The sequence below is a fragment of the Thamnophis elegans genome, chromosome 12 (genome assembly GCF_009769535.1).
Source record: "Thamnophis elegans isolate rThaEle1 chromosome 12, rThaEle1.pri, whole genome shotgun sequence".
Classification (NCBI taxonomy): Eukaryota; Metazoa; Chordata; class Lepidosauria; order Squamata; family Colubridae; genus Thamnophis; species Thamnophis elegans.
The window spans coordinates 7,015,263-7,087,351 of NC_045552.1; the positions used below are offsets into that span (position 1 = coordinate 7,015,263).

At 43.9% G+C, this 72,089-nt stretch overlaps 1 protein-coding gene across 1 annotated transcript; it reads left to right on the forward strand.

Annotated features, from left to right (window-relative positions):
* The first annotated feature begins 12,022 nt into the window (after positions 1 to 12,022).
* Positions 12,023 to 21,407, forward strand: LOC116515253 (phospholipase A2 inhibitor and Ly6/PLAUR domain-containing protein-like). The gene is made up of 6 exons (XM_032227176.1): positions 12,023 to 12,052; positions 13,744 to 13,845; positions 14,734 to 14,850; positions 16,650 to 16,799; positions 18,578 to 18,718; positions 21,067 to 21,407. The coding sequence occupies exons 2-6, from the start codon at positions 13,794 to 13,796 to the stop codon at positions 21,216 to 21,218; spliced, it is 612 nt and encodes a 203-aa protein (XP_032083067.1). The 5' UTR covers positions 12,023 to 12,052; positions 13,744 to 13,793; the 3' UTR covers positions 21,219 to 21,407.
* The last annotated feature ends 50,682 nt before the right edge of the window (positions 21,408 to 72,089 follow it).

Consider the following 72,089-nt stretch of genomic DNA (forward strand, 5'->3'; position numbering starts at 1 on the left):
TAATTCCCACAACACTGTCAAATAATTAACTAAGACTGCATTACTATTATTCTTCTCATCCTCCCTAGTACCTATCTCTTCCCACTTATGACTATAACCATGTTGCTTGTACCTTTAAAATTTATATTGTTTCATTTGTTTCCTAGTATGATTTGATTGCTTATTAGTAACCCATGGCTATCACCAAGTGTTGTATCTTATGATTCTTGATGAATGTATTCTATTTTATTCTCCTTATGTACACTGAGAACATCTGCACCAATGACAAATTCCTTGTGTGTCCAATCACACTTGGCCAATGAAGAATTCTATTCTGTACTATTCTAAGTAACGGTCAACAAAGACTGGACACAGAACTCTGATCTTCCCTGTGGTTGGTGGAAGAAGCCACTGCTGTCATAATTGTGTTAGCCAATAGTATTTCCCCCCACTTTGAATAGAGTGTGTTATTTACCTTAACCTAAGAAAGACAGTGATAAGAAGAATTAAGAGACATATCCTTCGACACCGAAATGTAAACTAGCTCCCGGAGAACATGTAACTGGTGGCATGCAATGGGTATATAACTTTGGATCAGTAATGGCTTGCATGATTCCATACCTGATGCCCAAATTATGGAAAGAATTCCATGTAACTGACATCCTTGATCAGTGTGTGTTGGCTTAGGAGAATTCAATTGGTCTGATTTTCAGGTAAGCAGGGTTAATCCTAAACATTGTGAGTGGTGTCTGGGTCACCCACCTCTTAATAATAGGGGACATATCTGATTGCTAAGACTTTCTCTATGGGAAAGATGTATCTTAAATCTGTAGGCCAGGGGTATCAAACTCAAGGCCCATGGGCTGGATCTGGCCCATGGGGTGCTTAGATCCAGCTGGCGGGGCCACCCTGGAAACAGCGAAGGACCGGCTCGCGGTGCCTTCTGCCAATGGAAACGGAGTTTGGGAGGGCCTTGCTCTGGGCTCCGTTTTCGCTGGCAGAGAGCTAGCAAAACAAAACTAAAAGCAAAAGAAAAGAAAAGGAGAATTGTTTCCCCTTTTACATTTGAGCATCCAAGAAGGGCCAGGAAAGGAGAAGGGGAAAGAGGAAAGACAAAGAAGGAAAGATGGGAAGAGGCGAAGGAAGGAAAAAGAAAGAAAAAGGGGAAGGAAGAAGAAAGGAGAAGGAAGAGGGAAGGAAAAAGAAGAAAAGGAAAGGAGGGAGGGAGGGAGGGAGGGAGGGAGGGAAGGAAGGAAGGAAGGAAGGAAGGAAAGTCCTGTGGTAAAACACTTGGCCACCAGCAGATAGCAAGAGTCCTCTAGAGCAGTGGTCTCCAACCTTGGCAACTTTGTGGACTTCAACTCCCAGAGTTCCTCAGCCACTGCTCTAAAGGACAAGGGTTTTCTGCTCTCCCTGGTCTTGCCTTCCTCCTCTGGAGACAATGGAGACCCACCCAAGCCACCACAGGGGCTCCCAACATGAGTGATGTTGAGCTGGCCACACACCAACCCAGACCCCCCACCCCCCCGAGGTCAAACATAACCCTGATGTGGCTCTCAATGAAACTGAGTTTGACACCCCTGCTGTAGGCCGTGTAGGGCTTTATGATGGCAACCAGAACCTTAAGTTTCACTGGAAACAAGCTTGCAATCTGCACAGCTTCCCCTGCACAGCAGTGCGACATGGCAACATCACAACTGCCCATGAGATATGGGCAACCACATTTTTAATTACCCCCTTTAATACCCCCTGAAGAAATGATCTTAGCGCCCTCCTACGCAAAGCAAATTTTAGTGGTCGACGGAAGAGATGACAAGGGACCTTCTTTAGAATATCCTTCAGTATAATAATGAGCCGAGGTGGCGCAGTGGTTAGGGTGCAGTACTGAAGGCCATACAGCTGACTGTTATCTGCAGTTCAGCAGTTCTAATCTCACCGGCTCAAGGTTGACTCAGCCTTCCATCCTTCCGAGGTGGGTGAAATGAAGACCCAGACTGTGAGGGCGATATGCTGACTCTGTAAACTGCTTAGAGAGGGCTGAAAGCCCTATGAAGCGGTATATAAGTCTAATTGCTATTGCTATTGGTCAGCAAGTTCAGGTTGCGTTTTAGCAAGCAATGGGTTTAACAAGTGGGGATTTGAATCTATCTTTTCCCTGGCCTGTTCTTGATCTCCTTTCCCACCCAGGAAGTTTCCTCTGCTAGAAGATTCCAGATGTTGATGCAGTTGCCACCTCAACTCCAGCCTTCCATTCTCTCTGGTTTTGAAGAGAATGGATATATTGCTGATTTACTACCTCTTTGACTTTCTGCTGGCAATTGGTAAGTTACCAGAGATTAATTCATAGTATAGGCCACTGGAGCAGGTCTTAAGCAGTATCTCATTCTCTTAAGTTATATGTTATGAAGACATACCTCCGGTTCTATGAGAGAGTGCTTTCCATGCAAGCTTGCACAGCACTCATAGACTGTCCTCGGTTTCACCGCTGGTGAGCTGAGCTCAGCTGAGGTGTGGCAACCCACTCTGCCGTGTGAATCAGCTGAGCTAAAAAACAAGGGAATATAGCAGAGGTGGGTTCCTACCAGTTCACACCTATTCGGTAGAACCGGTTCGTCAAATCTACCGAGCCGGTTAGAAGAGGTTCCACCAGTGGACCCGGAAAGCAGGCCACACCTACAGAAGAGGTTCCAGAATTCTTTGAAACCCACCACTTGGCCTTGGATATGATTATTCTACACTATCATGCTCATATTTATAAAACTCAGTGCTTCTGTGAAAGGTAAGGATGACTAATGCGTTTGTGGTGCAATCAGAACATTCCGTGTGTTGAAGTTGTTTTAAAGCAAACCAAAGACACCTTTTAAAAAACAAGTTTACATCATATCCTTATGCATGCCAGTGCTGTGTGTGAGCTAATTTAAGGTGGTTCTGACAAGTGTCGTCGGCATCTTCATATCCGGTCACATGGGCGGCAAGCCACTCCCATCCGGTCACATGGGCGGCAAGCCACTCCCACAAAGGAGGCCACACCCACAGAGTAGGTTCGAACAATTTTTGAAACCCACCACTGGAATATAGGACAGGGAACGATGGGGAAAGTATACAAACACAACCAGAGGTGGCATTTGCCGGTTCTCCGAACTACTCAAAATTTCCACTACCGGTTGGCCTGAACCGGCTAAATACCAACTCTTCTCTAGGTACCACAAGATGGAAAGAGTGCATAATACAAAAGATGGAGGGCATTTTTAAACACTGTTTAGAGGGTTTCATGTGCTCATTTTATATCACAATACACTATTTTGTCATTTAGTTCATTGGTGTCTAGTTTGATGAGTTGTGATTCTCCAATATCTTCAGCATTTTCCTTCACTCGCCACCTTACAATTCTTACAATTGGAAGCACTAAGGACTGCGTACATATTAGAACAGTGTTTCTCAACCTTGGCAACTTGAAGATGTCCGGACTTCAACTCCCAGAATTCCCCAGCCAGCATTCGCTGGCTGGGGAATTCTGGGAGTTGACGTCCAGACATCTTCAAGTTGCCAAGGTTGAGAAACACTATATTAGAATCTTTATCATTAACCTTACAGACTCTGTCCTATAAAAACCTAACACCAGAAGGCCCCCAAAGTTACAAAACAGGGTATCTCTTCTCCAACAAATTTCTGGATTGTTTTTACAGCAAAGTAGAATGTTCACTTACAAGAATATTTTTTCCCCAGTTCTATAGCATGCAAAGAGCAAAGGGAGGAAGCTTTTGATGCTGATAAACACGCATGTTTTACGGCCATTTTATGTTAAGCGTGATTGATGATAAAGAAGCTGTTAGGTGACATTTCTGCTATCAAGTCAAAACAAGGACGTTGTATAGTTGCATGTTGCTTTGCTAATCTTCTCTTCCAGGGCTTGGCTTACAGTGTGAACGATGCAGCAGCAAAACCAGTTCCTGCACTGGAGCCCCATATAATTGTCCAAAATCTGAAAAGGCCTGTCTGATCCTTACCGTAGAGAACATTATCGGTGGGTGTCTTTGCCTTTTGGGGGGTGGAGAGGATTGGAATTCTTCCAGACTAGCACCAGGGTTGCCTGGTTATTAAAAAGGTTATGTTGGAGAAGAGGGAACTATTTGCCTGCCTGCCTGCCCGCCCGCCCGCCCGCCCATCCATCCATCCATCCATCCATCCATCCATCCATCCATCCCTATATATTTCTATCTCTATCTCTATTTCGAGTCCTAGCACTGCTCCTGTCAGTCACCTGAGCTCCTGTCCACCTAACAGCTCGAAAGCATGCTCTGTGCAAGTAGATAGATAGGTACCACTTCAGTGGAGAGACAAGCTGGTGCTCTGTGCAGTCAGTCAGATTCCTGATGGCTCTGAACCTTCCCGCTTGCGGTAACTGTTTGTGAGGCAGCTCTGGGAAGCCTTGGATGACACTGCAGGAAGAGACACTCACCTTTGCCTCTTGTACAAAGCCAGTTCACCTTCCCACGGCACACCATAGGAAGTTGTTGTGGCCCAGCAGGAGCCGTTGGAGCTGCCACCAGACTCCGACAGTGAGGGGCCCTATGAGTTGGCTCTGGGGGGATATGGAGGACCCTGGACAGGGTTCTGACTCTTAGCAGGGCTCAGAGAGGCTGGTTGGCCACCAGGAGGCACCTGAGCCTTGGACCAGTGGGGAGGAGACAAGGGAGAGTGAGCCAGATGCCAGTAGTGAGTTGTTCCTGGATGCATGGCATCAAAGAGCTACTAGGCGTCAGGAACAATTACACAATTACAGGAGGTGATTGTACTCAGCTGGCGGTCATTAAGCTCCTCTCCAGACTATAAAAAGACTCCTTGTGCACACGCCCCTCTTTGCAGAAGTCAACGCAGGATTGAATGTCGGAGGACATTACTGTGAGCTTGGCAGGCTGGATTGCTGCCAAGCCTTTATCTGTGTTTATTGCTGCCCAAGCTGGTTTGCTGCCAACGACCTGTCTGTCTGTTAATTAAATGCCGTAACTTCTCTTTGGCTCGGAGTGTGCTTGGGTGTGGAACAAGGGGGGGTCAGAACAAGAAGCGTACAGACATGTACCTAAGGAAGCTAGAAAATCGGCAGCCAAACTGCCATGCAATAGCATTGTAGTCTTCTGGCTAATGTAACAACCTCATACGCTAATGATAATTATAACCATGGAATGTTCAGAGGGAAGAGGTCTCATTTCCTTTTTTACTTGGGTTACAGTCTTTGATTTTTTTTGGCCCCTCCCCTCCCCTATGGCTCCTACTCTCCAAACAACGTTCCTTCGGACCTTATCTTATTTAGCTGTGACGCTTGTCTCGTTGTCTTCCTCTTGCAATCCCAGAGAACAATCAATGGTTCTCCACCTTCAAAGGCTGCGCGGCGAGCAAGAACTGTCTCTCTCTTTCCACGAGTTTCACGTTTCCTTCGAAGCATGAGAGAAGGGCGGCCAAGTGCTGCTACCGTGATTTCTGCAACAAAGGAGTTGTGAAATGTAAGCAAGCAACTCTCTGCCCCTTCCCCTATAACGTCTGAATTCTTATTGATGGGTGTTGCTCCTTTTTTTCCCCCCAAACACATTTTTATTTATTGAAAATTTTAAAAAACAAACTTTTACAAATATTTACTTGGGAGACCGCCTACTGCCGATCACCTCCACACGACCCATTAGATCTCACCGTTTAGGCCTCCTCCGAGTTCCATCCGCTGGCCAATGCCGACTGGCCACCACGCGAAGGAGAGCCTTCTCGGTGGTAGCCCCGACCCAATGGAACGATCTCCCCGTGGAGCTTCGTACCCTCACCACCCTCCAGACCTTCCGCACAGCCCTTAGAATCTGGCTATCCCGTCAGGCCTGGGGCTAAAGATTGTGACCCGCCAGAATGGTATGAATGTTGCGTTTTAATTATGTACTGTCTATATGTAAAAGTCTGTTTCCCCCCTTCCTTTTGATTGTGAGCCACCCTGAGTCCCCCCAGGGAAAAGGGCGGCATACAAATAAACACAAATTCAAATTCAAATTCCCTCTCTCCACCCTCTCCCTAACCCCCCCCAACCTTCCCCCCCAACTTCCCAGAACCAATACAAGATATAAATCTTTAACAAAAACATGCCTAAATAAGCTTAAAAAGAAAAAAAGTTGATACCATCTTTCACTTGAGCTTTAACTCCTCCTTGCTAGGCTAACTCTAAACAATTTATATCCTTCCTAAATTCTTTAATCATAAGCTATCTGAAATTTCTTAGTCCCGTATTTATTTTGAATAATCAATCCATCTTTTCCAGTCCAATTTATATCTCTCGTTTGAGTGGTCCTTAAGATATGCAGATATTAAGTTCAATGTAAAGCTGTTATCAATTTTTTATTCTTTTTTTCAATATATTTTAGATGGTTTTTGTTAAAGATTTATACTGTGTATGGGTTCTGGGAAGTCGGGGGAGGGAAGGCTGGGGTGGGGGGTGGGGGGGAGGGTGGGAGGGAGGGATATATATTAGGCTTGACAAGGGGTGTTAGATTTTAATGTAATATGATTGCACATGTATACTGTTTTCTCTTATTTTTTCTTTAAAACTAAGATATGTTAAGTATATTGATATGGAAGCATAAATACCATCAACATAGAATGGAGTTTGCTCAGAAGCTGAAATACACCAAGTGAATGAGAGGAAGAGTGGGAAAGGAGAGAAAAAGATAGGAAGAGAGGGATAGGAGAGAGAGTAAGGGGGGAAGATGAAGAGGATAAGGAGGAGTGGAATGAAGAGAAAGGAGAAGGAGAAAGGAAGGGGAAGTAGAGTAGAAAAGGATGATGGAGGGAAGAAAGGAGGTAGGAGAGAGGTAGAAGAAAGAGGTGTATGGAGAGCAGAAGAGCTAATAATGGGTTTTTATCTTTCTGGGCGTTGATGGCAAGAGGAACTGATGTAATTACTACTTAATACAATAGGATATTGGCTATGTAATAGTATACATGTGATTATATGTTATGAAAATGGAAAATAAAAAAGTATATTTTTAAAAAATAAGATATGCAGATATTTTAGCCATCTCAGCTAGGTTTGTTACTTCCAATGTCCATTCTTGAATCGTAGGCAAATCTTCCGTCTTCCAGTATTGTGCCACCAAGAGTCTAGCTGCGGTTATTAAATGCAAAATCAAGTTAATCTCTACAACTGTACAATCAAGATCTCTTGATGACATGAAATGTCAGATTATTCAGCATTTATTTATCTTTTTTTTACAAAAAGGGAAACCTGGGATGTGTAGGATTGGGCAATGGTAGCTGAAAACATTTTTGACTCCTGATATTGAGTTGATTCGTGCATTGCTTAGAACAGTGTTTTTTTTCCCACCTGTAAGATGTGTGGACTTCACCAGATGTGCTAGCTGAGGAGTTCTGGGAGTTGAAGTCCACATTTCCTTAAAGAAATAAGGCTGAGAAACATTGGCCTAGAGCAGGGAGGGCTAACTTTTTTGTCCTCGTCCACACCCATAATGTAATGGGTACAGCCCCCTGCGCATGAGCCCGCTCCATCCTGCATCCCCTGCGCAAAAATTTTAGCAACCGGTTCTCTGCGCGGTTGGTGGGTGGGCATGCCCATGGTGGGTGTGGCCTAATTGGCCTCCTGCACCATGGCAGGGGGAGCATTTTCACCCTCCCTGGGCTCTGGAGGCTTCCCTCATGCCTCCGGAGGGCAAAAATGGCCTCTCCTTGGCTCTGGAGGCCCTCCGGAGGCTGGAAACAGGCCCAATTCCGGAACGTCTGGGAGGCCTGTTTTTTGCCCTCCCAGAGCCTCCATGTGGACCCTGCACTTACCTGGCATCAAAAATGGGCTGTGTGAAGACTCCTGGGACCAAAAACGGAGCACAGGGGGGTCACGTTGCATGTGCACGCCTCTCCCGCATATAGGGCAGGGACTGGCTGTTGGAACTGAGCTAGGTCCTGTGCCCACAGAGTGTGACCCGCCAAATGCGCGGTAGACAAATGAGCGCCAACAAAACTGCGGTGACAAAACCGTGACGTCAAAAGCGTGGCCACAAAAGCGCGCCGACAAAACCGTGCCAACAAAACTGTGCCAACAAAACCACGATTAGGGTTAGGGTTAGGGTTATAACGTTGTTTTCGCGCCCCAATATGTTGTTTGATGATGGCGCGCTTTTGTCGGCGCGCATTTGTCGGCGCGCTTTTGATGTCGCGGTTTTGTCGGAGCGCATTTGTCAGCGTGGTTTTGTGGGCGCGCTTTTGACATCACGGTATTGTCGGTGCGGTTTTGTCGGCATGCATTTGTCTAGCGCGCATTTGCCGGTGAACCCCCACAGAGAGGGCTCCACTTGCCACCTGTGGCACATGTGCCATAAATTTGCCATCACGAGCTTAGAGCGATGAGCAAGAATGAAGAGGAAATTGGGTTTTTGGTTTCCCATAGATATTATGCAGTTGCCACTTATCTGATTATGGGTCTGAAGATGGCGAGATCTGGGAAGTGCGGATTAGTGGAAGCCTGATTTAGTTCAGGGCTGCGTGGTACAGTCCACTTGGATCCCATAATAAGCCTCCTGAAAGTTCTTGATATAACCATCTGAGAGTTACAGTGGCACTTACCAACCTATCTGATGGCTTCTCCCAGTGGAAGACACAAAGAAAACCCAAAATGGACTGAAATGCCCAGGATGCTTTTCAATGAATCTGGAATGCCAAGCCACGGAGATGTTAAACTGCCATGGCCAGGAGCACATGTGTGTTTACATGGATGTGACACTGCAACATGGTAAGTCCTTCAAGATGCAAAGAAGGAGCCGAGGTGGCGCAGTGGTTAGGGTGCAGTACTGCAGGCCACTTCAACTGACTGTTATCTGCAGTTCAGCGGTTCTAATCTCACCGGCTCAAGGTCAACTCAGCCTTCCATCCTTCTGAGGTGGGTGAAATGAGGACCCAGATTGTTGGGGGCGATATGCTGACTCTTTAAACCGCTTAGAGAGGGCTGAAAGCCCTATGAAGCGGTATATAAGTCTAACTGCTATTGCTATTGCTAACTAGAAAAAGGAGGCCATTTGGTTCATATCTTCCGAGAGGCCAAATATCTCGGGAACAGGTTAATAGAACTTTACGATATTTTTATACCTTGAAAGGGAAGATATCCGTACATTTATATTACAGGTAATCCTTGATTCACAACATTTCATTGAGTGACCATTTGAAATTATAATGTTATAATGGTTATAATGACACTGGAAGTTACAATGGCACTGAAAACAGCTATTTACGACCGTTTCCACACTTACAACCACTGCAGCATCCCCATGGTTATGTGATCAAAATTCAGACACTTAAGCAACTGACTCATATTTATGACGGTTGCAGTGTCCTGAAGTCATGTGACGACCTTTTGCAACCTGGGGAAGCCAGATTCACTTAAACAATGGTGTTACTAAATACTTAACAACTGCAGAGATTCACTTAACAACTGTGGCAAGAGGGGTCGTAAAATGGGGCGGAACTCACTTAACAAATGTCTCACTTAGCAGCATAAATTTTGGGCTCCGTTGTGGTCGTAAGTCAAGGACTACCTGTACTGGGTTGAGAAATTTGATTTGGAAGCCTGTTCAAGAGACTTTGTTGTGCTCTGATTCTTAAGTTAAGAAGACAGTTTGGCTGCCGTCTTCTACTGCAGGGGTGTCAAACTCGATTTCATTCAAAGCCGCATCAGGTTATGCTTGATCTCAGGGTGGGGGTGGGATGGGCGTGGCCAGGGTGGGTATGGCCAGCTCGACATCACTCGTGTCGGGGGTACTTGTGATGGCCCAAGCACTCTGCCAGCAAAAATGGCTCCTGAACTCCGTTTCAGCTGCGATGGCCTCCTGCAACCCCCTGCCAGCAAAAGCGGAGCTCGGGGTGGACAGGTGGAGCCTTCCCAAGCCCCATTTTCACTGGCAGAGGCACTGTGGTCCCAGTCCTTTGCTGTTTCCAGGTGGCTCCGTGGGCCAGATCTAAACACCCCACGGGTTGGATCTGTCTCCCCGGCCTCAAGTTTGACACCCCTGTTTTACTGGCTGTCCTAGCTAGAATGATAGATCCCTGGCTGACAAGGTGCAAGCTTCTTATTTCACAAATCAAGAGAGCCGAGGTGGCGCAGTGGTTAGAGTGCAGCACTGCAGGCTACTTCAGCTGACTGCAGTTCTGCAGTTCGGCTGTTCAAATCTCACCGGCTCAAGGTTGACCCAGCCTTCCCTCCTTCCGAGGTGGGTAAAATGAGGACCTGGATTGTTGTTGGGGGCAATATGCTGACTCTGTAAACTGCTTAGAGAGAGCTAAAAGCCCTATGAAGCGGTATATAAGTCTAACTGCTATTGCTATTGCTAAACTTGATGTTTTGAACTGTGGGAAAAGCAACGCCCCCATACGATGGGGACAAATCACCAAGGCAGGCTGCTAGGAAACTTTTTCAAACACTTGGAAGCGGGGTACAATAACTAGAAGGTGTAGAAAGGAATCCCACGGGGGGGAAAAGAACACAGAGATTTTTACCAGGAATTACTGGAGATATTCAAGGCCCAGGTCGCTCTCCTTGACCTTAGAGGGTTCATATTCTTCAGAGGTGATATATTCCCCCTTAATTCCCGCAGATAATCAGATCTACGTCTTTGCTAAACGCGGCTGTGGAACCCAGCAAGCCTGCAGGAATAAAGAGCGCACATTCGGCATCCCTGGGCTGTATGCTGAAATTTGGAAGAACGTTACATGTTCTCGTGCTGCCAAGTGATTGATTTAATGAGAGAAGGGGCCAGTCCCTGACATCTTCAGAAGCCGGGCAAGTAGAGCGAAATTGCATAAGAGTTCTTAATTACATTTGAACAATGAGCTCATTTCTTTTTATGGCGGAATAAAATCTTGTTGTGCTTCTTTTACGAGTTTATGAGTTATTCGAGTGCTTTCTCCAGAGGGTTCAAAGGCTGCCCTTTGGAACTCATCTATAGTTCCTTTTTGCAAACCGGAACACACCTTTAGGGCGAAACATTTTGTACATTTGGCAAGGTTTCAGGACATTCTTTCCTGTTCTCCAAAGTTCAGACTTGCTCATGTAAGAATGAAGTCCCTGCCTTTCAAATGATAATCTAACACTGGTGTCCCCAACCCCTGGTCTCTGAACCGACACCGGACTGCAGCATGCCAACAACCAGGCCATGCAAACAAGTGAAACCCCATCCATGGGATGCAGGCAGCATGCAAAACCACGCTGCCTCCAGGCTGATGAAAACCTCTTTCCACGGAACCGGTCCCTGGCCCCAAAAAGGTTGGGGGCCACTGATTTAACAGTTGAGCCGAGGTGGCGCAGTGGTTAAATGCAGCACTGCAGGCTACTTCAGCTGACTGCAGTTCTGCAGTTTCGCTGTTCAAATCTCACCGGCTCAAGGTTGACTCAGCCTTCCATCCTTCCGAGGTGGGTAAAATGAGGACCCGGATTGTTGTTGGGGGCAATATGATGACTCTGTAAACCGCTTAGAGAGGGCTGAAAGCCCTATGAAGCGGTATATAAGTCTAACTGCTATTGCTAACACACACAATGCAGAAGGAAAAAATAAGATGGAGAAAATAATCACACTGAGATGAGTCATTTAAATACACTTAGAAGCAGTACTTAGAGTAGAGCAGGGATGTGCAGTCACTAGAGGCAAGGGAGGCGGGGCCTCACCAGTCTCCTCAGGGAAAGGAAAGGATTTTAAATAATTTTCTTAAAATAATTAAAGCCAGGGTAGTTGCTACCAGATTTCAAGTCACAGTGGCTTGGTGTCTGCTCCCAGTATTAACTAGGAGGAGGCCAGAGAACTAGGGGCCTCTTTTGCATAAGGATTCTTTCGCCTTTTAAGAGTTAAGCAAGGGTTAACAAGGGAAGAATTTCTTATTCAAATGAGGCACGTATTCTCTCGCCTCCTGTAGAGGGCATTTTTAGAGGCTTTTTAGAGTTTTCTGGGAGCAACTATCTCAGTCTGACTTCAGAGCTCTGGCTTTTCAAGAGGGGAGGGGAGGGCAGGGTGAAGCAGAGTTGAAATCGTCTCTGAAACAGCTGGGAAAGGTCCGTGTGTGGGGAGGGGGGAGGAATTCAAAAAGTTTGATCGGAAGGCAGCAGGGGAAGGGGGGGTATGGCAGAGGAGCTGCTTTCAAGTCTTTGGAAAATATATCCAATCCAACTTCTGTGTTTGTGTTTGAGAGTGAGTGAATGAGAGAAGGATCGAAGTTCTCTCTCTGTGTGTGTCTGTTTGAGAGAGGGGGAGGGAAGGAGAGAGGGAGGAAGGAGGGGGAGGGAGAAGAAAAAGAATGGGAAAACTTATTTTGCAAGGGGGAAAAATGCTTCGCTTTAAATCGGAACTGAGCATGCCTGGCTATGGAATTCTGGGAGTTGAAGTCCACAAGTCTAAAAACAGCCTCACCGGGGCTAAAGCTGACCGCACGTCACTGGAGTAGAGTAGAGTGGAATAGGATAGAATAACAGAGTTGAAAGAGACCTTGGAGGTCTTCTAGTCTACCCCCCTAGGCAGGAAACCCTATATCACTTCAGACAGATGGTTATCCAATATCTTCTTAAAAACTTCCAGCGTTGGAGCATTCACAACTACAGGAGGCAAATTGTTCCACTAGTTAATTGTTCTCACTGTCGGGAAATTTCTCCTTAGTTCTAGGTTGCTTCTCCCCTTGATTAGTTTCCATCCATTGCCTTTTGTCCTACCCTCAGGTGCTTTGGAGAATAGCTTGACTCCCTCTTCTTTCTGGCAGTCCCTGAGATATCGGAACACTGCTAACACTGTCTCCCCTAGTCCTTCTTTTCATTAAACTAGACATACCCAGTTCCTGCAACCGTTTTTCATATGCTTTAGCCTCCAGTCCCCTAATCATCTTTGTTGCTCTTCTCTGTACTCTTTCTAGAGTCTCCACATCTTTTCTACATCGCGGCAACTAAAACTGAATGCAGCATTCCAAGTGTGGCCTTACTAAGGCTTTATAAAGTGGTATTAACACTCCACGTGATCTTGATTATATGTACTCTTAATATTTGGGGATGTAATGATAGCTTACATCACTCAATTTCATTGAGGACCGCATCAGGCTTGTGTTTGACCTCGGGGGTGGGGAGTGGCCTGGGTGGGCATGGCCAGCTTAACAGCACTCATGTTGGAGGTGCTCTGCCAGTGAAAATGGTATCTAGAGCTCAGTTTTCGGCTGCAACAGCCTCCTGCAACCTTCTGCCAGCAAAAATGGAGCTCGGAAAGGCCGCCTACAGCTCACCCAAGCTTAATTTTTGCAGGCAGAGGCACCGAGGGCAGCACCCTCGCTGTTTCTAGGGTGGCCCCATGGGCCAGATTTAAGCGCTCTGAGGGCCAGATCCGGCCTGCGGTCCTTGAGTTTGACACCCCTGGCTTAGATGATATCCCCCAAAGCGATGGTCCCCATGTTTCTCCTCCCAGGGCAGTGAGTCCTATCAGGTTCTGAAAGAAGGGAGAAGACCTCTGCCCTGACCACGAGTGGGGAAAGCCTTGTTGGTATTTTTCCTCTTCCCATTGATCCGAGAAGTAACTTTCTCCATGTCGTTCTGGTCACTAAGCTCAGAACAAGAGTTCCACTCAGTGATTGATCCTTTCTGCAACTTGGGAGGCCAGGAACTGTGCTGGTTTCCCAACCTCATTGTCTTCTTGTCCCTCCTACTCTCTCCTGCCAAGAGGCTATAAGCCCCCATCGGCTATCAAAGCCTAAATCTCACCTCTCGCCCAGGAGCCAGCTCAGTTCCGGCTTTTTCTCATGATCTTCTGTGTTCAAAGACCATGCAGGGTTGCACAGTTATCTACTTCGTCTTCTCCATCCTGATCTCTGCAGGTAAGTCCTTTAGATTTTGATTAAGAATGCCGGCAGGTGAGAAGCCAACTTCTCAAGCTTTCCTTCTTGGCATCCTTCAGCCTCGAAAGACTATGGTATCGTGCTCTGGAAAGAGGTCCTAACGAGGCATCTTGTGTTGGCTAAAGAGGCCAATTTGGGAGTGGGAGTCCCTTCCACACTGAGGGCAGATACATTCCGTCCCCTGCCCAGCCCCCAGATTTTGCTGGTTCTGGGACTGCCTCTTTGCCTCAGCCTGTCGAACGAGGGTCTCTTCGGATTGGAGAGGGCCATGCTGCGTCTTTAATCTCCAAACTGAATGATCAGAGGTCAAGGTTTCCCAGCTGTTAATGTCCATTCCCAAGGCCTTTAGATCCCTCTTGCAGATATCCTAATATCGCAGCTGTGGTCTCACTCTGGGGCGCTTTCCCTGCACTAATTCTCCATACAGGAGATCTCTCAGAATCTCAGCCATTCTCACAACATCCCCAAGCCAGTGTAGATGTCGCTGTTTCATTAGTGTATACATGATAGATATTCCAGCACGTTCCAAGACTGTGCTATTTGGAACTTTTGTCATGCCAGGTGATGCCAAGAAAACGTCGCAGTGATATCTGGTTTTACATATACTAACTGCAGCCAGAATTGTGTTTGCACAACAATGGGAAAACGATGAGATTCCGTCAGGTGGGAAAGTAATTCAGAAAACATTAGAATGCGCAGTATAATTGTTTTCTTACTGCTGTGTCTTGTCCCTAGGAAAGCCACTGCCCAGGTCACCGTTCTTGACTTTTTGGGACCATACCCTGGGATTGTTCCTGACTCCAATGGCGAGTAAACTCCAAATTGGTTGCAACTCCTAATATTTATCCACAGTCTTTTCCCTTTCAGGGTTTTGTTTGAAGTGTGAGCACTGCAGCAGCAACAGTGGTTCCTGTACTGGTGCACCACACATCTGCCGACCATTTGAAAACACCTGCCTGATTCTCACCACCGAGACAACCATTGGTGAATGACCCTTCTGGCTTGCCCCTGGGGGGACCAGTTATTCACCGAGGACTGGAAACTTGGAGGGAGGGTTCTGTTCGTTCCATGAGCAGGGCTGAGAGTTGAACAGGGCTTGTTTTATTTGTCCCCTGAAATGATAGACATGCCAAAATTAGCGTGGTGTAAGTTGAAAAAAGGGGCAGAAATTGAATTTAAATATACGTTTTCTGGCACAATTCGGCTATTAGTACATCTCTGCTGACAGATGCTCCTGGCTTAGGAACAATTAACTCATTAATTCTGGGATGAAGCATCTATAGAGATTCTCTGTCATCCAGGTCCTGGTTGTCGGAAAAGTGCTTTTTTCAGGAGGCTATTTCTATTCTATTCTATTCTATTCTATTCTATTCTATTCTATTCTGTTCTGTTCTGTTCTGTTCTGTTATACTCTACTCTACTCTACTCTACATCTATTTCTATTTCTATTTTTCTATTTCTATTTCTATTTTTCTGTTTCTATTCTATTCTATTCTATTCTATTCTATTCTATTCTATTCTATTCTACTACTCTGTTCTATTTCTATTTATTTCTATTTCTGTTTTGTTCTATTCTGTTCTGTTCTGTTCTATTCTATTCTATTCTACTATTCTATTCTATTCTATTCTATTCTACTCTATTCTACTCTATTCTACTCTATTCTACTACTTCTACTTCTCTTTCTATTATTTCTATTTCTATTCTGTTCTGTTCTACTCTACTTCTATTTCTATTTCTATTTCTATTTCTATTTTTCTATTTCTATTCTATTCTACTATGTTCTATTTCTATTTCTATTTCTGTTCTGTTCTATTCTGTTCTGTTCTACTCTATTCTATTCTACTCTATTCTATTCTATTCTATTCTACTACTCTATTTCTATTTCTATTCTATTCTATTATGTTCTATTTCTATTTATTTCTATTTCTGTTCTGTTCTGTTCTGTTCTATTCTATTCTATTCTATTCTATTCTATTCTATTCTACTCTACTCTACTCTACTCTACTCTACTCTACTCTACTTCTATTTCCACTATTTCCACTATTTCCACTATTTCCACTATTTCCACTATTTCCATTCCATTCCATTCCATTCCATTCCATTCCATTCCATTCCATTCCATTCCATTCCATTCCATTCCATTCTATTCTATTCTATTCTATTCTATTCTATTCTATTCTATTCTACTACTCTGTTCTATTTCTATTTATTTCTATTTCTGTTCTATTCTTGCCCACTTTCTAGCCCACTACACCCAAACTGACTCTGTATTATGGGCACATGTATCACTAATAGCCGCCTTTATGTGCATGGTCTATTACAGGGGTGTCAAACTCAAGGCCCGTGGGCCGCATCTGGCCCACAGGGTGCTTAAATCTGGCCCACAGGGCTGGCCTGGAAATATAAAAGGACTAGCCCATTTTTTTTTTTGCCTCTATGGCCTCCAGCAGCACTCTGCCGGCCAAAAATGGGCTTTGTGGAGGCACCAGGAGGCCCCCCTGCACAGCCTGTTTTCGGCCTCCAGAAGCATTCTGCTAGCCAAAAAACATCCCCCTCCCATCCCCGGCCCTGAAATCGAGCTTGATACTCTTGGTATATTATGAAACACTGATTTAACAGTGGCAAAACGAGCGAGGTTGTTCCTTGCCATCCCACTTAATGTTGGAGTTAACTGAAGGTCACTCTGGTATTTCTTTTCTCCTTTCAATCCCTGAATGCGTTTTCCTTTTCCTTTTGACTTTGCTAATCCCTGTCTTGACTGTTCACTCTTTCCCCTGCACAGGAAAGGATGTGTGGCTTGCCACTTACAAAGGCTGCAGCAAAACCAAGTATTGTGTTCCATCACCCATGAGCTTCACCCTCCCTTCGAGACGCAAGCGGAGTGCCGCAAAGTGTTGTCGCAAGGACCTTTGCAACAGTGGGACTGTGACATGTAAGCGCTAGCCTCCTAGTGGTCTATGAGCCGCGGTGGTGCAGTGGTTAGTACTGCAGGCTACTTCCGCTGACTGCCGGCTGCCTGCGCTTTGGCAAATCGAATCTCACCGGACCCAAGGTTGACTCAGCCTTCCGTCTTTCCAAGGGGGGTAAAATGAAGACCCAGATGTTTGGGGGCGAGAGGCTGACTCTGTAAACTGCTTAGAGAGGGCTGTAAAGCATTATAAAGCAGTATATAAGTCTAGGACTGAAAATATTTCCCTGTTTCCCTGCTCTTCCTCCAGAGAACTAGGAAGAGTCAATTCTGAGACAGTTTCTCTACTCCCGTTCATGCTTTAGATTCAGGTGTCTCTAGTCAGACTGTTGTTTCTGCTGTGGTCTTCTGTCTTTCAAAGTTATTCTCACAGCCCATACAGGGTAGTTCTTGCTTAATGACTGCCCGGTTTTAGCGACGGCTTCAAATTATGTCAGCACTGAAAAAGTAACTTTATGGCTTATGCCAGAGGTGGGTTCCTACCAGTTCGCACCTATTCGATAGAACCGGTTCATCAAATCTACCGAACCGGTTAGAAGTGATTCCACCAGTGGACCCGGAAAGCAGGCCACACCTACAGAAGAGGTTCCAAATTTTTTTTGAAACCCACCACTGGTCCTTGGATATGATTATTCTACACTATCATGCTCATATTTATAAAACTCAGTGCCTCTGTGAAAGGTAAGGATGACTATTGCGTTTGTGGTGCAATCAGAACATTGCGTGTGTTGAAGTTGTTTTAACGCAAACCAAAGATGCCTTTTAAAAAGCAAGTTTACATCATATTCTTATGCATGCCAGTGCTGTGTGTGAGGTAATTTAAGATGGTTCTGACAAGTGTCGTCGGCATCTTCATATCCGGTCACATGGGCAGCAAGCCACTCCCATCCGGTCACATGGGCGGCAAGCCACTCCCACAAAGGAGGCCACACCCACAGAGTAGGTTTGAATAATTTTTGAAACCCACCACTGGCTTATGCCCATCACAGAATTTCCCCCCTCCCAGGCGTGTGATCAAAATGATTCACTTAAGAACTGTGGAGGAAGTGAGGTCGTATGTCTGTTGTGGCCATGTGTTGTCTTGCTTAACAACCATGTTCCAAGTAATAATCCTATAGCCAACAAAACTCCGAGGCCAGTAAATTCCTCAAAGAATAGTTTTATTGGATATATCATATTGGCACGGTTCTGGTGAAAACCGACTCTGAAGTTTCCCACGGTTTTCACCTAATTAAAAGTAAAAGTTTCTTCCCTTCCCCCAAAAATCAGTCACATGGTCCAATCAGGTTGCCGTCTGGTTGCCTGGTAACATCACTCCTCCTCTCTCCAATCAGATGTGAGAATGTCCTTCGTTCCCAGGAGAAAGTATTTTGTTTTGGCTACAAAACACCAGCAATCTATTCCCCTCTCCCTATCCCTCAGCTCCAGTGTGGCAACCCTGAAGCTTCAAAATGGCTTTGGCCAGGTCAGCTTCAGGGTTGACACCATGTTTACCTAATGACAAAGTTTCCAATCCCAATGGTGGTCATTAAGGGGGGACTACCTGTATAAAATGTGACTTCTGAAAACTATGAGACAAACTCTATCAAACCTTCGGGAGGTAGAATTGGAGCATTAACACTTGGCTTTCATCTAGAATTCCAAGAAGTCAGAGCAAAGATCTAAGATGGGGAAATTCCTGGGGACTGAGAAGGTAGGATGGTGATATGATCATTTCTGCTTCTTTCTGCCCATTTCCCAAGTGCCCAAACTCGGGATCCGCCCAAATGGAATGAAATGTCCTGGATGCATCTCACAGGATCCTACTTGCAAACCCACTGAGCTGATCCATTGCAACGGCTGGGAAGAGTATTGTGTCTATTACGATGTGACGGTGGAACAAGGTAAGATCTGAGGAATAGTATTCTCACCTGCGGTGGGGATGAGAAAAAAAGAAAGTGTGTTGACTGGGATGAGCCCGATGATGTCAGGTATTTCCACCCGTGATAGCTGGTTCTATCCGGTTCGGACGAACCGGTAGCAGTGGCAGCCAGAGGCTCCACCCACTCACCTGGACGACATCACGTCCTGTTTTTGATGCTCTGTCCATGCTCACATTTGCGAACCGGTAGTGAAGGTAAGTTCACCCCTGATTTCCACTATTTAATGACAAAAACTGGGTGAGACGTTTGATGTACGAGGCTTCCTTTGTTACCTCTGAGCTGCATCTGATCACAATGGCAATGGCAAGGTTGTAGACCCAGGGTGCACAGCACAGAAATAACACAGGTAGCTGGCAGTTCAACCACCCCTTTATTGCTCCAATTTTCCCCAAACGCTGCCACGTTTCTGGCAAGTCTCAGAGCAAAATGATGACACACCCACACAAACGCACACAAACACACCCACACCCCAAGCAGCCTCTGGCTGCAAATAATCCAGCCCAACACTGTGAGAACCACAATTGCAAAGAAAAAAATCTAGCGGGACAAGTTGAGGAGTCCCGTAATCAATGGAGCAAGGCAAGTATCCAGAAATCCAGAAAGAATGCAGCCGACAAATGCCCCTCCCCGCAATGTCTCCTTAAGACTCAGTCCCCAGGTGTGCCTTGTGAAGAGGGGCAGGGCACTCTCCTCCCAAGTAGCTGGGTCAGTCTGTGCTGTTCTCGCCTTCTCTCCACTCTCTGTGCTCGAGGATCAGGAGGGGGTGGTCCTTGCTCATCGCCTGAACTCTTCATAGTCTCTGCTTAGCCTCTCTTGATCATCCTGCCCTTGTTCCTCTCTGCCTAAAAGTTGTCTCAATCCTGGCCTGACTGGCCCTGCTCCTCCCCATTCTCCTCCGAAGCCAACGAAGCCGCCCCCTCGATCTCCCTCGGCTCCAGTTCCCCTCTTGTCTTCCCCCACAGATTCAGGCTCTGATGGGGGCATGACACAGAGTTTCTAGACATGCGAAATGCACAGAGACTGTAGCCTACTGCAAAAAAAAAATATCTAACAAAAAACAACAACAACACCCAACCGCACCGTTATTTATTTATTTGCATCCCGTCTTTATTCTTTTCACAAATAATGCAAGACAGCAAACATATCCAAACACACCCCTTCTTCCACCTACTTAACCACCACCACAACAACAACCCGTTGAGACAAGTTGGGCCAAGACTGTGACTGGCCCAAGGTCACCCAGTAAATTTTTATGGCTAAGGTGGGGCTGTTGCTTTAATCCCTACATGAGACTGGCTCTCTGGCCATTTTGCCCTACGAAATGCACAAGCGCTAGAAGCAAGCCTAAAAACTGGCTGAAAACAGTATGAATCCATTTTTATTGTCGCCTTTTGGCCATTCAATAAACACAATCAATCTGATAACTTGAAGATTGTTTTCAAAATAAAATTAGCTTGGCCAGTGCAGTCATGCTGGAATGGCTGGGCTCTGCCTTTGCTAGCAATAGTTTAATGAGATTGCAGTCATTTTAATTAAATCCAGGCTCATCTCTGCAGAACAGTAGATTACAATTACATCAATTTTACTTCCTTCTTTCCTCCCTCCCTTCTTTGACCCTTCCTCCCTCCCTTTCTTTCTTTTCTTTTCTTTTCCTTTCCTTCCTTCCTGCCTATCCTCTCTGACGCTCCCTCCTTCCTTCCTATACTCTTCCTTCCTTCCCTTCCTTCCTGCCTACCTTCTCTGACCCTCCCTCACTCTTTCCTATATTCTTCCTCCTTCCCTCCCTCCCATCCTCCCTCCCAGTCCCTCCCTCTCTCCCTCCCTCCTTCCTTCCTTTTTTCCTCTCTGCCTGCCTGCTTTCTCTGACCCTCCCTCCTTCCCTTCTCTGATCCTTCCTCCCTTCCTCCTTCCCTTCATTCCCTGACCCACTCTCCTTTCTTTCTTTCCTTCTTCCTTCCTTCCTTCCTTCCTTCCTTCCTTCCGTCTTACCCACCCACCGACTCACGCAATGTATGGGACTACTCATCTCACAGCAATAAATGTAAAAGTTCTTCCCGCAAATGTCACACGTAGTAAATATGTACGTAAATGTCTTTCTCACATCCCGATAAGAAGGTAAGGTGCAGAGGAAGGAACATGTTCCAGTTTCAATAGGCCATTTGTTTTAAGAGTTCAAAGGTACCCTCTCCAAATCCTCTTGAATGCTAGCAAATGGCAATAAACTGCTTGAAAACCTGACTCTGATCCCACACTATATCTCTTGCTTGATACACAATGGACTTTGTTATTATCTTTCTCAATTCCTGCAGGAGGAAAATTCTACAGTCATGCGGAACGCGGCTGTGGAACTAAGAATGCTTGTCTGAATGAGCCACGCATTTTTGGGGTGCCCGGAAAGTACAAGGCGATTATAAAGAAATCCGAGTGTACCCCTGCTCCCAAAATCATCGGCAAATACTGAGCAAGATAGAAGATACGATGAAGCATCTGCGACGGCGGGTTTTCTCTAAAAGGGGATAAAATCCTTCTATCGAGCGCAGAAAATCACATTTAATAAAATAACTTTTCAAAATGTAAACGTCTTGCTGGCTGCATGCTAAATTGTGCCCATTTCTCTGCTAATAATCGATCCACATTTATCAGGATTCACTGTGAAACATACTTTCCGGCAAGGAAAATATTTTTATGTTTCAGTAATATCTTAAAACGTGCATGTCTTCATTTTCCTGATGAAGAAATAAAATACATTTGCTTGAACTTGAATTTGCTTGACGAGGTGGCTCAGTGACTAAGACCCTGAGCTTGTTGATCAGAAAGATCAGCAGTTTGGCGGTTCGAATCCCTAGTGCTGCATGATGGAGTGAGCTCCCGTTACTTGTCCCAGCTTCTGCCAACCTAGCAGTTTGAAAGCATGTAAAAATGCAAGTAGAAAAAATAGGGACCGTCTTTGATGGGAAGGTAACAGCGTTTCGTGCCCCTTTGGCGTTTAATCATGCTGGCCACATGACCACGGAGACGTCTTTGGACAGCGCTGGCTCTTCGGCTTTGAAATGGACATGAGCACTGCCCCCTAGAGCTGGGAACGACTAGCACGTATATGTGAGGGAAACCTTTACATTTATCTCATACTTTAGGTATTACATTCACACAATACCTGAAATGCAATTTCTGAATTGACTTTTTTCTGGGGTTGCACAAATCAATGGATATTAAAATTACTTGGCAGCCAATGTTTATACACCTTAAAGTAATCATTTAAAAAAAAAAGAAAGGGGGAAAAAAATCAGAGTTGAAAACTTCTTGTGCAAATGCAGCCATCTGGTTTTATACTCAACCATCCCTATAACTAGTGAAAGCAGACATTCTCATACCAGAAGCCGACATCTGCTAGATAGATTCCAATATTGGCATACAGTAATGAAAGGTAAACATGAAATATTGCCTGCAAGGTACAATTAGAAAATTTTACGATATTTATTAATGTGTGCACACACAGGAGATTTATGTAAGCACGATGAAAGTCAATGCAGGTAAAAAATTAATTTAAAAAATCATTTTTTTTACTAAGTAAAGGTAAAGGTTCCCCTTGCACATATGTGCTAGTTGTTCCTGACTCTAGGGGGCAGTGTTCATCTCTGTTTTAAAGCTGAAGAGCCAGCGCTATCCGAAGACGTCGGTAGTCAATTGGCCAGCATGACTAAACTCCTACAACGCATGGAACGCTGTTACTTTCCCACCAAAGATGGTCCCTATTTTTCTACTTGCATTTTTACATGCTTTCAAATTGCTAGGTTGGCAGAAGCTGGGACAAGTAATGGGAGCTCACTCCATTACACGGCACCAGGGATTTGAACTGCCGAACTGCCGGCCTTTCGATCAACAAGCTCAGCGTCTTAGCCACTGAGCCACCGCATACCTAATTTTACTAACAACATATAAATTGCTCCACAAGTAGAGTGTTCCAACTGTCATCTTTGATGAAATCCTATTTATGAAAATTCCAGATTCTATTTGTCAGTTTGATGAATCCTTTTCCTCCATAAATTTTATTGACATAGCACCTTCCCAAACTTAGGTGTCATTCGAAGCTGAGGTAAATAAACACTTAGGGATATTGGAAGCCAGATAAGGGATAACAAACAGCTTGTTTGGAATATTGAGCTGATTTTAAACCAAGAATTTCAGCTTCAACCACAAATAATACACGGGCAAACAATCGATACAAACTCAAGGCAAACTGCTCCAAACTCGATTGCATAAAGTACGACTTCAGCAACAGAATGGTCAATGCCTGGAATGATCTACCCAACTCCATTGTTACAACCTCAAACCCCCACAATTTCAACCTTCAACTGTCTACAGTGGACCTCACCCCTTTCCTAAGAGGTCCATAAAGGGTGCGTGTTTCCTTCAGGGCCTTGCGAAAGGAATGGGTAGAAATATCTGGCCACTGATCAACTGATGAGAATAAAATAAAATAAAAATAACTTGAGAAAAGAAGAGGAATCTATCCAGGGATCTCAGCTCAACTAATTCAGACCAGCAAAGCCTTTGGTCCTTGCAACCAGTGGTGGGTTACGACCGGTACGCCGCAGTACGAGTATACCGGTGCCTGCCTGGAGCACCAGGTTCCATTCCGGTACGGTGCTATGGAGGGCCCACCTGCCTGTCCACGCTCCTTACCGGTATTTGAGGTTTTCAAGGCTTCCACGCATGTGCATGGAGCATACGGCGCCTGCACAACCCTCCACCAAGCAGCTGGAGCGTTGCAGGCAGTAAATACGCATGTGCTCACTGCGAGTGTGTGCATTCATGTGGTGGACGCCCGGCCCCATTGTACCGTACTAGTTCCACCGGGATCTGGAACCCACCACTGCTTGCAACCATTTGTTCAGCAACAATTTGAAGTTACAACGGCCCTGAAAAGAGTGACTTATGACCAATCCTCGCATTTATAACCGTTGCAGCGTCCTCAAAGTCAAAACATGAACAAAATTTGGACACTCGGCCACCGGGATGTATCTATGATGGTTGCAGTACCCAGTGGTGCAATTCATCTGGTTTTATCTGGTTCGTGTGAACCGGTAGTGGTGGAAGGCTCCTCCCACCCGCCCAGACATCATCCCTTCCTGTTTTTGATGCTCTGCGCATGTGTGGAAGGTCCTACACATGCCCAGAGGTGGAGCGAAGTGTGCACGTGTGTGAGCACGCTCCAGTGGTGGGATTCAAATAATTTAACAACCGGTTCTCTGCCCTAATGACCAGCTGGGCAGGCGTGGCTCGGTGGTCATGTGACCGTGTGGGCGTGGCCATCTCAACATCACTCAGGTCGATGGCCGCTTCGCCTTAGCTGTGACAATGTAATGAGGGTTAACGGGAGAGGCAGTTTCTGTAAGCAGGACAATAAAGATCAGGCTAGAAACAACACCAGAATGTTTCCTCCCTGCCTTCCTTACAGGATTAGACCTGTAAAGTGGGAAAAAACAAAAGGAGATTTCATCCAACAACCGGTTCTCTGAACTGCTTAGAAAGTTACCAACTGGTTCTCCTGGATAGGTGTGAACTGGCTGAATCCCACCACTGGCGCGCTCACATTTGTGAATCAGTAGCAAAGATAAGTGAATTTCACCCCTGACAGTATCCCAGGGTCGTCATTTTGGCCGCTTTTTGCAACCTTCCTGGCCTCGACTGTCAACAGTTCATTGAGTGACTTGTTCGAAGTTACAACAGTGAGAAAACTGACTCACGCAGCATCCCCGTGGTCATGTGATCAGATTTGTATACACTTGGCAACTGGCTTCTACTTAGGATGGTTGCAGAATCCCGGGGTCACACGATCCTCTTTTGCGACCTTCCGACGAGCCAAGTCAATGGGGAAAGCCAGATTCACTTAACAACCGTGTCGCTAAATAAACAACCGCAATGATTCACTTAACAACTGTGGGCAGAAGGGCCATCAAATGGGGCAAATGTCACTGAACAACAGAAAGATTGGGCTCAACTGTGGTCATAAGTAGCTTACCTACTTTAGCTAGCTGCATGATTGTATTATTTTCCCTTCTTTTGTTGTATTTTAATTTTTCTTTTAGTTTACGGGTTTTGTTTTTTGTTTTTTGTAAAATTAAAGATTGTTTAGTTACGAGAAATAGAAGTAATGAATAAAAAAAAAATTTTAAAAAGGGAAAGGAAAGGGCTTGGCAGTCCAAAGGGCACCGAAACGTGGAAAGTCCTTTAGGGAATCTAAAGATCATTTGAATCTCTTGGGTAAATGATTACTCCTGCCAGTCGTGACAACCTGCAGTACCTGGAAGTTGTATCTGGAACCCCTCCCTGGTTTAAAATGCAAACATTATACCTGTATCTTGCAGTGACAGTCAGTGACGGGTTCTCTGGACTTCGATCTGCAAATACTTCCTCATTCTGTTCCCCACCCTTAATTTAATAGCACCAATACTCATTTGGACTTATGATTGGGCTAATGCCCCTTCCTTCCTTCCTTCCTTCCTTCCTTCCTTCCTTCCTTCCTTCCTTCCTTCCTTCCTTCCTTCCTTCCTTCCTTCCTTCTTTCCTTCCTTCTCCCTCCCACCCTCTAGCCATCCAGTCATTCAGCCATCTAGCCATCCATCTTCCCTCCCTCCCTGACCCTCCCTCCCTCCTTCCTTTCTTCCTTCCCCCTCCCACTCTCCCTCCCTCCCTCTCTCCATCCAGCCATCCAGCCATGCAGCCACCCACCATTCCTCCCTCCCTGACCCTCCCTCCCTCTTTCCTTCCTACTTTCCTTCCTTCTCCCTTCCTCCTTCTTTCCCTCCAGCCATCCAGCAATCCAACCACCCACCTTTCCTTCCTCCCTCCTTTCTTTCTTTCTTTCTTTCTTTCTTTCTTTCTTTCTTTCTTTCTTTCTTTCCTTCCTCCTTCCCTCCCCCCTCCCTCTCTCCCTTTCTTCCTTCCTTCTACCTCCCACCCTCCAGCCATCCATCCATTCAGCCATCTAGCCATCCATCCTCCCTCGCTCTCTGACCCTCCCTCCCTCCTTCCTTTCCTCCTTCTCCCTCCCACTCTCCCTCCCTCCCTCTCTCCATTCAGCCATCCAGCCATGCAGCCACCCACCATTCCTCCCTCCCTGACCCTCCCTCCCTCCTACCTACCTTCCTTCCTTCTCCCTTCCTCCTTCTTTCCCTCCAGCCATCCAGCAATCCAGCCACCCATCTTTCCTTCCTCCCTCCTCTTCCTTCCTTCCTTCCTTCCTTCCTTCCTTCCTTCCTTCCTTCCTTTCTTCTTTACTTCCTTCCTTCCTTCCCTCCCTCCCTCCCTCCCTCCCTTCCTTTTTTCCTTTCTTTCTCTTTCTCCAACCTTGGAAACTTGTTTCGGAATAGAGGAATTTCAGGATTTTGGGGAAGAAGGCGGGACTTAGCAGTGAGAAGACGGATTTTCAGGCTATTCCTGAAATTCCTCTATTCCAACCTTGGAAACTTGTTGATGTTATGGACATATCCCCAAAGTTCTTTCGCAACAATTTCAGGTTTGATGGTTTTGGTTTTTAAAAAAAGTTGTTTTATTAATGAAGCCTACCTTGAAATGGCATCGATTATGGTCAATTTTTTCAAGTAATTAGGGAGCTTCAGAGTCTGCTCAGTGGATTTAGGTTAGGCAGATTATCCAAATGTGTCCACAGTGGCCTGTATATAGATCTGTGCATGCACAGAACATTAAAAATGTAAAAAAAAAAAAAAAATGCCATGGCAACTGGGAAACCAGTTTGGGGCATGACAAGCCTTCCATCCCTACCGGTTCGGCGATCCAGTCGCAATTTTCACTAGCAACCCACCTCTGATGGTAGAAAAGAACATTATAGAAGCTGAATTATTGTGGGCACACCCTCCTTTGAAGAATGCTAAAGCCTAAACTATTGCCGTATCAAATCCACTGGGTAAAATCCCTTGAGATGGCACCTCTAGGACAATTAAATATTTCTTTGAAGACCTGTCGCTCTGAATAACAGGACTGAAAGTCTCCACTCAAACATATTATCCAGAGCTAAACACTTCTGGTGTGGTGTTTGTGCCATCTCTACAGCATGTCTTTCTTAGGGTGGCATCAGTCTACTAATGGTTGGATGACTAGAAGATAGGACCTTCTCCACTTGTAAGGACAAACAGGTCCTCAAGTTTTCTTCTCTTCCCCCCATCTCCTGTGGCCTTCTGTTCATCTTCTGGCCATGAGTAGGAAGCCTCCTTAGATATTCCACAGTTAAAATAGTCCTGTACTCCTTATTCCAATACCACCCAAGATCAGCTTCAAGGGGGTCAGAACCTTTACCTGCTGGACCTTGGAGAGAAATCAAAGGACTGATAATAGGTGGGGACTGAAGAAGTTAGAGGCAGGATAGAGACAGGCAAAAGGATAGCACCGTTTCATTCCGGGTGCTTTTCTGTTGACATAAGGTTGGGTGGAAGTACTATTATTACTCAGTGATTGAGAAATGCTCTTGGTGACTAATAGAGAAATGGTTGGAGATAGTCCAAAGGCTGAAAGATCAGGAAATAAATAATTTATTCAGTTCTCTCTCACCTGGGTTTCAAATTAAGGGATAGCCATTAGATCAAAAAATTATAAACTCAAATGCTAAGCCTTAACGATATCCCCGTTTCTTGAGTTATGCCCTACAACCAGCTGTTAATATTAATTGGGTTTGTTTTTGGATACTTTAATTAATTTCCTTTTTAACTTTTGTAACATGTGGGTTTTTTTAAATGTTGTACGTTGCCCTGAGTCCTTTGGGAGAAGGGCGGCATATAAATCCAATAAACAAACAAACAAAGAAACAAACAAACAAACAAACTGTTGCTGGATCAATTCAGGCAGTTGATTTTAGCTGAGAGCAGTCGATGTAGATTGACTGGCAGGAAGTAATACAAACATTCACAAGTGTGAGCCAGCCATAATCTAGGGCCAGGGAGTCCAATATGGATAACTTTAAGACATGTGGACTTCAACTCTCAGCTGTCTGTCTGGGGAATATTGGGAGTTGAGGTCCATGAGTCTTAAAGTTGTCAAGGTTGGATACCCTTAGCCTAGGGCAATACTGGCAATGTTCAGATGGGTATACATCATTAACCAGAATTCCCCAGCCAGCAGGGGAAATGAATTCCATTCTGAATAGAATAGAATAACAGAGTTGGAAGGGACCTTGGAGATCTCCTAGTCCAACTCCCTGCTTAGGCAGGAAACCGTATGCCATTTCAGGCAAAAGGTTATCCAACATCTTCTTAAAAACATCCAGTGTTGGAGCATTCACAACATCTGGAGGCAAGTTGTTCCACTGATTAATTGTTCTGTCAGGAAATTTCTCCTTAGTTCTATGTCGCCGTGGCACGACAAAACCGCGCTCCACTAAAGCGCACCCGATTAAACCGCGTTGCTGACGTCATCAGCAGGGTGACAACAGCGACGCGGAGAAAAAAGGGTGCTTTCAATAGCGCTTTGAAAGCAAGCCGATTCAAGTTAAGGTAAGGGTTAGGTTTAGGGTTAGGTTTAGGGTTAGGTTTAGGGATAGGTTTAGGGTGAGGTTAAGGGTTAGGGTTAGGGTTAGGGTTAGGGTTAGGGTTAGGTTAAGGGTTAGGGTTAGGGTTAGGGTTAGGGTTAGGTTAGGTTTAGGGTTAGGTTAAGGGTTAGGTTTAGGGTTAGGTTAAGGGTTAGGATTAGGTTTAGCATTAGGTTAAGGGTTAGGTTTAGGGTTAGGTTTAGGGTTAGGTTAAGGGTTAGGTTTAGGGTTAGGTTTAGCATTAGGTTAAGGGTTAGGTTTAGGGTTAGGTTTAGGGTTAGGTTAAGGGTTAGGTTTAGGGTTAGGTTTAGGATTAGGTTTAGGGGGGTTAGGTTTAGGTTTAGGGGTTAATTTTAGCTTTAGCGTTTACAGCATGCTTTTTTCGTCGCGCTGTGATGACGTCAGCTACGCGGTTTCGTCGAGCGCACTTTAGTCGAACGCGGTTTTGTGGTGGAACCCTATGTCGATTCTCTCCTTGATTAGTTTCCATTCGTTGCTTCTTGTTCTACCCTCAGGTGCTTTGGAGAATAGCTTGACTTCCTCTTCGTCATATATTTAAATCTCCAGTCCCTAATCATCTTTGTTGCTCTTATCTGCACTCTTTCCAGAGGCCCAACATCTTTCATTGAGATACCACTTTGGTGTATCTCTATCCCTAACCCTGGCCTCTCTGAGAAAGGAATGTTATTATGACTTATATATCTCCCCTGCTTCATACAACCCCCCCTCCCAGTTTCCCACAGCACTAAATGTGGCACGTCTAAAGATCCAATGCAAAGATGGCTTCCAGACCTGAAACTCTTCCTTATTGTTTTCAATTACCGTATATACTCGAGTATAAGCCGAGTTTTTCAGCCCACTTTTTGGGCTGAAAAAAGCCGCCTCGGCTTATACTCGAGTCTACAACTGGATCAGGCAGTGCTGTTGCCTGTTGGAGGAGGAGGAGGCGAACCAGCCTGCCATCGCCGGCCACCGCTAGCCCCGCCGCTCTTCCCGACCCCTTCCAAGCCCCACAGTCCAGCGGATGGAGCAGCGAAGCCCCGGGGCTTCGCTGCTGCTCCCCGCATTTGCTGCACGGGGATCCCTTGGAGAGGGGATTCCAGCCTGCCATCGCTGGCCACCGCTAGACCCGCCGCTCTTCCCACCCCCTTCCAAGCCCCACAGTCCAGCGGATCCGCTGGACTGTGGGGCTTGGAAGGGGGTGGGAAGAGCGGCGGGGCTAGCGGTGGCTGGCGATGGCAGGCTGGAATCCCCTCTCCAAGGGATCCCCATGCAGCAAATGCGGGGAGCAGCAGCGAAGCCCCCGAGCTGCTTCTGCTCCATCCGCTGGACTGTGGGGCTTGGAAGGGGGTGGGAAGAGCGGCGGGGCTAGCGGTGGCCGGCGATGGCAGGCTGGTTCGCCTCCTCCTCCTCCAACAGCACTGCCGGATATCCGCCCAACGCTGCGGGGGCGCCAGCGGGAGCTTTGGCGGCTTCACCTCAGCCGCAGCGCTGGGCAGCAAATGTGCTGGTGCTGTTGGAGGAGGAGGAGGCGGCGGCAGCAATAGCACCTGAGGACAGGACAAGAAGCAATGGAAACTTGTCAGAAGGAGACTCAAGCTGGAAATAAGGAGAAATCTGACAGTAAGAACAATTAAAATCCTAGGAAAATGTCCTTTCATGAAAAATTACTTTTTCAGTTAACTCTGCCTGACATTAGTTGGGTGAACAGAAATATTAGTTGGCCAATTCTAAAAGGGAGCACCAGAAAGAACTTAAAATATTTTTTAAGAGAGCTGGGTTTTTCATTTATATTATATGTATGAACAGAATTAACACAAATTGCAGATACCAATCAAACATAAAGAAAAAAGGATGAAATAATGCTCATTTTTAAAAACTCAGTGAAAATAAAAACAATATACCAAGAAGGTGGCATACTGGTTGTGATTTGATCTCTTCAGGGGATCCCGGGGATCCCCTATACAAGTATTTTAATATTGCAGACTTGCAGTATTATAAGTCATACTGATATTATAGAACACTTTAATTAAGCGGGTCCCTTGAATAAACATAACTTTGAGTTTCAAATAACACTGATTTTTTATTTTTGAAATTTACCATAGCTGCTGCATTTCCCACCCTAGGCTTATACTCGAGTCAATAACTTTTCCAGCTTTTTGGGGTAAAATTAGGTGCCTCGGCTTATATTCGGGTCGGCTTATACTCGAGTATATACGGTAATGATAATATAGTAGTAAATGTAAACACCAGAGTTGCTGGAATAACTTATAGTTCCTGGCTGAATTACCTCTGGCTCATAATCTTAGGAAGGGGTGCATACACACAAAGGCACAGACAACCAGCTGTCTTGGGTCTTTCAACCACTCCCTGAATAGGTCCACCCAGGTGGCCCTATTCCAGAGTTGCACAAAGAGGTATTAAGAATATAATAAATTATCACTGTTATGACGTCCTTGAACACTGTAACTGCTATTAATAGGTAAATTATATTCTGAACCCTGTTGTCCTTTATTGCCAAGAGGCATAGGGCTCATATAAATACCGCACCTCAGATCTACATCTCAGAGAACCCAGGCCGACCTGAACGGCATCACGATGGCTTCCTTTGTGCTCCTCATCTTTACCATCTTCCTCCTTCCTGTGGCAAGATCTCAATATCCAGCAAGTATGTTGGGGTTCTTTGAATTAATTTTCACTTCTTCTGATGCAGTGGTAGCTGTTTTCTACCGGACAACCAACGTTTTGAGTTAGGCAGTTCTTCCTTCCACTCAGATTGCGTCAACCGAATAGGCTCCCCAAGGCAACCCGCTAAGGTGACCAACTTCAGGTGGCCTTCAGGTGGAAGGATGGGGGAAGCAAGGGAGGTGGAATGGGATTCTCTGATCCAAGAGGGTTGGTTGGAAGTTCAGGCAGCAAAGTATCCAGGACTGATATTGAAACATACTGAAATGTGGATTGAAGTTAGACATCTGAACTGTACAGAGCACAATGTTGGCCATTGGAGTATTTTATAAAATCAGTCATTCAGATTGGCTTAGGGAGCAATGGAAAGGTACCAGAATAAAAAAAATGAATACTCAGAAGTAAAGATACTACAAGCATAAAAACAGGAAAAAGAAGTTAGGAGAAAGGGGGAGAAGAGGAAAAATGATTAAAAGTGGAATTCGTGAGAGCCCAAGAGAAAATGGATAAAAGAGGAAGAAGGGGCAAAAGCGTTGTATTAGTAGATTAAAAGGAATAGTAGTATGATTGGTATTGTTATACAACTAATTAAGAAATAAAGAAAGTACAGTACATTATTAATTGTAGAAAGAAAGAAAGAAAGAAAGAAATGCTCTCTATGTCAACTAGAGTATATATACTGTTTATGGTAAAATAGACCAATAGAGAAATATGAAGCGATAATTTGCTGCAATTTTTGAAGGGGCAATTGAAGATATTGTTTATGTACTAAGAAAAAAATGAGTATAAAAATGGAAAATAATGGAAGAAAATAATTTATCTGAAAGTGCAAATCAAGTTATGATGTAAAATGGATTATGTATAGAGCCGAAGTGGCGCAGTGGTTAGGGTGCAGTACTGCAGCCACTTCAGCTGACTGCTAGTTTTGCAGCTTGGCGGTTCAAATCTCACCGGCTCAGGGTTGACTCAGCCTTCCATCCTTCCAAGGTGGGTAAAATGAGGACCCAGATTGAATTGAATTGAATTGAATTTATTATATTTCTATGCCGCCCTTTTCCCCGAAGGGGACTCAGGGCGGCTCACAACCCAAGTCAAGGGGGGAGGGTGGGGGCAATATTGTGCCCCACAAGATTGTGGGGGCAATATGCCAATTCTGTAAACCGCTTAGAGAGGGCTGAAAGCCCTATGAAGCAGTATATAAGTCTAACTGCTATTGCTATTGCTAAAAGGGAAGATACGGTCAACACATTGTTTCTACCATATGTGTAAAGTTGTATTAAAAATAAAACAAACTTTGAAAACAGATTGGCTTAGGCAGAAACTTTTCCCATGGAAGAGAACACGAATCAATGGGATTCGAGCTAAAAGTTAAACGCAGTCAGAATCTAGGCAGATAGTTACAGTCATTTCTTGCTGTCGTTATCTTACTGCTACTTTGGGGTTAGCATTTGATTTGACTTGGCTTGTTTTAAAGAAAGTAATATGCAGTTCAGCCAGGTGTGTTCATCTGTGGGCATCTTTCTGCACCCCACTGGTGTAATATCTCTCTTTATTTCTCTCTGTGTGTATCCATGTGTCACTAAAAAGCAAGCCTCTTTTGTAAGTTTCTGATTTTGGGGGGATGGTTTCTCACTCCATCCCAAACATGGCTTTCTTCCACTCTGTGGTCAGAGGTTCATCCTCAGCCATTTAGAGCAGTGGTCCCCAACCCCCGGTCCGTGGAGTACCTGGCACCGGGCCGCGCAGCGGCCGGGGGCCATGATCGCTGCAGCGGCCGGGGGCCATGATCGCTGCAGCGGCCGGGGGACATGATCGCTGCAGCGCAAAGGCTCCTGGGCCGTGCGCAAAAGCTCCTGGGCCGTGCGCAAAGGCTCCAGGGAAGAGAGCCCCGCGCAGGTTCGCAATCAATGTGTCGTCGCGAACAACGCCCCCCCACCCCTGCACGCGCTCAGCGGGCCACGGTAAAATTATCAAAGGCTGACTGGTCTGCGGCGATAAAAAGGTTGGGGACCACTGATTTAGAGTATTTCTTTCCAGCCTTCTGCTAGGATGGGAATCATAAAATTGGAAGAGGGCTAGCGTCTGCTTCAGTATTAGAGTATATTTATCTTGCAACTGAAATCTGTCTCAAACAAATTTGTCTCAAACAAATGTATTTCATTTTTTTTAAAAAAAATCCTTATCACTCTCTCTAGACTGTTATGAATGTTTCGGTGATAACGGATTTAACTGCTACGGGGCAGAAAAAAACTGTACCAAGGAAGAAAAGTGCTTAGTTGTTGACTCTCTGGCCAATTTGTCGTTAAGTAAGTGTATTCATTTTTGTGTTCATCTTTTTTATTATGTTGATTTGGATGATGTGGACATATCTATCTCCCTGATATTTTGGTTTCATATAAAGCAGTGTTTCTCAAATGTGATGATTTTCAGTCACCTGGACTTCAGCTAGGGGAATTTTGAGAAATATTGGTCTAAAGCAGAGATCTTCAAACTTGACAAGCTATGCTGGCTGAAAAATTCCGGGAGCTGAAGTCCAGAAGTCTTAAAATTGCCAAGTTTGAAGACCTCTGGTTTAAAGTATGTCTATGCATGTATAGGTACTTGTGTGTGTGTTTGGGTGTATAAAATGCCCCTTTTCCACCCTTATGGTGGTCAATGCCTTTCTCAATCACAGGTCCTCTATCATGGGCCTCCAACACAAGATTGGGGAGATGCGATAACTATTTTGGGGTGTCTGAAGGTGTTCTCAGATATCTGGAGAACTGTCTTGTAGAAGATGAGGCAAAACTTTTAGAGTTATATCAAAAGACAGGATGAAAAGTAATAGATTCAAAATACCAGAAACAGAATTTAATGGACATCATCAGGTAATCTTTCCTTATGGTAGGAACTATTCAAGAATGGAAAAAAAATGTTTTGGTAGGTGATGGTGGTGGATATTTTGGTTTCATATAATGAAATGTTTCTCAAACTTGCCAATTTTCAAACAGGTAGACAACTCCAATAACTTTTGAGAAACACTGATAGCAGTTCCTCTATCAGGGGCCTTGAGGACAAGATGAGGGAGGTGGGATAACTGTTCTCAGATATCTGAAGAAGTGTCTTGTAGAAGATGAGGCAGAAATTTTAGAATGGTTCCAAAAGACAGGATGAGAAATCATGGGTTTAAATAGCCAGGAAATTGATATTTGGTGGACACCAGGAAACCTTTTCTTATGGTAGAAACTGTTGTGGGAAGAAAGTTAGCACCACCCTCCCTCCTAGAAGAGTGAAATATTTTGAGGAATATTTTAAAAAGGCAGAATATAATATTTCCCCTAAAAGAGAAATAAAAAAAAAAAATCTTAAAGGAAACAGAAAGTCAGAGCCCTAGCTCCCTCTCCCCAGCAGATACTTGGTGCCCATTGCGAAAGATTGGGCCAGACTATCTACAAAACAAAACACTTTCAGCTCCAGGGTGAAGGGATTAAGACCCTTCAGGACTTAATTCAATTAAACCACTAAGGCACAGATCTCACTACATTGCACAATCTCCTAAGGACATTGCATCACCCACAGAAACTTCAACCAAACTTCCCAGACAGCCTACAGAGCCAGCTATGACCCCTACATGGCCCCATGGGAGTCTGTCAACAGCCAATAGAATACATGTTCTTGCACAGGAACAGGAATCTCAAGTTCAAAGCCCAAGAGAAGGTATAAAAACCCTCACTCTCAACTCCATGTGGTCAGCTGCCCAGAAGGCAGAATGGCTGGTGGTTCTGCTTCATCATTAAACCTTCTTTCCAAGCAGCCTCCAGCCTCCATTTTGTCTCCAGTGTTTTTCTCCGAGATTGGAACTGAACTGGGTGGATATTTGTTACAACACTATTCAACAATGGAAAAAATGGTCATGATAGAGTTCTGCCTCCAGCTCGCATGCCTCCCAGCCTCATCATGCCCAGCTCTCCCTGCAGGGCCAGGTCAGGGCACCACCGTGGCCCTGCTGCCGCTGCCGCCGCCACCCTACTACTACCACCACTGCCGCCATGCTCCGAGCATAACCGGTTTCCAAACTCCAGAGATCCACTGCCGTGGCCGCTCAGGGACTATGCTCTAATAGTGTTGGTTGGAAAACAGAGCGATGTGATGTTCGACTAATGACATTCTTTAATTGTTATATTTTCTCAACAGCCCATCGTTTTACCACATCCTTTGTCAGAACCTGTGTACCTCTTGCAAATGATTTCAAGGGCTCCTATTATTTCAATTTTGGAGACAACCGTATTTTGGCGTTGAATTCTCGATTTTGCAATGAAACAGACCCAAAGTGCAAGGCTGCCATTGAAGGTATGTAAACAGCTTTGGAATCTTATTCTGCTTCTGGCACTTTTCCTATTGGGATGATTGACGTAAGAAATCTATGTATGGGAAAATTCCAATGATATCTTTATAATCTTTAACACTTATATATCAAGAACATCTCAAAAGGCTACTCCTAGTTCTGAAAGGAGAGATAACTGGATAGTGTTAGAAAAATTTGAAAGAGAATGCCCAAATATTTGACCAAATTATCTTTTAAGGTTGTTTGAAGGAGAGAAAGAAAAGGCTTGGCCATCTGAAAAAGACATTTATCAATCAGTAAAATTTTGAAACAAAAAAGATGTTTTTAAACCTGGAGGGACGCAGTGGCTCATTGGCTAAGATGCTGAGCTTGTCGATCAGTAAGGTCGGAGGTTCGGTGGTTCGAATCCCTAGTGCTGCATAAAGGAGTGACCTCCAGTTACTTATCCCAGCTTCTGTCAACCTAGTAGTTCGAAAGCATGTAAAAATGCAAGTAGAAAAATAGGACCACCTTTGGTGGGAAGGTAGCAGTATTCCATGCACCTTCGGCATTGAGTCATGCCGGCCACATGACCACGGAGACGTCTACGGACAGCGCTGGCTCTTCGGCTTTGAAACGGAGATGAGCATAGCTCCCTAGAGTCGGGAATGACTAGCACATAGGTGCAAGGGGAACCTTTACTTTTACTTTTAGGCAACATAGTTCCAGTTGTTTGATCTTCAATGTTCATGCAGGGTCCATTTTATTTTCCCTTTGATACACTTACAGATTCGGCTGGGGCAGTGATAGGATTCAAACAATTTAACAACCAGTTCTCTGCCCTAATGGCCAGCAGGGTAGATGTGGCTCGGTGGTCATGTGACCGAATGGGTGTGGCCAACTCAACATCACTCAGGTTGATGGGCAGTTTGCCTTAGCTGTTGCAATGTAATAAGGGTTAACCGGAGAGGCAGTTTCTGTAAGTAGCGCAATAAAGATGAGGCTAGAAACAACACCAGAATGTTTCCTTCCTGCCTTCCTTACAGGATTAGCCCTGTAAAGTGGAAAAAACCAAAAGATTTCTTCCAATAACTGGTTCTCCGAACTGCTTAGAAAGTTAACAACCGGCAGTGGTGGGATTCAAATAATTTAAAAACCAGCCCTAATGATTTCTTTCAATGATCCCAAACTGCTCAGAAAGTTAACAACCGGTTCTCCCGAATAGGTGCCAACTTGCTGAATCCCATCATTGACCTGGGGTAAAAAGTCAGTGAAAGGGAAAACAAGCTGTGTTGATAATTGCTTTAAATCCATTATTTTGCTACATGAACTTATTTTGTCATTTGCAGGTGATAGCATGGACATATATGAAAATGGGAAATTTTGCCCAAAGTGTTACAGAACAGGTCATGATAACTGTGAGAGCGATGGAGATGTATTTTGTGTGGGAAATTACGTGAACTGTACTGAAGTGAATGGAGAAATAACTAATCCACTCTCTGGTAAGCTATATTTATTTTTTTCTCTTTTATTTAAATTCCCTTTGCTGTTAGCTATATTAAGCTAGCCAGAATCTAGAGTTTTTTGTTTTTGTTTTAAAGCTAGGGAATGCTAAGAACATGCTATAGATGTGATGGCATGCAGCCTGCCAGGGACAAAGAAGTGCCAATTTCCAAATAGCTAAAGATCATAACCAGTCACAAAACCTCAGCTGATTAGAATATGCAGGCAGTCCTTGACTTATAACTATTCATATATATATTCATACATATATATATAACTATTCATATACACACACACACACACACACACACACACACACACACACACACACACACACACCGTGTTTCCCCGAAAATAAGACAGGGTCTTATTTTCTTTTGATCCCCCCCAATTTTGCATAGGCCTTATTATCAGGGGGGGAGTTATTGGTTTGGGGTTGCTAGGTGGCTGCTCTCTTGGGAGCAGACGCCCGAAGAGCCGAGCACAGCCTCAGGGGCAAATGGCTGTGTTGCACTGTCGCAGTAGCGCAACAAAGCTACCATGAGGTGACCACGTTTATGAGTAGCCGCCTGGCAACCCCCCTTTCTAGCCGGGCAGAGCGCCACTCTCCGACCCAGTAATATCCCAAAGGCACTAAGCCACATGGCGCTCTGCCCGGCTGGAAAGAGAGGTTGCGCGAGCACTTGTTCTGCCTCCAGCCTCATCATGCCCAGCTCTCCCTGCAGGGCTTGGTCAGGGCGCCACCATGGCCCCGCTGCTGCCCTGCTACTGCTGCTGCCGCCGCCATGCTCCAAGCATAACCGGCTTCCAAACTCCGGAGATCCACTGCCGAGTCTTCCAGCAGTGGCCGCTCTGGGACTACGCTCTATGGTTGTGGGCTGGCTGTGGGAAGAGTCTCTGTCCCACCAGAGTCTTCCAACACCTTGATTTCTCTCTTCCACGTCCATCATCAGTGCCCTGTGCTTAATTTAGATATCGTTCATACATTTGATGAAAGGAAAATGTAGAAATACTTTGAACAAGCCCATAACCTAAATCACTGTTTCCTTCTACATTAGGTGCAACAATCCCTTTTGCGGGAAAAGGCTGTGCCAGCCGATCGGTTTGTGAACTTGAGGGGAAGTCGTTCCATCATGGGAATAACATGATCAATTTTAAAAAGCTTCAGTGTTCTAAAGCCAACGGGGCTCTTTCATCATTGCGACGCCTGGCTTTCACTCTGGAGAAGAAGGACCTGGGGCCACAGGTGGCCTTCTTCCTTCCATGCATCCTTGGGATCTTTGCTGTGAAAATTCTCTCCTAGTTAAGTCAAAAGTAGCTTGCGAAGGGCTTAAGAAGAATCAGGCTGGGGTCAATCCCCCTCCCTTTAAGCACTGATGATGTTGCCTAGTTTGGTACTGGAACATCTACAAGAAAACCTCCAAGCTCACAGAATACCAAGGAGCTCACATCTAAATTTACGCTGCAAAAATCTTATACCTCTCTCTGTTGTCATGCTTAATGTCCTTCTCAAAGTTGCCATCTATATATACCTATATATATTTTAATGGGAGAAATGATGGACTAAGTGGGAATTATGAATTGCCATCCATGTAAATTTTCATCCCCTTATTCTGGAGTTAAAATGAATGTGGTTTATGTCCCTGCAAATTTTGGCTCCCATCTCCTCAAATGAGGTTGAGAATCCCTTCCCCAAAGACTAAATTCAACTCCAGACCCCCAAATTTGCTTAATTCCAGGATATTTTCCTTGAAGAGTTTGGTGGCATTTGACCACAGATTTTGGTCGAATGAACACAGAATGAACTTGGTGAATGGGGAAAAACACCTAGGCCAGGGATGGGATTGAAAAATTTTAGCAACCGGTTCTCTGCCTTATTGCTGGGTGGGTGTGGCCATAGGGGGCGTGGCCTCCTCAGCCTTGGCGGGTGTGTGTGTTTTTTCACCCTCCCCAGGCTCTTTCCTTGAGCCTGTGGGAGGGTGAAAACAGCCTGCCCCAGGTTCCGAAGGCCTTCCGGAAGGTGGAAACAGGCCCATTTCTGGACTTCCGGGAGGCCCGTTTTTCACTATCCCAGGCTCCGGAGGCATTTCGCGAGCATCCGGGAGAGCGAAAACGGTTTCCCCAGGCTCCGGAGGACTTCAAGAACCCGGAAGCGGGCCAATTTCCAGATTTCCAGAACTTCCAGTAGGCCCATCTTTTGCCCTCCCAGACCCTTCCTGTGGGTCCTGCACTTACCTGGCATGATGAACGGGCCATGTGGAGACTCCTGCGAGGGATTAATCACCATCCGATTTGCCCGAACCGGTCCGAAACAGCTGAATCCCATTCTTGATCTAGGCGTTCACAATATCATTTCATATTTCAAAGCAATTGATCCATCGAAAAATAATTTACCTCAAAATACAGTGTTCTCACATGAATCAGTTTAGGGTATATCTATACGTACATGTACACTTTATCAGGGTGATTTATTTATATAACATGATTCTTTAACCGTTATTGTTGAAACTTGACATTGAAATGTGGCAACTGTTGTTGAAATAGACCAATATTCTTTGGTTTGAATGAGACCACTGTTTGCAGACATAGCTTCAGTTAATGCTGCATTTTTCTACCTTTCCAAAATTGTAATTCTCAGATGATTTGTTGCAATATTTAAATAAAAGGAATTAGAGACCAGCTTTTTAGTCTTAGGGGTGTGTTTTTTACTCATAAATCTTCCTATTCCTTTCCTTTCTCACCCTTCTACTCTGGGAAAGTCTGAGGAGGCCTCACGTCATGCCAAGGGAAAGCCATGGTTTATTTAAATGTTGGTTTGGTGATTCACACATTAAGCCATCTACCCCAACGTGTAAACTCCAACAACTGGGTTTGCTTACAGTGTTGAAGATTCAGCCTTTTGACTAGTAATCAAAAAGAATAAATGTTTGCATTGAGCACTCTAGTCATTTTGGGATCTAGTACATGGTTAGCGTGTTAATCTTTGCTGTGGAAAAGTCCTACTGGCAGCATTTGAAGAGAAAGTGATAGTCAAGGAATCAGGTAAGTTTTCAGCTCTAAAGTATCCTCTATCTTAGAAACTGGGAGATGGAGAGTTCGAGTCCCACCTTAGGCGTGACAGCCAGCTTAGTGACTTTGGGCCAATCACCAGGTGATCATGACTTCTAGTCCCATTATAGGCGTAAACCTGGCTGAGTGACTTTGAGAAGTCCCTCACTCAACCTAACCCACTTCATACAAGGTGTGGAAAACTAGGAGGAGGAGGGAATATTAGATATGTTTGCTGCCCCGAATTGTCTATAAAAATAATGAAGGAAGGATATTAAAATCAATCAATTAATTAATAATCTCTGCTTTCTTCCACACGTCCCTCTTAAATAAGGTTACCCAGGTATGGAAGGTATAGCTGGTGAAAGTTAAGAAGGTGATGGTAACTTGTGAATTTTCCCCCTCTCCCTCCCTCCCTCCCTCCCTTCCTTCTCTCCCTCCCTCCCTCCCTCCCTCCCTCCCTTCCTTCTCTCCCTACCTCCCTCCCTCCCTCCCTCCCTTCCTTCTCTTCCTCCCGCCCTCCCTTCCCTCTCTCCCTTCCTTCCTTCCTTCCTTCCTTCCTTCCTTCCCTCTCTCCCTCCCTCTCTCCCTCCCTTCTGTCCAATGATGGCAGTTCTGGATCCTGGTGCAACCAGTATGGTGCAACGGGGCCAGGCGTCCACCACATGCATGTGCTCAGCATGCACATTCATGCTTACCACCCACAACACTCCAGCTGCTCGGCGGAGTATCACACAGGTGCTATACACTCTGTCCGTGTGGGCGTAAGCTCCGATTGGCTCAAATACAGGTAAGGAGGGCGGGCGGGTGAGTGGGCCCTCCAGAGCACCGTACTGTAACAGTGCCTGATGCTCCCATCAGACACTGGTACACCCGTACCGGAGTGTACTGGTCGTATCCCACCACTTAATGGTGGGATTCAAAAATTTTTACTACCATTTCTGTGGGCATGGCTTGATAGGCGTGGCAGGGGAAGGGTACTCTAAAATCTCCATTCCCTCCCCAATCCAGGGAAAAGTTACTGCAAAATCTCCATTTCCTCCTGATCAGCTGAGACTCCAGAGGCAGAGAATAAATGGGGGTGGGGCCAGCCAGAAATATCTATTTATTTATTTATCATATTTTGGCACCACCCATCCCTCATCTAGGTTTCTATTCTCACGTTGACTCCAAATCATTTTTTCCCCTTACTCACATTCTGGAAAAGAATTTGGATAATGCAGGATTAGGGTTTAGTGTGGTATGAATCCACCCATTCTGCTTTTATGTTTCAACATATTAAATTCTCTAAACAGACAAACAAACACATGCATTCATCAACATGCACAATGAGATCAGTTGAACTAGTGGCTGAATTTAACGAAGTGTGTTCTTAAAAACAATTTTATTAAACTTATCAAAGTATAAAATACAAATGAAAATAGTGGGAGAGGAGGGGCAGGACAAAGGGAAAGAAAGAGAGAGAAAGAGAGAGAGAGAGAAAGAAAGAAAGAAAAGTATTGACTTCCAACTCTTTACCTAGTACAATAGCATATCACTGTAGCCTTAACTTTTTTAGTTTTAAATACTTAATATGTACTAGCAGTTTTTATAACAGCAAACCTGTTAGATCGGGTAATGGAAAGTATCTAGCAAAACCTATCAAATATCTATCAAGTATCTAACAAAACCAGCAAATCAGCAAATCTCAAAGTCATTTTTTCCCCATCTCTAGCACAAAATCTAGGAGCAGTTTCCCCAGTAATTAGCACAGCCTATTTAATTGCTTAATTTGAACCTTGCTTATGGATTATTTAGGAATCTGCGCAGAAATGACTGGATATAACAACACACTTACTGTGTATTGTGCGATTCCAATGATGATGTATGCAGGCCTTTGGAGCTCACAGCCACCCAAACTGAAAACACCAATCGGTGTTTCCTGCAGCTTCTCGAGTTTCCACAATGTTTGCCTTGCCCCCTTTTTATATTTCTTTCCCTTATTCTGTTTCTGGGTTGGAAGAATTAGGTGTAAGAAATTCTGCACAGTTCACCTGCGGTAGCAATGGAGGATGTTAAGGAAATGGCCAGGTATAGCTATCCAGAGTTGCTGGAAGAAATTACCCTTCATGGATGTATCTCCTGTGGCTCACTAGGAAGGCACACACACACACACGCACACGCACATGCACACACACACGCCAGGCTACCTGGGATTTTTCTACCCCACCCGAAACAGAGGAAACCTACCTTTCTTTCTTTCTTTCTTTCTTTCTTTCTTTCTTTCTTTCTTTCTTTCTTTCTTTCTTTCTTTCTTTCTTTCTTTCTCCAAGCTTGGAAACTTGTTGATTTTATGGACATACCCCCAAAGTTCTTTCGCAACAATTTCAGGTGTGATGGTTTGGTTTTTTTTAAAAAAGTTGTTTTCTTAATGAAGCCTACCTTGAAATGGCATCGATAATGGTCAATTTTTTCAAGTAATTAGGGAGCTTCAGAGTCTGCTCAATGGATTTAGGTTAGGCAGATTATCCAAATGTGTCCACAGTGGCCTGTATATAGATCTGTGCATGCATAGAACATTAAAAATGTAAAAAATAAATAAATGCCACGGCAACTGGGAAACCGGTTTGGGGCATGACAAGCCTTCCATCCCTACCAGTTCGGTGACCCAGTCGCAATTTTCACTAGGAACCCACCTCTGATGGTAGAAAAGAACATTATAGAAGCTGAATTATTGTGGGCACACCCTCCTTTGAAGAATGCTAAAGCCTAAACTATTGCGGTACCAAATCCACTGGGTAAAATCCCTTGAGATGGCACCTCTAGGACAATTAAATATTTCTTTGAAGACCTGTTGCTCTGAATAACAGGACTGCACTCAAACATATTATCTTCAGTCCCCACCTATTATCAGTCCTTTGATTTCCCTCAACATATTATCCAGAGCTAAACACTTCTGGTGTGGTGTTTGACTGTGCCATCTATACAGCATGTCTTTCTTAGGGTGGCATCAGTCTACTAATGGTTGGATGACTAGAAGATAGGACATTCTCCACTTGCAAGGACAAACAGGTCCTCAAGTTTTCCTCTCTTCCCCTCCCTCTCCTGTGGCCTTCTGTTCATCTTCTGGCCATGAGTAGGAAGCCTCCTTAGATATTCCACAGTTAAAATAGTCTTTTACTCCTTATTCAAATACCATCCAAGATCAGCTTCAAGGGGGTCAGAACCTTTACCTGCTGGACCTTGGAGAGAAATCAAAGGACTGATAATAGGTGGGGACTGAAGAAGTTAGAGGCAGGATAGAGACAGGCAAAAGGATAGCACAGTTTCATTCCGGGTGTTTTTCTGTTGACATAAGGTGGGGTGGAAGTACTATTGTTACTCAGTGATTGAGAAATGCTCTTGCTGACTAATAGAGAAATGGTTGGAGATAGTCCAAAGGCTGAAAGATCAGGAAATAGATAATTTATTCAGTTCTCTCTCACCTGGGTTTCAAATTAAGGGATAGCCATTAGATCCAAAAATTATAAACTCAAATGCTAAGCCTTAACGATATCCCCGTTTCTTGAGTTATGCCCTACAACCAGCTGTTAATATTAATTGGGTTTATTTTTGGATACTTTAATTAATTTCCTTTTTAACTTTTGTAATATGTTTTTTTTTAAATGTTGTACGCCGCCCTGAGTCCTTTGGGAGAAGGGCGGCATATAAATCCAACAAACAAACAAACAAACAAACAAACAAACAAACAAACAAACAAACAAGCTGTTTCTGGATCAATTCAGGCAGTTGATTTTGGCTGAGAGCAGTCGATGTTAGATTGACTGGCAGGAAGTAATACAAACATTCACAAGTGTGAGCCAGCCATAATCTAGGGCCAGGGAGTCCAATATGGATAACTTTAAGACATGTGGACTTCAACTCTCAGCTGTCTGTCTGGGGAATATTGGGAGTTGAGGTCCATGAGTCTTAAAGTTGTCAAGGTTGGACACCCCTAGCCTAGGGCAATACTTCCAATGTTCAGATGGGTATACATCATTAACCAGAATTCCCCAGCCAGCAGGGGAAATGAATTCCATTCTGAATAGAATAGAATAACAGAGTTGGAAGGGACCTTGGAGGTCTTCTAGTCCATCTCCCTGCTTAGGCAGGAAACCCTATGCCATTCAGACAAAAGGTTATCCAACATCTTCTTAAAAACATCCAGTGTTGGAGCATTCACAATCTCTGGAGGCAAGTTGTTCCACTGATTAATTGTTCTGTCAGGAAATTTCTCCTTAGTTCTATGTCGCCGTGGCATGACAAAACCGCGCTCCATTAAAGCGCGCCCGATTAAACCGCGTCGCTGACATCATCAGCAGGGTGACAACAGCGACGCGGAGAAAAAAGGGCGCTTTAAATAGCGCTTTGAAAGCAAGCCGATTCAAGTTAAGGTAAGGGTTAGGTTTAGGGTTAGGTTTAGGGTTAGGTTTAGGGATAGGTTTAGGGTGAGGTTAAGGGTTAGGGTTAGGTTTAGGTTTAGGGTTAGGTTAAGGGTTAGGGTTAGGTTTAGGGTTAGGTTAAGGGTTAGGATTAGGTTTAGCATTAGGTTAAGGGTTAGGTTTAGGGTTAGGTTTAGGGTTAGGTTTAGGGTTAGGTTTAGGGTTAGGTTTAGGGTTAGGTTTAGGATTAGGTTTAGGGGGTTAGGTTTAGGTTTAGGGGTTAATTTTAGCTTTAGCGTTTACAGCGTGCTTTTTTCGTCGCGCAGTGATGACGTCAGCTACGCGGTTTCATCGAGCGCGCTTTAGTCGAACGCGGTTTTGTGGTGGAACCCTATGTCGCTTCTCTCCTTGATTAGTTTCCATTCGTTGCTTCTTGTTCTACCCTCAGGTGCTTTGGAGAATAGCTTGACTCCCTCTTCTTTGTGGCTGCCCCTGAGATACTGGAACACTGCTATGAAATCATCCGTGGACCTTCTTCTCATTAAACTAGGCCTACCCAATTCCTGCAACCATTCGTCATATATTTAAATCTCCAGTCCCTAATCATCTTTGTTGCTCTTATCTGCACTCTTTCCAGAGGCCCAATATCTTTCATTGAGATACCACTTTGGTGTATCTCTATCCCTAACCCTGGCCTCTCTGAGAAAGGAATGTTATTATGACTTATATATCTCCCCTGCTTCATACAAATCCCCCTCCCAGTTTCCCACAGCACTAAATGTGGCAGGTCTAAAGATCCAATGCAAAGATGGCTTCCAGACCTGAAACTCTTCCTTTCTCATTGTTTTCGATTAATGATAATATAGTAGTAAATGTAAACACCAGAATTGCTGGAACAACTTATCCTTCCTGGGTGAATTACCTCTGGCTCATAATCTTAGGAAGGGGTGCATACACACAAATGCACACACAACCAGCTGTCTTGGGTCTTTCAACCACTCCCTGAATAGGTCCACCCAGGTGGCCCTATTCCAGAGTTGCACAAAGAGGTATGAAGAACATAATAAATTATCACTGTTATGACGTCCTTGAGCAATGTAACTGCTATTAATAGGTAAATTATATTCCGAACACTGTTGTCCTTTATTGCCAAGAGGCATAGGGCTCATATAAATACCGCACCTCAGATCTCCATCTCAGAGAACCCAGGCCGACCTGAACGGCATCACGATGGCTTCCTTTGTGCTCCTCGTCTTCACCATCTTCCTCCTTCCTGTGGCAAGATCTCAATATCCAGCAAGTATGTTGGGGTTCTTTGAATTAATTTTCACTTCTTCTGATGCAGTGGTAGCTGTTTTCTACCGGACAACCAACGTTTTGAGTTAGGCAGTTCTTCCTTCCACTCAGATTGCGTCAACTGAATAGGCTCCCCAAGGCAACCCGCTAAGATGACCAACTTCAGGTGGCCTTCAGGTGGAAGGATGGGGGAAGCAAGGGAGGTGGAATGGGATTCTCTGATCCAAGAGGGTTGTTTGGAAGTTCAGGCAGCAAAGTATCCAGGACCGATATTGAAACATACTGAAATGTGGATTGAAGTTAGACATCTGAACTGTACAGAGCACAGTGTTGGCCATTGGAGCATTTCATAAAATCGGTCTTTCAGATTGGCTTAGGCAGCAATGGAAAGTTACCAGAATAATAAAAATGAATACTCAGAAGAAAAGATACTACAGGGATAAAAACAGGAAAAAGAAGTTAGGAGAAAGAGGGAGAAGAGGAAAAATGATTAAAAGTGGAATTCATGAGAGCCCAAGAGAAAATGGATAAAAGAGGAAGAAGGGGCAAAAGCGTTGTATTAGTAGATTAAAGGGAATAGTAGTATGATTGGTATTGTTATACAACTAATTAAGAAATAAAGAAAGTACAGTACATTATTAATTGTAGAAAAAAAGAAAGAAAGAAATGCTCTCTATGTCAACTAGAGTATATATACTGTTTATGGTAAAATAGACCAATAGAGAAATATGAAGCGATAATTTGGTGCAATTTTTGAAGGGGCAATTGAAGATATTGTTTATGTACTACGAAAAAAATGAGTATACAAATGGAAAATAATGGAAGAAAATACTTTGTCTGAAAGTGCAAATCAAGTTATGATGTAAAACGGATTATGTAAAAGGGAAGATACGGTCAACACATTATTTCTACCATATGTGTAAAGTTGTATCAAAAATAAAACAAACTTTGAAAACAGATTGGCTTAGGCAGAAACTTTTCCCATGGAAGAGAACACGAATCAATGGGATTCGAGCTAAAAGTAACTAGGCAGTTACAAGAAACTAGTCATTTCTTGCTGTCGTTATCTTACTGCTACTTCGGGGTTAGCATATGATTTGTCTTGGCTTGTTTTAAAGAAAGTAATATGCAATCCAGCCAGGTGTGTTCAACTGTGGGCATCCTACTGCACCCCCCTGGTGTAATATCTCTCTTTATTTCTCTCTGTGTGTATCCGTGTGTCACTAAAAAGCAAGCGTCTTTTGTAAGTTTCTGATTTTGGGGGGATGGTTTCTCATTCCATCCCAAACATGGCTTTCTTCCACTCTGTGGTCAGAGGTTCATCCTAAGCCATTTAGGGTATTTCTCTCCAGCCTTCTGCTAGGATGGGAATTATAAAATTGGAAGAGGGCTAGTGCCCGCTTCGGTATTGCAGTATATTTATCTTGCAACTGAAATCTGAAGGAGTCTCAAACAAATGTATTTCCTTTTTTTAACAAAATCCATACCTCTCTCTCTAGACTGTTATGAGTGTTTCAGAGATGGACAACCTAACTGCGTTGGGACAGAAAAAAACTGTACCAAGGAAGACAAGTGCTTAGCTGTTGTCTCTAGGGCCAATTTGTCGTTAAGTAAGTGTATTCATTTTTGTGTTCATCTTTTTTATTATGTTGATTTGGATGATGTGGACATATCTATCTCCCTGATATTTTGGTTTCATATAAAGCAGTGTTTCTCAAATGTGATGATTTTCAGTCACCTGGACTTCAGCTAGGGGAATTTTGAGAAATATTGGTCTAAAGCAGAGATCTTCAAACTTGACAAGCTATGCTGGCTGAAGAATTCTGGAAGTTGAAGTCCACAAGTCTTAAAATTGCCAAGTTTGAAGACCTCTGGTTTAAAGTATGTCTATGCATGTATAGATACTTGTGTGTGTGTTTGGGTGTATAAAATCCTCTTTTTCCACCCTTATGGTGGTCAATGCCTTCCTCAATCACAGGTCCTCTATCATGGGCTTTCAACACAAGATTGGAAAGATGCAATAACTATTTTTGGGTGTCTGAAGGTGTTCTCAGATATCTGGAGAACTATCTTGTAGAAGATGAGGCAAAATGTTTAGAGTTATACCAAAAGACAGGATGAAAAGTAATAGATTCAAATTACCAGAAACAGAATTTAATGGACCAGGTAATCTTTCCTTATGGTAGGAACCATTCACGAATGGAAAAAAATTGTCTTGGTAGGTGGTGGTGGTGGTGATGGATATTTTGGTTTCATATAATGAAATGTTTCTCAAACTTGCCAATTTTCAAACAGGTAGACAACTCCAATAATTTTTGAGAAATACTGATAGAAGTTCCTCTATCAGAGGGCTTGAGGACAAGATGAGGGAGGTGGGATAACTGTTCTCAGATATCTGAAGAAGTGTCTTGTAGAAGATGAGGCAGAAATTTTAGAATGGTTCCAAAAGGCAGGATGAGAAATGATGGGTTTACATAGCCAGGAAATTGATATTTGGTGGACAGCAGGGAACCTTTTCTTATGGTAGAAACTGTTGTGGGAATAAAGTTAGCACCACCCTCCCTCCTAGAAGAGTAAAATATTTTGAGGAATATTTTAAAAAGGCAAAATGTAATATTTCCCCTAAAAGAGAAATAAAAAAAATCTTAAGGGAGACAGAAAGTCAGAGCCCCCTTCAGGACTTAATTCGATTAAACCACTAAGACATAGCAATAGCAATAGCAATAGGAATAGCAGTTAGACTTATATACCGCTTCATAGGGCTTTCAGCCCTCTCTAAGCGGTTTACAGAGTCAGCGTATCGCCCCCACAATCTGGGTTCTCATTTTACCCACCTCGGAAGGATGGAAGGCTGAGTCAACCCTGAGCCGGTGAGATTTGAACCGATGAACTGCTGAACTAGCAGTCAGCTGAAGTGGCCTGCAGTACTGCACTCTACCCACTGCGCCACCACGGCTCTACATTGCACAATCTCGTAAGGATATTGCATCACCCACAGAAACTTCAACCAAACTTCCCAGACAGCCTACAGAGCCAGCTATGACTCCTACATGGCCCCATGGGAGTCTGACAACAGCCAATAGAATACATGTTCTTGCACAGGAACAGGAATCTCAAGTTCAAAGCCCAAGAGAAGGTATAAAAACCCTCACTCTCAACTCCATGTGGTCAGCTGCCCAGAAGGCAGAATGGCTGGTGGTTCTGCTTCATCATTAAACCCTCTTTCCAAGCAGCCTCCAGCCTCCATTTTGTCTCCAGTGTTTTTCTCCCAGATTGGAACTGAACTGGGTGGATATTTGTTACAACACTATTCAACAATGGAAATGATTGTCATGATAGAGTCTCCTGTGATGGATATCTTTCCACAGGGATTGGATGGTCCATCTGTAAGGAATTCCCTAGAATTCACCAATGTCACTTCTATTCTTTCCATTCAATACATAATTGTTATAGGCAGTGGTGGGATTCAACCAGTTTGCGCCACTTTGGGAGAACTGGTTGTTAATTTTCTGAGAAGTTTGGTGAACTGGTTGTTGGAAGAAATCATTAGGGCAGAGAACCGGTTGTTAAATTATTTGAATCCCACTACTGGTTATAAGGCTAATTTGTTAACAACTCTGAGGAGCTAACTGTTGAGGTAAGAACTGTGTATATAACCCTTTTACATCCCATTCTTCCATTGTATACAGCTGACACAACCACGAGAAGGTTGCTTTAATGCTGCCCAACACTTGGGTGTTTCAGAATGCTCTTTGGGGCATATCCTTATCTTCATCTTATCTGAAAGTTGGGAAGTACCCAAAGATATTCAATTAGTAATGTTGCACTATACCAATCACTGATTGGTATTCAGCCAAAATGCTTAACCGCTTGTTTAGTAAGCCACGGTGGTGTAGTCGTTAGAGTGCAGAAGTGCAGGTTATTTCTGCTGACTGCCGGCTGCCTGCAATTCGGCAGATCAAATCTCACCAGGCTCAAGGTTGACTCATCCTTCCATCCTTCTGAGGACAGTAAAATGACCAAATTTTTGCGGCAATATGCTGACTCTGTAAAACCGCTTAGAGAGAGGTGTAAAAGCACTGTGAAGTTGTATATAAGTCTAAGTCCTATTGCTACTGCTAGTTATCCATGTTGAAGGGTTCAAACACAGGCGGAATCCCGAAGAAAACCAAGCAAGAGAAAAACTAATAGAATTATCCTTTTCAGGGGTCAGTGTCCACTGGGGGAGTGAGCAGTGTGGGTGTAGAGTATCTGTCACAAGGCCAGAAAGCAATGCTAGGTTTCTACTGGTTCGGACTGCTTCTCCCAAACCAGTAGTGCTGCCTTCAAACAGAGAGCGAACCGGTTCTCTGTTCCTTTCAAAATTGGCCGGCCCACCTGCCTCTGGATTACACCTACCTTTATTTCTGCTTCTGAAGCCCAGCTGAACTGGGGCAGCAGATTGAATTGCTGCTCCTCAGCTGTTTTCCTTTTTTTCTGAGTAATTTTCATTCAGTTGTGGACGAGTGCAAAGCGTGGGACTCAGCAAACTGGTAGTAATGCCGCTAGGAACCTATCATTGCCACAAAAGAACCAAAAACTGAACTGAAGCCACAGAGTATTTACATTTGGCTGATTTCACTGATAGTGTTGGTTGGAAAACAGAGAGATGTGATGTTCAATTAATGACATTCTTTAATTATTATATTTTCTCAACAGCCCATTCTTTTCCCACATCGTTTGCCAGAAGCTGTGTAGCTCCTGCAAATCATTTCAGGGGCTCCTATTATTTCAATTTTGGAGACAACCGTATTTTGGAGTTGAATTCCCAATTTTGCAATGGAACAGAGCCACAGTGCCAGCCTGCAATTGAAGGTATGTAAACAGCTTTGGAATCTTATTCTGCTTCTGGCACTTTTCCTATTGGGATGATTGACAGAAGAAATCTATGTATGGGAAAATTCCAATGACATCTTCTAGTCTTTAACACTTATATATCAAGAACATCTCAAAAGGCTACTCCTAGTTCTGAAAGGAGAGATAACTGGATAGAAAAAATTGAAAGAGAATGCCCAAATATTTGACCAAATTATCTTTTAAGGTTGTTTGAAGGAAAGAAAGAAAAGGCTTGGCCATCTGTAACAGACATTTATCAATCAGTAAAATTTTGAAAAAAAGAGATGTTTTTAAACCTGGAGGAATGCCGTGGCTCAGTGGCTAAGATGCTGAGCTTGTCGATCAGAAAGGTTGGAAGTTTGGCGGTTCGAATCCTTAGTGCCACATAACGGAGTGCCTTCCAATTACTTGTCCCACCTTCTGCCAACCTAGCAGTTCGAAAGCACGTAAAAAACGCAAGTAGAAAAATATGAGCCACCTTTGGTGGGAAGGTAACAGTGTTCCATGCACCTTCGGCGTTGAGTCATGCTGGCCACATGACCACGGAGACGTCTACGGACAGCGATGGCTCTTCGGCTTCGAAACGGAGATGAGCATCGCCCCATAGAGTCGGGAACAACTAGCACATATATGTGCGAGGGGAACCTTTACCTTTAGGCAACATAGTTCCAGTTGTTTGATCTTCAATGTTCATGCATGGTCCATTTTCTTTTCCCTTTGATACACTTACAGATTTGGCTGGGGCAGTGATAGGATTCAAACAATTTAACAACCAGTTCTCTGCCCTAATGGCCAGCAGGGTAGGTGTGGCTCGGTGGTCATGTGACCGAATGGGTGTGGCCAACTCAAAGTCACTCAGGTTGATGGGCAGTTTGCCTTAGCTGTTGCAATGTAATAAGGGTTAACCAGAGAGGCAGTTTCTGTAAGCAGGGCAATAAAGATTTGGCTAGAAAGAACAGCAGAAGGTTTCCTTCCTGCCTTCCTTACAGGGTTAGCCCGGTAAAGTGGAAAAAAACAAAAGCAGATTTCTTCCAACAATCAGTTCTCTGAACTGCTTAGAAAGTTAACAACCGGCAGTGGTGGGATTCAAATAATTTAAAACCCAGTTCTCTGCCCTAATGATTTCTTTCAATGATCAGTTCACCAAACTGCTCAGAAAGTTAACAACCGGTTCTCCCGAATAGGTGCCAACTGGCTGAATCCCATCATTGACCCGGGGTAAAAAGTCAGTGAAAGGGAAAACAAGCTGTGTTGATAATTGCTTTAAATCCATTATTTTGCTACATGAACTTATTTTGTCACTTGCAGTTGATAGCATGCGCATATTTGAAAATGGGAAATTTTGCCCAAAGTGTTACAGAACAGGTCATGATAACTGTGAGAGCGATGGAGATGTATTTTGTGTGGGAAATTACGTGAACTGTACTGAAGTGAATGGAGAAATAACTCATCCACTCTCTGGTAAGCTGTCTTTATTTTTTGTCTTTTCTTTAAACTCCCTTTGCTGTTAGCTATATTAAGCCAGCCAGAATCTAGAGGTTGTTTTTTTTTTTTTTTAAAAAAAAAGCTAGGGAATGCGAAGAACATGCTATAGATGTGATGGCATGCAGCCTGCCAGGGACAAAGAAGTGCCAATTTCCAAATAGCTAAAGGTCATAACCAGTCACAAAACCTCAGCTGATTAGAATATGCAGGCAGTCCTTGACTTATAACTATTCATTTATATATATACACATCGTGTTTCCCTGAAAATCACTCCAGCTCGCATGCCTCCCAGCCTCACCATGCCCAGCTCTCCCTGCAAGGCCAGGTCAGGGCCCCACCGTGGCCCCACTGCTGCCCTGCTACTGCTTCTGCCGCCGCCATGCTCCGAGCATAACCGGCTTCCAAACTCCGGAGATCCACTCCCGAGTCTTCCAGCAGTGGCCGCTCTGGGACTACGCTCTATGGTTGTGGGCTGGCTGTGGGAAAACTCTCTGTCCCACCAGAGTCTTCCAACACCTTGATTTCTCTCTTCCACGCCCATCATCAGTGCCCTGTGCTTAGTTTAGATATCGTTCATACATTTGATGAAAGGAAAATGTAGAAATACTTTGAACAAGCCCATAACCTAAATCACTGTTTCCTTCTACATTAGGTGCAGTAATCCCTTTTGCGGGAAAAGGCTGTGCCAGCAGATCGGTTTGCGACCTTCAGGGGAAGTCGTTCAATCATGGGCATTACAAAATCAATTTTAAAAAGCTTCAGTGTTCTAAAGCCAATGGGGCTCTTTCATCATTGCGACGCCTGGCTTTCACTCTGGAGAAGAAGGACCTGGGGCCACAGGTGGCCTTCTTCCTTCCATGCATCCTTGGGATCTTTGCTGTGAAAATTCTCTCCTAGTTAAGTCAAAAGTAGCTTGCGAAGGCCTTAAGAAGAATCAGGCTGGGGTCAATCCCCCTCCCTTTAAGCACTGATGATGTTGCCTAGTTTGGTACTGAAACATCTACAAGAAAACCACCAAGCTGACAGAATACCAAGGAGCTCACAACTAAATTTACGCTGCAAAAATCTTATACCTCTCTCTGTTGTCATGCTTATTGTCCTTCTCAAAGTTGCCATCTATATATACCTATATATATATTTTAATGGTAGAAATGATGGACTAAGTGGGAATTATGAATTGCCATCCATGTAAGTTTTCATCCCCTTATTCTGGAGTTAAAATGAATGTGGTTTATGTCCCTGCCCCTGCGAATTTTGGCTCCCATCTCCTCAAATGAGGTTGAGAATCCCTTCCCCAAAGACTAAATTCAACTTCAGACCCCCAAATTTGCTTAACTCCAGGATATTTTCCTTGAAGAGTTTGGTGGCATTTGACCACAGATTTTGGTCGAATGAACACAGAATGAACTTGGTGAATAGGGAAAAAACACCTAGGCCAGGGGTGGAATTGAAAAATGTTAGCAACCGGTTCTCTGCTTGATTGCTGGGTGGGTGTGGCCATAGGGGGCGTGGCCTCCTCGGCCTTGGCGGGTGTGTGTGTTTTTTCACCCTCCCCAGGCTCTTTCCTTGAGCCTGTGGGAGGGTGAAAACAGCCTCCCCCAGATTCCGAAGGCCTTCCGGAACCTGGAAACAGGCCCATTTCTGGACTTCCGGGAGGCCCTTTTTTCACTATCCCAGGCTCCGGAGGCATTTCGCGAGCATCCGGGAGAGCGAAAACGGTTTCCCCAGGCTCCGGAGGCCTTCAAGAAGCCGGAAACGGGCCAATTTCCAGATTTCCAGAACTTCCAGTAGGCCCGTTTTTTGCCCTCCCAGACCCTCCCCATGGGTCCTGCACTTACCTGGCATGATGAACGGGCCATTTGGAGACTCCTGCGAGGGATTAATCACCATCCGATTTGCCCGAACCGGTCCGAAACAGCCGAAATCCCACTCCTAATCTAGGCATTCACAATATCATTTCATATTTCAAGGCAATTGATCCATCGAAAAATAATTTACCTCAAAATACAGTGTTCTCACATCAGTCAGTTTAGGGTATATCTATACGTACATGTACACTTTATCAGGGTGATTTATTTATATAACATGATTCTTTAACCGTTATTGTTGAAACTTGACATTGAAATGTCGCAACTGTTGTTGAAATAGACCAATATCCTTTGGTTTGAATGAGACCACTGTTTGCAGACATAGCTTCAGTTAATGCTGCATTTTTCTACCTTTCCAAAATTGTAATTCTCAGATGATTTGTTGCAATATTTAAATAAAAGGAATTAGAAACCAGCTTTTTGGTCTTAGGGGTGTGTTTTTTACTCATAAATCTTCCTATTCCTTTCCTTTCTCACCCTTCTACTCTGGGAAAGTCTGAGGAGGCCGCACATCATGCCAAGGGAAAGCCATGGTTTATTTAAATGTTGGTTTGGTGATTCACACATTAAGCCATCAACCCCAACGTGTAAACTCCAACAACTGGGTTTGCTTACAGTGTTGAAGATTCGGTCTTTTGACTAGTAGTGAAAAAGAATAAATGTTTGCACTGAGCACTCCAGTCATTTTGGGATCTAGTACATGGTTAACGTGTTAATCTTTGCTGTGAAAAAGTCCTACTGGCAGCATTTGAAGAGAAAGTGATAGTCAAGGAATCAGGTAACTTCAGCTCTAAAGTATCCTCTATCTTAGAAACTGGGAGATGGAGAGTTCGAGTCCCACCTTAGGCGTGACAGCCAGCTTAGTGACTTTGGGCCAATCACCAGGTGATCATGAGTTCTAGTCCCATTATAGGCGTAAAACCTGGCTGGGTGACTTTGGGAAGCCCCTCGCTCAACCTAACCCACCTCATACAATGTGTGGAAAACTAGGAGGAGGAGGGAATATTAGGTATGTTTGCTGCCCCGAGTTGTTTATAAAAATAATGAAGGAAGGATATTAAAATCAATCAATTAATTAAATTTTAAATACTTAATATGTACTAGCAGTTTCTATAACAGCAAACCTGTTAGATCTGGTAATGGAAAGTATCTAACAAAACCTATCAAATATCTATCAAGTATCTAACAAAACCTATCAAATCAGCAAATCTCAAAGTCCATTTTTTCCCATCTCTAGCACAAAATCCAGGAGCAGTTTCCCCAGAAATTAGTGCAGCCTATTTAATTGCTTAATTTGAACCTTGCTTATGGATTATTTAGGAATCTGCGCAGAAATGGCTGGATATAACGACACACTTACTGTGTATTGTGTGATTCCAATGATGATGTATGCAGGCCTTTGGAGCTCACAGCCACCCAAACTGAAAACACCAATCAGTGTTTCCTGCAGCTTCTCGAGTTTCCAGAATGTTTGCCTTGCCCCCTTTTTATATTTCTTTCCCTTATTCTGATTCTGGGTTGGAAGAATTAGGTGTAAGAAATTCTGCGCAGTTCACCTGAGGTAGCAATGGAGAATATTAAGGAAATGGCCAGGTATAGCTATCCAGAGTTGCTGGAAGAAATTACCCTTCATGGTTGTATCTCCTGTGGCTCACTAGGAAGGCACACACACACACACACAGACACACGCACATGCACACACACATGCACATGCACACATATATGCCAGGCTACCTGGGATTTTTCTACCCCACCCGAAACAGAGCAAACCTTTCTTTCTTTCTTTCTTTCTTTCTTTCTTTCTTTCTTTCTTTCTTTCTTTCTTTCTTTCTTCTTTACTTCCTTCCTTCCTTCCTTCCCTCCCTTCCTTTTTTCCTTTCTTTCTCTTTCTCCAAGCTTGGAAACTTGTTGATGTTATGGACATATGCCCAAAGTTCTTTCGCAACAATTTCAGGTGTGATGGTTTTGGTTTTTTAAAAAAGTTGCTTTCTTAATGAAGCCTACCTTGAAATGGCATCGATTATGGTCAATTTTTTCAAGTAATTAGGGAGCTTCAGAGTCTGCTCAATGGATTTAGGTTAGGCAGATTATCCAAATGTGTCCACAGTGGCCTGTATATAGATCTGTGCATGCATAGAACATTAAAAATGTGGGGGGGGAAATGCCACGGCAACTGGGAAACCGGTTTGGGGCATGACAGGCCTTCCATCCCTACCAGTTCGGTGATCCAGTCACAATTTTCACTAGCAACCCACCTCTGATAGTAGAAAAGAACATTATAGAAGCTGAATTATTGGGGGCACACCCTCCTTTGAAGAATGCTAAAGCCTAAACTATTGCCGTACCAAATCCACTGAGTAAAATCCCTTGAGATGGCACCTCTAGGACAATTAAATATTTCTTTGAAGACCTGTTGCTCTAAATAACAGGACTGAAAGTCTCCACTCACACGTATTATCCAGAGCTAAACACTTCTGGTGTGGTGTTTGACTGTGCCATCTATACAGCATGTTTTTCTTAGGGTGGCATCAGTCTACTAATGGTTGGATCACTAGAAGATAGGACCTTCTCCACTTGCAAGGACACACAGGTCCTCAAGTTTTCCTCTCTTCCCCCCTTCTCCTGTGGCCTTCTGTTCATCTTCTGGCCATGAGTAGGAAGCCTCCTTAGATATTCCACAGTTAAAATAGTCTTTTACTCCTTATTCCAATACCACCCAAGATCAGCTTCAAGGGGGTCAGAACCTTTACCTACTGGACCTTGGAGAGAAATCAAAGGACTGATAATAGGTGGGGAATGAAGAAGTTAGAGGCAGGATAGAGACAGGGAAAAGGATAGCACAGTTTCAGCTTTTCTGTTGACATAATTTTGTGGTGGAAGTACTATTGTTACTCAGTGATTGAGAAATACTCTTGGTGACTAATAGAGAAATGGTTGGAGATAATCCAAAGGCTGAAAGATCTGGAAATAGATAATTTATTCAGTTCTCTGTCACCTGGGTTTCAAATTAAGGGGTAGCCATTAGATCCAAAAATTATAAACTCAAATGCTAAGCCTTAACGATATTCCCGTTTCTTGAGTTATACCCTACAACCAGCTGTTAATATTAATTGGGTTTGTTTTTGGATACTTTAATTAATTTCCTTTTTAACTTTTGTAATATGTGTTTTTTTTAATGTCGTATGCCGCCCTGAGTCCTTCGGGATTGGGCGGCCTATAAATTCATTCAATTCAATTCAATTCAATTTAAGACATGCTGACTTCAAGTCTCAGCTGTCTGTCTGGGGAATAATGGGAGTTGAGGTCCATGAGTCTTAAAGTTGTCAAGGTTGGACACCCCAATACTGGCAATGTTCAGATGGGTATAAATCATTAACCAGAATTCACCTGCCAGCAGGGGAAATGAATTCCATTCTGAATAGAATAGAATAACAGAGTTGGAAGGGACCTTGGAGATCTTCTAGTCCAACTCCCTGCTTAGGCAGGAAACCCTATGCCATTTCAGACAAAAGGTTATCCAACATCTTCTTAAAAACATCCAGTGTTGGAGCATTCACAATATCTGGAGGCAAGTTGTTCCACTGATTAATTGTTCTGTCAGGAAATTTCTCCTTAGTTCTATGTCGCTTCTCTCCTTGATTAGTTTCCATTCGTTGCTTCTTGTTCTACCCTCAGGTGCTTTGGAGAACAGCTTGACTCCCTCTTCTTGGTGGCTGCCCCTGAGATACTGAAACACTGCTATGAAATCATCCGTGGACCTTCTTCTCATTAAACTAGGCCTACCCAATTCCTGCAACTATTCGTCATATATTTAAATCTCCAGTCCCTAATCATCTTTGTTGCTCTTATCTGCACTCTTTCCAGAGGCCCAATATCTTTCATTGAGATACCACTTTGGTGTATCCCTATCCCTAACCCTGGCCTCTCTGAGAAAGGAATGTTATTATGACTTATATATCTCCCCTGCTTCATACAAATCCCCCTCCCAGTTTCCCACAGCACTAAATGTGGCAGATCTAAAGATCCAATGCAAAAATGGCTTCCAGACCTGAAACTCTTCCTTTCTCATTATTTTCGATTAATGATAATATAGTAGTAAATGTAAACACCAGAGTTGCTGGAAAAACTTATCGTTCCTGGCTGAATTACCTCTGGCTCATAATCTTAGGAAGGGGTGCATACGCACAAATGTACACAAAACCCGCTATCTTGGGTCTTTCAACCACTCCCTGAATAGGTCCACCCATGTGGCCCTATTCCAGAGTTGCACAAAGAGGTATTAAGAATATAATAAATTATCACTGTTATGACGTCCTTGAGGAATGTAACTGCTATTAATAGGTAAATTATATTCTGTTGTCCTTTATTGCCAAGAGGCATAGGGCTCATATAAATACCGCACCTCAGATCTCCATCTCAGAGAACCCAGGCTGACCTGAACGGCATCACGATGGCTTCCTTTGTGCTCCTCATCTTTACCATCTTCCTCCTTCCTGTGGCAAGATCTCAAAATCGAGCAAGTATGTTGGGGTTCTTTGAATTAATTTTCACTTCTTCTGATGCAGTGGTAGCTGTTTTCTACTGGACAACCAAAGTTTTAAGTTAGGCAGTTCTTCCTTCCTCTCAGATTGCATCAACCAAAAAGGCTCCCCAAGGCAACCCGCTAAGATGACCAACTTCAGGTGGCCTTCAGGTGGAAGGATGGGGGAAGCAAGGAAGGTGGAATGGGATTCTCTGATCCAAGAGGGTTGGTTGGAAGTTCAGGCAGCAAAGTATCCGGGACCGATATTGAAACATACTGAAATGTGGATTGGAGTTAGACATCTGAACTGTACAGAATACTGTGTTGGCCATTGGAGCATTTCATAAAATCGGTCATTCAGATTGTCTTAGGCAGCAATGGAAAGGTACCGGAATAATAAAAATGAATACTCAGAAGAAAAGATACTACAAGCATAAAAACAGGAAAAAGAAGTTAGGAGAAAGGGGGAGAAGAGGAAAAATGATTAAAAGTGGAATCCGTGAGAGCCCAAGAGAAAATGGATGAAAGAGGAAGAAGGGGCAAAAGCGTTGTATTAGTAGATTAAAGGGAATAGTAGTATGATTGGTATTGTTATGCAACTAAGGATGGGAATTATAAAATTGGAAGAGAGCTAGTGCCCACTTCAGTATTAAAGTATATTTATCTTGCAACTGAAATCTGGAGGAGTCTCAAACAAATGTATTTCCTTTTTTTAACAAAATCCATACCTCTCTCTCTAGACTGTTATGAGTGTTTCAGTGATCGAGAACCTAACTGCGTTGGGACAGGAAAAAACTGTACCAAGGAAGAAAAGTGCTTAGCTGTTGTCTCTAGGGCCAATTTGTCATTAAGTAAGTGTATTCATTTGTGTGTTCATATTTTTTATTATGTTGATTTGGATGATATGGACATTTCTATCTCCCTGATATTTTGGTTTCATATAAAGCAGTGTTTCTCAAATGTGATGATTTTCAGTCACATGGACTTCAGCTAGGGGAATTTTGAGAAATATTGGTCTAAAGCAGAGATCTTCAAACTTGACAAGCTATGCTGGCTGAAGAATTCTGGGAATTGAAGTACACAAGTCTTAAAATTGCCAAACTTGAAGACCTCTAGTTTAAAGTATATCTATGCATGTATTGATATTTGGTGGACAGCAGGAAACCTTTTCTTATGGTAGAAACTGTTGTGGGAAGAAAGTTAGCACCACCCTCCCTCCTAGAAGAGTGAAATATTTTGAGGAATATTTTAAAAAGGCAGAATATAATATTTCCCCTAAAAGAGAAATTAAAAAAAAAATCTTAAAGGAGACAGAAAGTCAGAGTCCCAGCTCCCTCTCCTCACCAGATACTTTGAAGACCTCTGGTTTAAAGTATGTCTATGCATATATAGATACTTGTGTGTGTGTTTGGGTGTATAAAATCCCCCTTTTCCACCCTTATGGTGGTGAATGCCTTCCTCAATCTCAGGTCCTCTATCATGGGCCTTCAACACAAGATTGGAAAGATGCGATAACTATTTTTGGGTGTCTGAAGGTGTTCTCAGATATCTGGAGAACTGTCTTGTAGAAGATGAGGCAAAATTTTTAGAGTTATACCAAAAGACAGGATGAAAAGTAATAGATTCAAATTACCAGAAACAGAATTTAATGGACCAGGTAATCTTTCCTTATGGTAGGAACCATTCATGAATGGAAAAAAATTGTCTTGGTAGGTGGTGGTGGTGGTGATGGATATTTTGGTTTCATATAATGAAATGTTTCTCAAACTTGCCAATTTTCAAACAGGTAGACAACTCCAATAATTTTTGAGAAACACTGATAGAAGTTCCTCTATCAGAGGGCTTGAGGAAAAGATGAGGGAGGTGGGATAACTGTTCTCAGATACCTGAAGAAGTGTCTTGTAGAAGATGAGGCAGAAATTATAGAGTGGTTCCAAAAGACAGGATGAGAAATGATGGGTTTACATAGCCAGGAAATTGATATTTGGTGGACACCAGGAAACCTTTTCTTATGGTAGAAACTGTTGTGGGAATAAAGTTAGCACCACCCTCCCTCCTAGAAGAGTAAAATATTTTGAGGAATATTTTAAAAAGGCAAAATGTAATATTTCCCCTAAAAGAGAAATTAAAAAAATCTTAAGGGAGACAGAAAGTCAGAGCCCCCTTCAGGACTTAATTCGATTAAACCACTAAGACATAGATCTCACTACATTGCACAATCTCCTAAGGACATTGCATCACCCACAGAAACTTCAACCAAACTTCCCAGACAGCCTACAGAGCCAGCTATGACCCCTACATGGCCCCATGGGAGTCTGACAACAGCCAATAGAATACATGTTCTTGCACAGGAACAGGAATCTCAAGTTCAAAGCCCAAGAGAAGGTATAAAAACCCTCACTCTCAACTCCATGTGGTCAGCTGCCCAGAAGGCAGAATGGCTGGTGGTTCTGCTTCATCATTAAACCCTCCTTCCAAGCAGCCTCCAGCCTCCATTTTGTCTCCAGTGTTTTTCTCCCAGATTGGAACTGAACTGGGTGGATATTTGTTCCAACACTATTCAACAATGGAAATGATTGTCATGATAGAGTCTTCTGTGAGGGATATCTTTCCACAGGGATTGGATGGTCCATCTGTAAGGAATTCCCTAGAACAGAGTGCCTGATTAGATGCTCACCAATGTCACTTCTATTCTTTCCATTCAATACATAATTGTTATAGGCAGTGGTGGGATTCAGCCAGTTCGCACCACTTTGGGAGAACCGGTTGTTAACTTTCTGAGAACTGGTGAACTGGTTGTTGGAAGAAATCATTAGGGCAGAGAACCAGTTGTTAAATTATTTGAACCCCACCACTGGTTATAAGGCTAATTTGTTAACAACTCTGAGGAGCTAACTGTTGAGGTAAGAACTGTGTATATAACCCTTTTACATCCCATTCTTCCATTGTATACAGCTGACACAACCACGAGAAGGTTGCTTTAATGCTGCCCAACACTTGGGTGTTTCAGAATGCTCTTTGGGGCATATCCTTATCTTCATCTTATCTGAAAGTTGGGAAGTACCCAAAGATATTCAATTAGTAATGTTGCACTATACCAATCACTGATTGGTATTCAGCCAACATGCTTAACCACTTGTTTAGTAAGCCACAGTGGCGCAGTGGTTAGAGTGCAGAAATGCAGGCTATTTCTGCTGACTGCCGGCTGCCTGCAATTCAGCAGATCGAATCTCACCAGGCTCAAGGTTGACTCAGCCTTCCATCCTTCTGAGGTCAGTAAAATGCCCAAATTGTTGGGGGCAATATGCTGACTCTGTAAAACCGCTTAGAGAGAGCTGTAAAAGCACTGTGAAGTGGTATATAAGTCTAAGTCCTATTGCTATTGCTAGTTATCCATGTTGAAGGGTTCAAACACAGGCGGAATCCCGAAGAAAACCAAGCAAGAGAAAAACTAATAGAATTATCCTTTTCAGGGGTCAGTGTCCACTGGGGGAGTGAGCAGTGTGGGTGTAGAGTATCTGTCACAAGGCCAGAAAGCAATGCTAGGTTCCTACTGGTTCGGACTGCTTCTCCCAAACCAGTAGTGCTGCCTTCAAACAGAGAGTGAACCGGTTCTCTGTTCCTTTCAAAATGGGCCGGCCTACCTGCCTCTGGATTACACCTACCTTTATTTCTGCTTCTGAAGCCCAGCTGAACTGGGGCAGCAGATTGAATTGCTGCTCCTCAGCTGTTTTCCTTTTTTTCTGAGTAATTTTCATTCAGTTGTGGACGAGTGCAAAGCGTGGGACTCAGCAAACTGGTAGTAATGCCGCTAGGAACCTACCACTGCCACAAAAGAATCCAAAACTGAACTGAAGCCACAGAGTATTTACATTTGGCTGATTCCACTGATAGTGTTGGTTGGAAAACAGAGGATGTGATGTTCAATTAATGACATTCTTTAATTACTATATTTTCTCAACAGCCCATCCTTTTCCCATATCGTTTGCCAGAAGCTGTGTAGCTCCTGCAAATGATTTCAGGGGCTCCTATTATTTCAATTTTGGAGACAACCGTATTTTGGAGTTGAATTCCCAATTTTGCAATGAAACAAACCCACAGTGCGATCCTGTAATTGAAGGTATGTAAACAGCTTTGGAATCTTATTCTGCTTCTGGCACTTTTCCTATTGGGATGATTGACATAAGAAATCTATGTATGGGAAAATTCCAATGACATCTTTCTAGTCTTTAACACTTATATATCAAGAACATCTCAAAAGGCTACTCCTAGTTCTGAAAGGAGAGATAACTGGATAGTGTTAGAAAAAATTGAAAGAGAATGCCCAAATATTTGACCATATTATCTTTTAAGGTTGTTTGAAGGAAAGAAAGAAAAGGCTTGGCCACCTGTAACAGACACTTATCAATCAGTAAAATGTTGAAAAAAAGAGAGGTTTTAAAACCTGGAGGAATGCCGTGGCTCAGTGGCTAAGATGCTGAGCTTGTCGATCAGAAAGGTTGGAAGTTTGGCGGTTCGAATCCCTAGTGTCACATAACTGTCCCATCTTCTGTCAATCTAGCAGTTCGAAAGCATGTAAAAATGCAAGTAGAAAAATAGGAACCACCTTTGGTGGGAAGGTAGCAGTATTCCATGCACCTTCGGCGTTGAGTCATGCCGGTCACATGACCACGGCTACGTCTTCCGACAGCGCTGGCTTGCGGCTTTGAAATGGAGATGAGCATCGCCCCATAGAGTCAGGAACGACTAGCACATAGGTGCGAGGCAACCTTTATCTTTACCTTTAGGCAACATAGTTCCAGGTTTTTGATCTTCAATGTTCATGCATGGTCCATTTTATTTTCCCTTTTATACGCTTACAGATTCGGCTGGGGCAGTGGTGGGATTCAAATAATTTAACAACTAGATCTCTGCCCTAATGGCCAGCTGGGTAGGTGTGGCTCGGTGGTCATGTGACCGTATGGGTGTGGCCAACTCAACATCACTCAGGTTGATGGGCACTTTGCCTTAGCTGTGACAATGTAATAAGGGTTAACCAGAGAGGCAGTTTCTGTAAGTAGCGCAATAAAGATGAGGCTAGAAACAACACCAAAATATTTCCTTCCTGCCTTCCTTACAGGATTAGCCCTGTAAAGTGGGAAACAACAAAAGCAGATTTATTCCAACAACCTGTTCTCCGAACTACTTACAAAGTTAACAACCGGCAGTGGTGGTACTCAAATAATTTAACAACCAGTTCTCTGCCCTAATGATTTCTTTCAATGATCAGTTCACCAAACTGCTCAGAAAGTTAACAACCGGTTCTCCTGAATAGGTGCCAGCTGGCTGAATCCCACCACTGTCCTGAGTTAAAAAGTAAGTGAAAGGGAAAACAAGCTGTGTTGATAATTGCTTTAAATCCACTATTTTGCTACATGAATTTATTTTGTCACTTGCAGAAGACAGCATGGACATATATGAAAATGGGAAATTTTGCCCAAAGTGTTACAGAACAGGTCATGATAACTGTGAGAGCGATGGAGATGTATTTTGTGTGGGAAATCAGGTGAACTGTACTGAAGTGAATGGAGAAATAACTCATCCACACTCTGGTAAGCTGTCTTTATTTTTTCTCTTTTCTTTAAACTCCCTTTGCTGTTAGCTATATTAAGCCAGCCAGAATCTAGAGGTTGTTTTTTTTTTTAAAAAAAAAAAGCTAGGGAATGCTAAGAACATGCTATAGATGTGATGGCATGCAGCCTGCCAGGGACAAAGAAGTGCCAATTTCCAAATAGCTAAAGGTCATAACCAGTCACAAAACCTCAGCTGATTAGAATATGCAGGCAGTCCTTGACTTATAACTATTCATTTATATATATACACATCGTGTTTCCCTGAAAATCACTCCAGCTCGCATGCCTCCCAGCCTCATCATGCCCAGCACTCCCTGCAGGGTCAGGGCTCCACCGTGGCCCCGCTGCTGCCTTGCTACTGCTGCTGCCGCCGCCATGCTCCGAGCATAACCGGCTTCCAAACTCCGGAGATCCACTGCCGAGTTTTCCAGCAGTGGCCGCTCTGGGACTACGCTCTATGGTTGTGGGCTGGCTGTGGGAAGACTCTCTGTCCCACCAGAGTCTTCCAACACCTTGATTTCTCTCTTCCACGCCCATCATCAGTGCCCTGTCCTTAGTTTAGATATCGTTCATACATTTGATGAAAGGAAAATGTAGAAATACTTTGAACAAGCCCATAACCTAAATCACTGTTTCCTTCTGCCTTAGGTGCAATAATCCCTTTTGCGGGAAAAGGCTGTGCCAGCAGATCGGTTTGTGAACTTGAGGGGAAGTCGTTCTATCAAGGGAGTTACTTGTTCAATTTTAAAAAGCTTCAGTGTTCTAAAGCCAACGGGGCTCTTTCATCGTTGCGACGCCTGGCTTTCACTCTGGAGAAGAAGGACCTGGGGCCACAGGTGGCCTTCTTCCTTCCATGCATCCTTGGGATCTTTGCTGTGAAAATTCTCTCCTAGTTAAGTCAAAAGTAGCTTGCGAAGGCCTTAAGAAGAATCAGGCTGGGGTCAATCCCCCTCCCTTTAAGCACTGATGATGTTGCCTAGTTTGGTACTGAAACATCTACAAGAAAACCTCCAAGCTCACAGAATACCAAGGAGCTCACAACTAAATTTACGCTGCAAAAATCTTATACCTCTCTCTGTTGTCATGCTTAATGTCCTTCTCAAAGTTGCCATCTATATATACATATATATTTTAACGGGAGAAATGATGGACTAAGTGGGAATTATGAATTGCCATCCATGTAAATTTTCATCCCCTTATTCTGGAGTTAAAATGAATGTGGTTTATGTCCCTGCCCCTGCGAATTTTGGCTCCCATCTCCTCAAATGAGGTTGAGAATCCCCAAAGACTAAATTCAACTCCAGACCCCCAAATTTGCTTAACTCCAGGATATTTTCCTTGAAGAGTTTGGTGGCATTTGACCACAGATTTTGGTCGAATGAACACAGAATGAACTTGGTGAATAGGGAAAAAACATCTAGGCCAGGGGTGGAATTGAAAAATTTTAGCAACCGGTTCTCTGCCTGATTGCTGCATGGGTGTGGCCATAGGGGGCGTGGCCTCCTCGGCCTTGGCGGGTGTGTGTGTTTTGTCACCCTCCCCAGGCTCTTTCCTTGAGCCTGTGGGAGGGTGAAAACAGCCTGCCCCAGGTTCCGAAGGCCTTCCGGAAGGTGGAAACAGGCCCATTTCTGGACTTCCGGGAGGCCCGTTTTTCACTATCCCAGGCTCCGGAGGCATTTCGCGAGCATCCGGGAGAGCGAAAATGGCCTCCTCAGGCTCCGGAGGACTTCAGGAAGCCGGAAACTGGCCAATTTCCAGATTTCCAGAACTTCCAGTAGGCCCATTTTTTGCCCTCCCAGACCCTCCCTGTGGGTCCTGCACTTACCTGGCATGATAAACGGGCCATTTGGAGACTCCTGCGAGGGATTAATCACCATCCGATTTGCCCGAACCGGTCCGAAACAGCCGAATCCCATTCTTGATCTAGGCGTTCCCAATATCATTTTATATTTCAAAGCAATTGATTCATCGAAAAATAATTTACCTCAAAATACAGTGTTCTCACATCAGTCAATTTATGGTATATCTATACGTACATGTACACTTTATCAGGGTGATTTATTTATATAACATGATCCTTTAACCGTCATTGTTGAAACTTGACATTGAAATGTCGCAACTGTTGTTGAAATAGACCAATATCCTTTGGTTTGAATGAGACCACTGTTTGCAGACATAGCTTCAGTTAATGCTGCATTTTTCTACCTTTCCAAAATTGTAATTCTCAGATGATTTGTTGCAATATTTAAATAAAAGGAATTATAGACCAGCTTTTTAGTCTTAGGGGGTGTTTTTTACTCATTAATCTTCCTATTCCTTTCCTTTCTCACTCTTCTACTCTGGGAAAGTCTGAGGAGGCCGCACATCATGCCAAGGGAAAGCCATGGTTTATTTAAATGTTGGTTTGGTGATTCACACATTAAGCCATCTACCCCAACGTGTAAACTCCAACAACTGGGTTTGCTTACAGTGTTGAAGATTCGGCCTTTTGACTAGTAGTCAAAAAGAATAAATGTTTGCACTGAGCACTCCAGTCATTTTGGGATCTAGTACATGGTTAGCGTGTTAATCTTTGCTGTGGAAAAGTCCTACTGGCAGCATTTGGAGAGAAAGTGATAGTCAAGGTAAGTCTTCAGCTCTAAAGTATCCTCTATCTTAGAAACTGGGAGATGGAGAGTTCGAGTCCCACCTTAGGCGTGACAGCCAGCTTAGTGACTTTGGGCCAATCACCAGGTGACCATGAGTTCTAGTCCCATTTTAGCCATAAAACCTGGCTGGGTGACTTTGAGAAGTCCCTCACTCAACCTAACCCACCTCATACAATGTGTGGAAAACTAGGAGGAGCAGGGGATATTAGGTATGTTTGCTGCCCTGAGTTGTTTATAAAAATAATGAAGGCAGGATATTAAAATCAATCAATTAATTAATAATCTCTGCTTTCTTCCACACATCCTTCCTAAATAAGGTTATTCAGGCATGGAAGGTATAGCTGGTGAAAGTTAAGAAGGTGATGGTAACTTTTGAATTTTCCCTCTCTCCCTCCCTCTCTCTGTCCCTCACTTCTTTCCTTCCTTCCCTCTCTCCCTCCCTCCCTTCTGTCCAGTGGTGGCAGTTCTGGATCCCGGTGCAACCGGTATGGTGCAATGGGGCCTGGTGTTCACCACATGCATGTGCTCAGCATGAACATGCGTGCTTACTGCCCACGACACTCCAGCTGCTTGGCGGAGCATCGCTCAGGAGCTATATGCTCTGTCCGCATGGGCATAAGCCCCGATTGGCTCAAATACAGGTAAAGAGGGCGGGCGGGTGAGTAGGCCCTCTAGACCACCGTACCGTAACGGTGCCTGGTGCTCCCAGCAGGCACCGGTACACACTGGTAGTAAATTTTTACTACCATATCTGTGGGCATGGCTTGGTAGGCACGGCAGGGGAAGGATACTCTAAAATCTCCATTCCCTCCCCAATCCAGGGAAAAGTCACTGCAAAATCTCCATTTCCTCCTGATCAGATGAGACTCCGGAGGCAGAGAATAGATGGGGTGGGGCCAGCCAGAGGTGGTATTTACTGGTTCTCCCAACTACTCAAAATTTCCGCTACTGGTTCTCCAGAACTGGTCAGAAGCTGCTGAATGCCACCTCTGCTTTCTTCCCTGCCTCTCCCCCCCTCTGTCCCACTCCCGGCAATAAAATAAAATAAACCTAAAGTCCAAACAGCCTCCAGTTTTGCAGGAGCTGAGCTGCAAAGGCTGGTGATGTCATGGACACACCCACAAAGTTATTTGGCAACCGTTTTATGTGTGATGGTTTTTAATTCATCTTATTAATGCAACCCATCTTGAAATGGCATCAGTTATTTCTGGTGGTTCACCTAGAGGGCTTTGATGAAGAACAATTTCCAACTCTGCTCAATGCACTTTTTTTGGAGGCCAGAAATCAGAAGACGTATCCATCCGGAGCAGCAGATTTTAGGATGGGTAGACGACATAAATGCACAAAGTGAAAAGCTGATGGTGGCATGGATTTCCCTGTCCTCTGTGATCGTAAAAAGCAATAAGGAAAGATGGTGTGGCATGAAAGAACATTGACCTGTTGGAATTACTGTGGGCACACCCTTCTTTCAAAAAATGCTGACGGCGAGGTTATTGCCCTACAAAATCCACCGAGTGAAATTCCTTGGGGTGAAACCTGGGACAGTTAAATATTTCTAGGGAGACCTATCGAGTTGAGGAACAGGGCTGAGAGCCTGTACTCTCACATATTTTCTAGGAGTGACCTCTTTCGGGTGAAGTGTTTTAGTATACTAGCTACAGATCCTGTCTTTCTTATGGCGGCTGGAGACCTCTGGGAGTTGGAAGTCCACTCATCTTAAAGTGGCCAAGGTTGAGAATCATTGACATGAAACATTCAACTTCATGGTGAGTAATATTGCTCAAGATTTTTTTTTTTAAAGTATCCTGAAGACTGCTCTTTGGCCAATATGGCCCCTCAGCAATCTGTTGCCTCATAAACACGTCCTCTGCAGACCCAGGAAGAAGCCTATGGATCCACCTCTTCTTGCATCTGGGATCCACTCTAGGCTGAGATATTGCCATCAGCCTTCCTTGGGGTGGCAATTGCTCTCTTTCCAGCTTCTTTTCCTCATAGTAGCTTCATTCTTCTTCACTACTTCTCCATCCTTACTTTTGAGGAGCTCGAATCTGTTGTCCTCTCCAGCTCTCTTAATTTTTCGCCCCCTTCCTGAGGACTATATTTCCCAGAATTCTCCTCCAGGGCCTCTACCTGTCTGAATTCCAGGGGAGGAGCTCCAGCCAGTCAACTAGCCAATCAGGGAATGATGCTAATGGAGCCTGGCTACACTAGCTCCAGAATGGGACAACTCACCATCACGCCAATGGCTGCCAACATGTCATGGCCAACTCACCATGGAATGCCTTGCTGCAGGACAATTCAACAAACACAACAGTTGTCCTAGATTTACAACCACAACGGAGCCCAATGTTTCTGTTGCTAAGCGAGACAGTCGTGAAATGAATTTTGCCCCGTTTAACAACCTTTCTGCCCACTGTTGTTAAGTGAATCACTGCAGTCGTTAAGTTAATAACTCAGTTGTTGAGTGAATCCAACTTCTCCATTGACTTTGCTTATGAGAAGGTTGCAAAAGGGGATCACAAGAGCCCTGGACACTGCAACCGTCATAAATATTAGTCAGCTGTTGACGAGACCATGGGGATGCTTCAAGGGTCATAAGTGTGAAAAACAATCATAGGTCACTTTTTATTCAGTGCCATTATACATTTGAACAGTCTCTAAACAGACTGTCAAGGACTACCTGTAATTTTGATGCATCCGTGACCAATAACAATAACAATAAAATAAAAGTCAATCCAGAAATCCAAGACTTACAAGAATTTCAACAAAAACGTGGCCACCAATAAAAAGGAATGCTCAAAATAAATGATTAATACAGCATTGAATTGTCCCCAGTTATCCTGTGGCGAGTTGTCCTAGAGCCACAGTAGATAAACCAGAGGATTTTTTGGGGGTTAGATGATTTGGGTCAAATTCCCAGAGAATGCAGTAGACATTCTCATAAAATGGCTGCCATGTGGAAGTTCACTCATTAATAAAATGGCTGCCACCCTGATCATTAATCAGCCACCACTGCAGTGGTGGGTTTCAAAAATTGTTCAAACCTACTCTGTGGCTGTGGCCACCTTTGTGGGAGTGGCTTGCCACCCATGTGACCAGATGGGAGCGGCTTGCCGCCCATGTGACCGGATATGAAGATGCCGACGACACTTGTCAGAACCACCTTAAATTACCTCACACACAGCACTGGCATGCATAAGAATATGATGTCAACTTGTTTTTTAAAAGGCATCTTTGGTTTGCGTTAAAACAACTTCAACACACTCAATGTTCTGATTGCACCACAAACGCAGTAGTCATCCTTACCTTTCACAGAGGCACTGAGTTTTATAAATAGGAGCACGATAGTGTAGAATAATCATATCCAAGGACCAGTGGGGGGTTTCAAAAAAATTTGGAACCTCTTCTGTAGGTGTGGCCTCCTTTCCAGGTCCACTGGTAGAACCTCTAAAAATGATTTATGGATGCCCTTAAGCCCCTCAGGAGCATTTTTTCCCCCGCAACCGATGGAAATTAGAAAAAGTGCCTCCTTCACCTATAAATACATTTTTAAAAAATCTCTAGACAAGAAGTCTGAATAAAGTAATCCTAACAGGCTAGACACTACACGACCCCTGAAAATGCTTCTCTTTCTTTCATTTTTAAAAATGTCACTGTCTTCTCCTGACACCAAGAAAAAGGCATTGTTACAGCAATATTCTCTCCTACTTCGGGTCAGGAATGTTTTAATATTGTCTGAAAACTCACTTGGTTGCTGTAGGTTTGGGTTTCTTGCATTTTCTTACTGCATTTTTGTGTGTGCTAGCCATTCACAGTTGAGATGAGAATTTATGGGTAAATAAAACATAAATATATGAGCAATCCAAACTTTGCTCTTTGTTATCTATTTATTTATTTATCATATTTTGGCACCACCCCTCCCTCATCTAGGTGTCTATTCTCAAGTTGACGCCAAATCATTTTTTCCCCCTTACACAAATTCTGGAAAAGAATTTGGATAATGCAGGATTAGGGTTTCGTGTGGTATGAATCCACCCATTCTGCTTTTATGTTTCAACATATTAAATTCTCTAAACAGACAAACAAACAAACACATGCATTCATCAACATGCACAATGAGATCAGTTGAACTAGTGGCTGAATTTAACGAAGCGTGTTCTTAAAAACAATTTTATTAAACTTATCAAAGTATAAATTACAAATAAAAATAGTGGGAGAGGTGGGGCAGGAAAAAGGGAAAGAAAGAAAGAGAGAGAAAGAGAGAAAGAAAGAAAGAAAGAAAGAAAAGTATTGACTTCCAACTCTTTAGCCCAGAACAATAGCACATCACTGTTGTGGCCCGGCAGGAACCGTTGGAGCTGCCACCAGACTACGACAGCGAGGGGTCTTATGAGTCAGCTGTGGAGGAGGTGGAAGACCCTGGACAGGGTGCCGACTCCGAGCAGGGCGAGGAGAGACTGGTTGGACACCAGGTGGCGCCGGAGCCTTGGATCAGAGGGAATGATCCGGAAAACACTTGTGAGTTGTTTCGGGATGCACGCTGTCGAAGGGCTACTCAGCGGCAAGAACAACTGCGTAGTTATAAGAGATGATTACGTTCAGCTGATGCTTATTAAGATCCTCTCCTGATTATAAAAGAGACTCCTTGTGCCACGCCCTTTTACAGAAGTCAATGTTCATGATTAAGAGAAACCAACTTGGAGAATTGGTTTGCTGTGAGAGCTTGTTTTGCATTGGCCTAGGTTTGTAGGACTTGCTGCCGGAGTGCTTATCTCTTTATTTATTTTGGGCTTGCAGCCAACGAGAGCCTGGACTGATTAAAACTATTCTTCTTTACATTTGTTTTTGGCTTTTGTTCCTGGACGGAGCGGGGGGGGGGGCAGAACATATCACTATAGCCTTAACTTTTTTAGTTTTAAATACTTAATATGTACTAGCAGTTTCTATAACAGCAAACCCGTTAGATCGGGTAATGGAAAGTGTCTAGCAAAACCTATCAAATATCTATCAAGTATCTAACAAAACCAGCAAATCAGCAAATCTCAAAGCCATTTTTTCCCCATCTCTAGCACAAAATCTAGGAGCAGTTTCCCCAGTAATTAGTGCAGCCTATTTAATTGCTTAATTTGAACCTTGCTTATGGATTAATTAGGAATCTGTGCAGAAATGGCTGGATATAACGACACACTTACTGTGTATTGTGCGATTCCAATGATGATGTATGCAGGCCTTTGGAGCTCACAGCTGCCCAAACTGAAAACACCAGTCGGTGTTTCCTGCAGCTTCTCGAGTTTCCACAATGTTTGCCTTGCCCCCTTTTTATATTTCTTTCCCTTATTCTGATTCTGGGTTGGAAGAATTAGGTGTAAGAAATTCTGCGCAGTTCACCTGCGGTAGCAATGAAAGATGTTAAGGAAATGGCCAGGTATAGCTATCCAGAGTTGCTGGAAGAAATTACCCTTCATTGTTGTATCTCCTGTGGCTCACTAGGAAGGCACACACACATACACACACACTTGCATGCACACGCATATGCACACACACAC

Bases quoted from the DNA above. Each gene is read 5' to 3' on its own strand.
- LOC116515253 (XM_032227176.1), top strand. From the start codon at position 13,794: ATGCAGGGTTGCACAGTTATCTACTTCGTCTTCTCCATCCTGATCTCT. The intron at 13,846-14,733 runs GTAAGTCCTTTA...TTTCCCTTTCAG, and splicing joins CTCCATCCTGATCTCTGCAG to GGTTTTGTTTGAAGTGTGAG. The intron at 14,851-16,649 runs GTGAATGACCCT...TCCCCTGCACAG, and splicing joins CACCACCGAGACAACCATTG to GAAAGGATGTGTGGCTTGCC.